The following is a 72,089-nucleotide window of genomic DNA, read 5'->3' as shown; positions in this document are numbered from 1 at the left end:
TTTTTTTTTTTTTTTTTTTTTTTTTTTTAAAAAAAAAAAAGAAAAAAGAAAATCAACAAGGAAAAAGTGACTTTGACATATTGGATCAGATGGATCTAACAGTTATGTTCAGAACATTTCATCCTAAAGCAGCAGAATACACATTATTTTCAAGTGCATATGGAACATTCTCCAGAATAGATCACATATTAAGACATAAAACAAATCTCAACAAATTCAAAAAGATCAAAGCCATACCATGCATCTTTTCTGACAACAATGCTGTGAAACTAGAAATTGACCACAAGAAAAAATCTGGAAAGAGCACAAATACATAAAGGCTAAATAACGTGTTACTAAACAATGAGTGGGTCAACCAATAAATCAAAAGAAAAATTAAAATTAAGACACAACAGTACAAAATCTCTGGGATGCAGCAAATGCAGCTCTAAGAGGGAAGTTTAGAGCAATACAGGCCTACCTAATTTTTTTAGGAAACTCCATGTTGTTTTCCATAGTAGCTGCACCATTTTTCACTCCAACAGTGCACAAGTGTTCCAATTCCTCCACAACCTCACCGACATGTTATTTTTATATGTAACCAACATGCTATATAACCAACATGTTATTTTCTATGTTTTTTTATGGTAGCCATGCTAATGGGCATGGAGTGATGTTTCGTTGTAGTTTTATTTGCATTTCTCTAATGATTAGTGATGTTGAGCATCATTTCATGCTTGTTGGCTATTTATATATTATCTTTGGAGAAATGTCTATTCAAGTTCTTTTGTTCATTTTTTAATTGGCTTATTGTTTTGTTGTTGTTGCGTTGTAGAAGTTCTTTATATAGTCTTGATATTAATCTCTTATCAGATATATGATTTGCAATTATTTGTTCCCATTCTGTATGTAGCCTTTTCTCTCTGTTGACTGTGCCCTTTAATGCAAAGAACATTTCAAGTTTTATGTAGTCCTAGTTGTTTATTTTCACTTTCGTCACCTGTGCTTTTGGTGTCATGTCCAAAAAAATTATTGCCAAAGCCAATGTCACGAAAGTTTCTCCCAATGTTTTCTTCTAGGAGTTTTATAGTTTTAGGTCTTGTATTTAGGTCTCCATCCATTTTGATTTAACTTTTGTATATGATGTAAGGGAAGGGTCCAACTTCATTTTTCTTTTCTTTCTTTTCTTTTCTTTTTTTTTTTTTTTTGCATCTAAGTATCCAGGTTTCCTGGCCACATTTGTCTAAGAGACTGTTCTATCCCCATTCAGTGGTCTTGACACCTCGTTGAAGATCATTTGTATGACCTTTAATCTTAAATGAATACGTTATAAAACAGAGATTGAAAATTGTTCTAAAGAACTATTTAAAATTAGAGAAAGAAAAGAGTAACCCTAAAGAAAGTAGAAAGAAAAAAATAACAAAGAATGTACATTAATAAAATGGGAAACAAATGTCTGTAAGTAATACCAAACTGAAAGCTGGCTTTATGAAAAAAAAGTAATAAAATACATGCTGGTAAAATTGCTTGGGCGTGGGGGGAAGCAAAGGCACAGATAAATAATAATAATAATAAAGGAGAAGAAATTATGTATATAGCAAAGATGAACATATTGTTAGTGAGCAACTACAAATAACTTTGTGCCAGTAAATAACAAAGCTTACACAAAAATGGGAAATTTCTTAGAAAAGTAAAAGTCATCAGAATTAACTCAAGAAGAAATAGGAAACCTGGATAGTATTATAACCATTAAAGAAATTGAATCAGTAGTTTTAAAAAGTCTACTCACTTAAATATGACAGGTGAATTGTATGAAACCTTCTAGAGAAACTGATTATCCTGACGTTCTTGAGGTTAGAAACAGGATTCCTTAGCCAATTCTATTTATAGTTATTTATATCCAGAAGCTTAAAGTAATTGAAAAAAATATCAGAAAACTGAAAGTAGGTGTCTTAAAACTCATAACAATAAGTTTAAATGTTTTATTTACATCCAAACCAGAATTTAGTATAATTCTACTTTCCTGATTTTAATGGAAACAAGCTCATCGATATTTTTAAAACCTACTTTTAAAAAAATTTACCATTAGAAGTTTGTAAAAATATGTATATAGAGGTGCATATTTTTCCTTTCACCTCAGGCTTCAACATTTCAACATGGCACCGTAAAAACCTAACTCTAGAGCTTAAATAATTGGGCTATACCTTTGGCCAAAATGAATACTTTTCACATATTCAGCATGCTTTCCATCCCTTTGCTTTTCTTCAAATGATTACATTATTTAGTTTTAGTATATAAAACAGGACATATATAGTTTCTTCTTACTTTGTAACTATCTTGTATGTAGAATATCATATACTCAGTAACTTTTCAGAATATATTATAGATTACTTAGTTTGCTAGCTTGTACTCACATCAACTATTAACAATTTACATTAACAATTTGTCTATGGGTGCCTGGCTGGCTCAGTCGATAGAGCATGCAACTTGGTCTTGGGGTTGTGAGTTTGATCCCCATGCTGGGTATAGAGATTACTTAAAAATTTTTTTTGTCTCAACCCAAATGTCTGTAAATGGATGAGTTTATAAACAAAAAAAATGGCATATGTACACAATGGAATATTACTCAGCAATAAAATGGAATGTAGTCCTGTTGTACACTCTAACATGGATGAACACTGTAAATGTTCATTTAAGTGGAGAAAGCTAATCACAGAAGATTACATACTGTTTGATTCCATTAACATAAAATGTCCAGAATAGGCAAATTTAGAGAGACAAAGGGGTACCTGGGTGGCTCAGTCAGCTAAGTGTGTCTGCCTTCAGCTCAGGTCATGATCCTAGGATCCTGGGATTGAGCCCTATGTGGGGCTCCCTGCTCAGCGAGGAGTCGGCTTCTCCTTCTCCCTCTTCCCCTGCTCCTACCACCCCCACTTGTGCTCTCTCACATTCTCTGTCTCAAATAAATAAATAAAATCATATATATATATAGTTATTTGCCTAGATCCAGTGATGGTAGGGGGAAAATGGGAGTGACTACTAATAGGTATGGGATTTCTTTTTAGGGTGATGAAAAAATTCTAAAATAGTTTATGGTTATGGTTGGAGAGTTGAGTTATACATTTTAAGTGGGTGATTTATATGATATATGAATTATATACCCAGAAAGCTATTGTACATAAAACAAAAACAACCCATCCCCCATCAGTCCCTATTTCACTCAAAGTACACACAAACACAGATGCACCATCCATGAATCCAATCCTAGTTGTTCAGGTCATGATTCACCACTTATTGGGAACCTTCCTTGACCTCCAGGCTGAGTTAGGGATTACTCAACAATCCCACATTCCTCCTTTCTGCTATCGCAGCATACTTCACATACTACATTTGTACTGATGCATGCATGCATCCCTGGGGATGGAGGAGGCAGACATAGTTGAGCTATAAGCATAGCAATGAAGGGCAAGATCAAAGCTAGAGGGTATTTGGGGTAAAAAGGAAAGAGAGTAGTCAATTCTAACTTGGTGGGTTGGGATGGGATTAAAGTGTAATGAGAAAGGCACCCTTGAGATGTTTAGGAATCAGTTGTATTTTGAAGGATGAATCAGATTTGGACAGGCAGACATAAAGCAAGGTTAGGAACATCACACTAGGAATCATGGAAGTGACTCAGGACCAGGAGTCAGAATCCTCATTGTGCCCTGTGTTAACACTTGGAAAGTCCCTGCTCCTTGCTGGGCCTCAGTTTCCTAGAAATTAAAGGGAGATATTTGACTAGATGGTATCTGATACTCTTGCTACTATGCTGAGCTCCTAGTGTCTTATGTTCCCCTATATTATTTCACTGATTCAGCAAATATATATTGACCACCCATTATGCGGCACTGAGAATACAATGAGGGTACATCATAAGGCATTTTAATGCAGCTGGGGTGAGTGTCATCAAGCTGCTTTGAAAGTAACAAGGAGATGTACTCAACTGAGAAGGAAGAACACTCTTTCTGAGACTGCGGCATTTGAACTGAGATCTGAAGGATGAGGAGAGTGGGTGTGTCCCATCCCAGGTAGAAGGTGATAGCACACAAAAAAGGCCAGGGTCAAAAGGGATGAGGCTCAGTTGAGGGGCTGAAAGGAGCCAAGAGACACAGCAGTAGAAGTAGGAATGGGGCTGGAATGTGAGTGGTAATCAGATCACCAAAAGCCTTGCAAGTCACAGAAAGAACTTTGATCTTTCTCTTAAGAGTAATGAGACGTGGAAGCAACCTAAGTGTCCATTGATTGATGAATGGATAAAGTAGATGTGGTATATCATACAACGTAGTATTACTCAGCCATAAAAAAGAATGAAATTTTGGGGTTGCCTGGCTGGCTCAGTCACCAGAGCATCTGACTCTTCAAGGATCATGATTCAAATCCCACATGTAGAGATTGCTTTAAAAAAAAATGAATGAAATCTTGCCATTTGCAACAACATGAATGTACCTAGCTGGTATATTGCTAAGTGAGGTAAGTCAAAGAAAGATAAATACTGTATGATTTCACTTATATGTGAACAAACTTCCAGTTATAAAATAAATAACAGAGATCAAAAGTACAGCATAGGGAATATAGTTAATAATATTGTAATAACTTTGTATGGTGACAGATGGTAACTATACTCACCATGGTGAGCATTTTATAATGTATATAATTATTGAATCACTATGTTGTACACTTGAAACTAACATACTTCAGTTAAAAATCTAAAGATGTTAAAAAAAGTGTAATGGATGGATAAACAAAAAGTGGTGTATATATATATATATATATTCATTAAACGGAATATTACCCATAAAAGGAATAAAGCACTGACCCATGCTATATTATGGATGAATCTTGAAATGTTACAAAATCTTGAAAACATTATGCTAAATGAAAGACCACATGTTGTATTAAATGTCCAGCATATGCAAATCCATAGAGAATCCATAATATACTCTAAATTTGAAGTAGGCTGCATCTTTTGCATTGGTGTTAGTAAAGGAGAGTCATGTGGCATGGTGTTTGTAGTTTAAGGGTTTATAGGGAGTTGTTGGTGAGGAGACTTTCCCTTTAGAAAGCATCTTGTTTGCAACACAATCCAGCCTCGGCCTCAGCCCTCAATAGTGGACAGGAGGTGTTTCTTAATAGCTTCCTGGATAGACACATACTACAAGGTAACTCCTTTCACCATCCAGGAAAGACTACAAATGCAAATGCTACTATTTTATTTGATTCATAGGAGAATTTTTGTTATACTATGTTTCAAAATCTCCTGTTTGCTTAATTCAGTAAGCTAAAAGTCCACTTTTATTTTTGTTGGTCTAGCTTGTGTGTGTGTGTGTGTGTAAGAATAACACCAATGAAGAGAGAGGCATGTTGGTAAAATTCTAATAAAAAAATAGTGCTGCCAAGACTATTTTGTAGTTTTGAATAGAAGAGCTAAAATATAAGAATCTACAATTTAATAATTATCTACCCTCTGACTTTAGGAACCCTGAGAATGAAACATAATTCTAAAAATTCAGGAGTTATAAAAATAATCAGCCTTAACACTCAAAAAGACATCTTTAGTAGATTCAAAGAAGGATATAAAATATTTTAATATCTGATATTACTATTTGAGGAGACATAAACAAGCTGGCAAGTTTAGATCTCCTCAAGAATACTGGTTTCCTAAAATTTACTTTGTAACTTGGTTTGTTAAAGCACATGGTATCATTTATGGCTTAAACAATCTAAACTTAGGAAAAGGGACAGGAAAACTGTGTTTATTCTTTAAAATCAAAGCTTTCTATATCTTAAATTTTAAAAATTTCAATTTTGACCTTGGGTATAGAAAATATTTTCAATACTGTTCTATTATTTTCTTTCCAAAACACCTTTCTCTATTTAAAAAATATTCGATGGCACCTACTTCCTGTAGAATCAAGCCCAAATCTTAGGTTGGCATTCAAAAAGTCTTCCACAGGGGTGCCTGGGTGGCACAGCGGTTAAGCGTCTGCCTTCAGCTCAGGGCGTGATCCCGGCGCTGTGGGATCGAGCCCCACATCAGGCTCCTCTGCTATGAGCCTGCTTCTTCCTCTCCCACTCCCCCTGCTTGTGTTCCCTCTCTCGCTGGCTGTTTCTATCTCTGTCGAATAAAAAAATAAAATCTTTAACAAAAAAAAAAGTCTTCCACAATCTGGTTGTCTATTTTTTTAGTCTTATCTCCCATCATTCTGTCCCTTGCCAGACTCCTGCTCCTGCTACATTAGACTAGGCTTTAAGCCCAAAACAAGCTCCCTGCTGCACTTGGATGTGTAATGCTGACCTCACTGCCTAAGTAGCCCTTCTACGTCTCTGCCAAGCAAAATATTGGTTATAGATCAAGATCCAGCTCAGATTGCTTCTATCATAGTACAACAAGTTCTTAAATGATTTCCCTGCAGTCCATCTTGCATATCACCTCTAAGCCAATCTTATTAAAACAATTGTTTTTATCCTTTTATTATCAGCCAATGACTGGGAGTTCCAGTTCAAGATAGCAAACTAAAAATTATGTTATAGGGAAACTCTTCAGCATGTGACTCTTAAGAATGACATTCTCCTACATTATAATAAAATCTATCACACTCATGAAATTGAACAATGATGTATTACTAATATACTTCATAGTCAAATTTCCCCAATTGTTCTGATAACATTCTTTATGGTGAGAGAAAGAAAGAGAGAGAGATCTAGTCTCCAATCAAGTATATCATGTTGCATTTAGTTGACGTTTCTTTAGCCTCATTTAATAAAGAACAATTCGCTAGCCCTTTATTGGTCTTTCATGACATGGTTGTTTTTGAAGAATACAGGATAGTTGCATTGCCAAATATTCCTTAATTTAGGTTTATTTGACTGTTTTCTCATGATTAAATTTAGGTAACTTGGGGGGCACCTGGGTGGCTCAGTTGGTTAAACATCTGCCTTTGGCTCAGGTCATGATCCCAAGGTCCTGGGATCAAGCCCCGCATTGAGCTCCCTGCTTATCGGGGAGCCTGTTTCTCCCTCTCCCTCTGCCACTTCCCCTACTTGTGCTCTCTCGCTCTCTCTCTCAAATTAATAAGTAAAATCTTAAAAAAAAAAAAAACTTAGGTAATTTGGAGGGGGAGGACAGGAACATTGCATAGGTCCCATTTTTGGTGATATAAATTTGATCACTTGGTTTTTAGAAGTCTGGTCTTGTGAGGGATGTCCAAGCCTGAAAGGCGCTCAGGTGGCTAAGTGGGGCAGAATCCTAGGTGGGACAGTGTGGTCTCAGGATCCTTGGGGTCACAGGAAGACTGGGGATGCCTGAGTGTGGCAGAGTTCCTAGGCATTAGAGCAGGGAAGCGGCTGCAAGCGGTGAGCCCAGGAGTGGGCTTTCAGTTTGGGGTTAACATAAACTGTGAAGTGGAACACAGTCAGGGGACTGGTCTCCAAGCAGGGTCCCAAAAAGCAGCAGAACTGGCAAGACCCCCCTTTCTCACATGGAAGGAGTAGCAAAGGAGCACTCTGCAGGAGTCTGCAGGGTTTGGAGACTAGAAAAGTGGTTGTGTGCCTGAGATAGAAACGCTCTGTCACAGTCTGGGTGAGCACAGAGTGCAGACAGAGACCAGGGAGACAGGAGTGATTGACTGCTTTTCCCTGAGGGTGCTCTGAGCAGTGGGACACTGAACTTTCAGCTCTAGGGCTGGAGATTGGGAAGCCACTGTGTTCCTTCTCATCCTCTAAAGCTGCGCAGATAGCCTTCAGGGAACAAAAGCCACTTAGAGCCAACCAGAGCAGCTTACTTAGCCTGCCCCCCAGGCACGGGTGGAGCAATTCCACCCCGGGGCAAAAACACTTGAGAATCACTGCAACAAGTCCCTCCCCCAGAAGATCCACAAGAACATCCAGCCAAGACCAAGTTTACCGATCAAGGAGAACTGCAAAACTCCATCACTAGAAGAACATAGCATATAGAATTCATGAGGTTTTTCCCCCATGATTTAGTCTTTCAATTTTAATTTTTTTTTCTTTCCTTTTTCAACCAATTTCTTATTTTATCAATTCTTTTCCAAATCTCTTTTAATTTTCATTTTTACAGTTAACATTCTATCCCTTCATCATATTTAATTTTATTTGTGTGTGCGCACGTGTGTGTGTGTATATATATATATATATTTTTTTTCCCTTTCATTCTTTCTTTCTTTACAATTTTGGGATGCAGTTTCTTCTAATGGACCAAAATACACCCAGAATCTAGTGTATGGCTCTGTTCTCTTCACCTGTATGATCATATTTCATATTTTTTCTCATTTTTTTGTTATAGTCTTTTTGAATTTTCATCATTACAGGTACATTCTATCCTTTCAATGTATTTAATTTTATTTCTGTATATATATAAGTTTTTCTTTCTTTATAATTTTGGGATCTGGTTTTCTAACAAATGGACCAAAATACAGGATCCAGTGTACTGCTCTATTCTGTCTGCTTGTCTGATTATATTTTTTTTCTTTCTTTTCTTTTGTTTCTTTTAATTTTTTTTTTAGGTTTTGGGTCTCTTCTGATTTGTTTAGTGTATATTTCTCTGAGGTCGTTGTTGCCATTTTAGTATTTTGTTCTCTTGTACATCTGAGTGCATCTTGGCACTGGACAGGAGTCTGCAGGATTTGGAGACTACAAAGGGGGTCATGTGCGTAAGACAGAAACTCTTGGACAGAGTGACAAGACTGAAAAACTCACCTCAAAAAAGAAAACAAGAGGCAGTACTGACTGCCAGGGACCTAATCAGTATGGACATAAGTAAGATGTCTGAACTAGAGTTCAGAATCATGATTACAAAGATACTAGCTGGGCTTGAAAAATGCATAGAAGACACTAGAGAATCCCTTTCTGGAGAAATAAAAGAACTAAAATCTAATCAAGTTGAAATAAAAAAGGCTATTAATGAGATGCAATTAAAAAAGGCTCTAGGGATGCCTGAGGGACTCAGTAGGTTAAGCATCTGCTCAGGTTACGATCCCAGAGTCCTAGAATCAAGTCCTGCATTGGGCTCCTTGCTCAGCGGGGAGTCTCCTTCTCCCTCTGCCTGTGACTCACCCTCCTTGTGCTCAATATCACTCTCTCTCTCTCTCTGACAAATAAATAAATAAATAAAATCTTTTTTAAAATAGAGGCTCTAAATGCTAGGATAAATGAGGTAGAAGAGAATTAGAAATATAGAAGACAAAATGATAGACAATAAAGCAGCTGAGAAAAAGAGAAATAAACAACTACTATAACATGAAGGGAGAATTTGAGAGATAAGTGATACCATAAAGCAAAACATTAGAATAATTGGGATCCCAGAAGAAGAGGAAAGAGAGACAGGTACAGAAAGTATATTGGAGCAAATTATAGTGGAGAACTTCCTTAATCTGGGGCAGGAAACAGGTATCCAAGTCCAGGAGGCACACAGAACCACCCTCAAAATCAATAAAAAGAGGTCAATACCCCGACATATAATAGTAAAACTTGCAAATCTCAGAGACAAAGAGAAAATCCTGAAAGCAGCTTGGGACAAGAGGTCCATGACCTACAAGGGTAGAAACATTAGATTGGCAGCAGACTTATCCATAGAGACAAGGCAGGCCAGGAAGGACTGGTATGATACATTCAGGGTGCTAAATGAGAAAAATATGCATCCAAGAATAGTTTATCCAGCTAGGATGTCATTCAAAATAGAAGGAATGATAGAAAGCTTCCAGGACAAACAAAAACTGAAAAAATTTGTGATCACCAAACCAGCCCTACAAGAAATATTAAAAGGGATCCTCTACACAAAGAGAGAGCCCAAAAGTAATGTAGACCAGAAAGAAACAGACAATAAAAAGAAACAGTGACTTTACAGGTAATATAATGGCATTAAATTCATATCTTTCAATAGTTACTCTGAATGTAAATGGGCTAAATGTCCCAATCAAAAGACACAGGTGATCAGACTGATAAAAAAGCAAGACCCATCGAGAGGCTGACTGCAAGAGACTCATTTTAGGCCCCAAAACACCTCCAGATTTAGAGTGAGGGGGTGGAAAAGCCATTTATCATGCTAATGGACATCAAAAGAAAGCTGGGGTGGCAATCCTTATATCAAACAAAGTAGTCTCTAAAGTAAAGACTGTAATAAGATATAAGGAAGGACACTATATCATAAATAAAGGGTCTATCCAACAAAAAGATCTAACAACTGTAAATATTTATGCCTCTAACATGGGAGCAACCAATTATAGAAGCCAATTAATAACAAAATCAAAGGAACACATTGATAATAATACAATAATAGTAGGGGACTTTATCACCCCACTCACTGCAATTGACAGATCATCTAAGCAGAAGATCAACAAGGAAACAAGGGCTTTGAATGACATACTGGGCCAGATGGGCTTCACAGATATATTCAGAACATTCCATCCTAAAACAACAGAATACACATTCTTCTCAAATGCACATGGAACATTCTCCAGAATAGATCACATACTGGGTCACAAATCAGGACTCAACTGATACCTAAAGATTGGGATCATTCCCTGCATATTTTTGGACCACAATGCTTTGAAAGTCAAACTCAATCACAAGAGGAAAGGTGGAAAGAACTCAAGTACATGGAGGCTAAAGAGCATCCTACTAAAGAATGAATGGGTCAACCAGGAAATTAAAGAAGAATTACTTAAAAACCATGGAAACAAATGAAAATGAAAACACAATGGTTCAAAATCTTTGGGATGCAGCAAAGGCAATCCTAAGAGGGAAGTGTATGTGAATACAAGCCTTTCTCAAGAAACAAGAAAGGTCTCAAATATACAACCTAATCTTAAACATAAAGGAGCTGGAGAAAGAACAGCAAATAAAGCCTAAATCCAGCAGGAGAAGAGAAATAATAAAGATCAGAGCAGAAATCAATGAAATAGAAACCAAAAGAACAGTAGAACAGATCAACAAAACTAGGAATTGGTTCTTTAAAAGAATTAATAAGATTGATAAACCCCTGGCCAGACTTGTCAAAAAGAAAAGAGAAAGGACCCAGATAAATAAAATCATGAATGCAAGAGGAGAAATCACAACCAACACTGAAGAAATACAAACAATTATAAGAACATATTATGAGCAACTATATGCCAACAAATTAGACGATCTGGAAGAAACAGATGCATTCCTAGAGACATATAAACTACCAAAACTGAAACAGGAAGAAATAGAAAACCTGAACAGACCCAGAACCAGCAAGGAAATTGAAGCAGTAATCAAAAATCTCCCAACAAACAAGGGTCCAGAGCCAGATGGCTTCCCAGGGGAATTCTACCAAACATTTAAGAAAGAAGTAATACCTATTCTTCTGGAGCTGTTTCAGAAAATAGAAATGGAAGGAAAACTTCCAAACTCTTTCTATGAGGCCAGCATTACCTTGATCCCAAAACCAGAAAAGGACCCCACCAAAAAGGAGAATTATAGACCAATAACCCTGATGAACATGGATGCAAAAATTCTCACCAAAATACTAGCCAATAGGATCCAGCAGTATATTAAAAGGATTATTCACCATGACCAAGTAGAATTTATTCCTGGGCTTCAAGCTTGGTTCAACATCTGCAAATCAATCAATGTGATACACTACATAAATAAAAGAAAGGACAAGAACCACATGATTCTCTCAATAGATGCAGAAAAAGCATTTGACAAAGTATGGCGTCCTTTCTCAATTAAAACTCTTCACAGTGTAGGGACAGAGGGAATATACCTCAATATCATAAAAGCCATATCAATAAGCCCACAGAAAATACCATTCTCAATGGGGAAAAACAGAGCTTTTCCCCTAAAGGAAAACAGCAGGGATGTCCACTCTCACCAGTGCTGTTCAACATAGTACTAGAAGTCCTAGCCTCAGCAATCAGACAACAAAAAGAAATAAAAGGCATCCAAATTGGCAAAAAGGAAAACTCTCACTCTTTGCAGATGATATGATACTCTATGTGGAAAACCCAAAAGACTCCAGCCAAAAATTGCTAGAACTCATACAGGAATTCAGCAACAGGGCAGGATATAAAATCAGTGCACAGGTGTCAGTTGCACTTCTGTATACCAACAATGAAACAGAAGAAAGAGAAATTAAGGAGTCGATTCCATTTACAATTGCACACCAAATCACAACATACCAAAGAACAATCCTAACCAAAAAGGCAAAGGATCTGTACTCAGAAAACCATAGAATACTCATGAAAGAAATTGAGGAAGACACAAAGAAGTAGAAAAGCGTTCATGCTTATGGATTGGAAGAACAAATATTGTGAAAATGTCTATGCTGACTAGAGCAATCTACACATTCATTGCAATCCCTGTCAAAATACCATCAACTTTTTTTCACAGAGCTGGAACAAATAATCCTAAAATTTGTATGGAACCAGAAAAGACTCTGAATAGCCAAAGGAATGTTGAAAAAGAAAACCAACACTGGTGGCATCACAATTCTGGAATTCAAGCTCTATTATAAAGCTGTGATCAAGACAGTATGGTACTGGCACAAAAACAGACACATAGATCTATGGAACAGACTAGAAGGACCTAGAAATGGATCCTAGACTCTATGGCAAACTAATCTTCAACAAAGAAGGAAGAATATCCAATGGAAAAAAGACAGTCTCTTCAACAAATGGTGTTGGGAAAACTGGACAGCCACATGCAGAAGAATGAAACTGGACCATTTCCTTACACCATACACGATAGACTGGAAATGGATGAAAGACCTAAATATGAGACAGGAATCCATCAAAATCCAGAGGAGAACACAGGCAGCAACCTCTTTAACCTTGGCTGCAGCAACTTCTTGCTAGGCACGTCTCCAAAGGCAAGGGAAACAAAGGCAAAAATGAACTACTGGGACTTCATCAAGATAAAAAGCTTTTGCACAGCAAAGGAAACAATCAACAAAACCAAAAGACAACCAACAGAACAGGAGAAGATATTTGCAAACGACATAACAGATAAAGGGCCAGTATCCAAAATTTATAAAGAATTTATGAAACTCAACACCCAAAGAACAAAAAATCCCATCAAGAAATGGGCAGAAGACATGAACAGACATTTCTCCAAAGAAGACATCCAAATGGCCAACAGACACATGAAAAAGTGCTCAACATCACTTGGCATCAGGGAAATATAAATCAAAACCACAATAAGATACCACCTCTCACCAGTCAGAATGGCTAAAATTAACAAGTCAGGAAATGACTGATGTTGGTGAGGATGTGGAGAAAGGGGAACCCTCTTACACTGTTGGTGGGAATGCAAGCTGTTGCAGCCACTCTGGAAAACAGTATGGAGTTTCCTCAAAAAGTTGAAAATGGAGCTACCCTATGACCCAGCAATTATACTAACTGGGTATTTACCTCAAAGATACAGATGTAGTGATACGAAGGGACACCTGCACCCCAAAGTTTATAGCAGCAATATCCACAATAGCCAAACTATGGAAAGAGCCCAGATGTTCATCGACAGATGAATGGATCGAGATGTGGTGTGTGTGTGGGTGTGTGTGCACACGCGTGTATACACACTCACAATGGAATACTACTTAGCATCAAAAAAAAAAGAAATCTTGCCATTTGCAATGATGTGGACAGAACTAAAGGGTATTATGCTAAGTGAAATAAGTCAATCAGAGAAAGACAATTATCTTATGATCTCACTGATATGTGGAAGTTAAGAAACAAAACAGAGGATCATGGAGAAGAGAGAAAAAATAAAACGAGACAAAATCAGAGAGGGAGACAAGCCAAAGAGACTTCAAATCATAGGAAACAAACTGAGGGCTGCTAGAGGGGAGAGAGGTGGGAGGATGGGGTGAATGGGTGATAGACATTAAAGAGGGCACATGAGGTAAAGGGCACTGGGTACTATATAAGACTAGTGAATCACTGACCTCTACCTCAGAAACCAATAATACATTATATGTTAATTAACTGAATTTAAATTAAGCAAATTTGATCACTTGGTCTGATCACTTTAAGATTTTTTCCATTGGAAAAGTAGTTTCTTCTCTTTTTGTACATAATCTGCGAGTATGTACGGATACTTTAAAACTGTGAATATCATTGTTCTCAACTTTCTTAAACTTAATGTTTTAGTACACATTGACTTCTTGCATAAATCAATTATTACTAAGGAGATTGCAAATAGTGATTTCCTAATTCTATCATTCTTTCTACATTTATTAGTTGGCTTTCTGTCCTTACCGCTTTAAATTTTTTAAAAAGTAATCAGGATATTTGCAAATGACACTACAGATAAAAGATTAGTATCCAAGATCTATAAGGAACTTCTCAAACTCAATACACGTGAAATAATCAAATCAAAAAATGGGCAGAAGATATGAACAGACACTTTTCCAATGAAAATGTACAAATGGCTAACAGACACATGAAAAAATGTTCAAAATCATTAGCCATCAGGGATATTCAAATCAAAACCACATTGAGATACCACCTTATGCCAGTTAGAATGGCAAAAATTGGTAAGACAGGAAACAACAAATGCTGGAGAGGATGTGGAGAAAGGGGATCCCTCTTACATTGTTGGTGGGAATGCAAGTTGGGACAGCCACTTTGAAAAACAGTGTGGAGGTCCCTTAAAAAGTTAAAAATTGAGCTATCCTATGATCCAGCAATTGCACTACTAGGTATTAACTTATTAATACAGATGTAGTGAAGAGAAGGGCCATATGCACCCCAATGTTCATAGCAGCATTGTCCACAATAGCCAAATTGTGGAAGGAGCAGAGATGCCCCTCAACAGATGACTGGATTAAGAAGATATGGTTCATATATACAATGAAATATTACTCAGCCATCAAAAAGAACGATTTCACAACATTTGCACCAACATGGACAGGACTGGAGAAGATAATGCTAAGTAAGCAAAATAAGTCAAGCAGAGAAAGACAATTATCATATGGTTTCACTCATTTATGGAACATAAGAAGTAGGAAGATCAGTAGGAGAAGAAAGGGAAGAAGGAAGAGGGGTAAAAAGAAGGGGGAATGAACCATGAGAGACTATGGACTCTGGGAAACAAACTGAGGGCTTTAGAGGGGAGCGGGGTAGGGTATTGGGATAGGCTGGTGATGGGTAGTAAGAAGGGCATGTAATGCATGGTGCACTGGGGTGTTATATGCAAGTAATGAATCATGGAACTTTACATCAAAAACTTGGGATGTACTGTATGGTGACTAACATAACAAAAAAAAGTTATCAGGATGGATTCATGGATCCTTTTTTATGTGGTATGTTACAATTTATTTTTACTCATTTTGTCTCAAATTTTCCCTAATTTGACAAGTGGGAGCCCCTTTAAGTTAGTTCAGGTGTCCTTTTGACATGGTCCCATCAATTTATGAGTACTTTCTTACTTTAGGTGCAAGAAAAGGTTCCACGTTTACTTCATACTTTCCTTGCCCCAATCCTAGAATTAATCATTTCTTCAAGGAATATTGTTTCCTTTGAGTGGAGAATAGTTTTTAGAAACCAAGTCTGGGCATTAACAGTGTTGATACATGGGATGAGGTATCAGTATTAGGAAATATAGTATGAACACATAGAGTATAAAGATACTAATGCTAATAATAGTATTAGAAGTATCAGTGTAAATAAATACATGCACAAACACACAATGCATATATATACATACTAATACCTCTCATTCCAGCCCAACACCACATCATAGGGATTTTTGTTTTTCTTCTGTAGTCCTACTCTGCATGAAGGTCAATTAGGGCTCTTCTAAGGAAGTGTTATTTGAGATAAAATCAGAATAATATTTAAGAGCCAGCCATGTAAACTCTAGAAGCAGATCTTTACAAGCAGAGAGAACAAGAAGTACAAAGGCCTAAGGCAGAAATAAGTGTGGTACGTTGGAGAAATGGAATGGCCAGGGTGGATGGAATGTATTGAACAAGGAGGTGTTTCAAAACTAAGTCAATGAGGCAGGAAGCAGTTGCCTCACATAAAGCTGTATAGGGTATGGTAAGGAGTTTGGAATGTATTTTAGCACAGCAGAAGAACTGTGGTCCTTGCAGTAGGGGATTGCGGTAATCTGATTTACATTTCAAAATATTACTATGGATGTTGTACAGAGAATGAATTGTTAAAAGGCAAGAGAAAAAAAGCAGGGAGATAATTATGATACCTGTGGCAAGATAAAATGATGACTAAGATTAGAGCAGCAACAGATGAGATATAAGTGAATAAATCTGAGAGATATTCTGGAGGCAGAGCTAACAGGAATAATCCTAAATTCTCAAATGGTTTTTATGCATCTACTATGTGCTATGCATTGTGGTAAATCCTGGGGATAGAAACATTAAGAGCCAAACCCTATTTGTAAGGAGTTCATAATCTAGTGGTGGGGGGATAGATACATAAAGAATTTTAATGTAGTGTGATAAACACATAACCATAGAATTAACAATAACATCAATTGAATTCAATACTAGATAAAGTGTAAGTAAGGAAGAAGGAAATGATTGTGCCTGAATGCAGAAAGTGGTTATAGAAGACTTCATAAAGGACATAGGGAACTGTCTTTTTTTCCAGTTTGTTGAGATAAAATCAACATATAACATTGTGTAAGTTTAAGGTGTACAACATGTTAATTTGGTACATATATATTACAAAATGATTACTACCATAGTGTTAGCTAATACCTCTATCACATCCCATATTACCATTTCATTTTTGTGATGACATTTAAGATCTACTCTCAGCAACTTCTAAATATGTAATATGAGTATTATTAACTACAATCACCATGCTGTACACTACATCCCAGAACTTATTCTTCTTATAACTAGAAGCTGTACCCTTTGACCACAGAGAACTGTCTTTTAAAGATAAAGGAGCGCAGAATAAAATAGACATAGGTTGATGAAACAGCCTGATAAATTCCAGAAATGCTTAGGATGACTAGAACCTAGAGTTTAAGAAAGGGATTAGAGTTAGGTGGAAGCAATTGAGGGGTTTTAAGTGAGGTGAGATAATATTAGATTTGCATTTACAAAGTATCACTCTGGTTTTATAAGAAAAAAGAAAGACTTGAGAAATAAGTTGATTACCCCAACTTTCTTCTTGGAAGAAGTTTCCACACTACAGAGGTGGGAAGGGAAATTCAGAGTTTGGGGATTTTTTTTTAATTCCAGTATAATGAATGTACAGTGATATATATTAGTTTCAGATTACAATATAGTGATTCAACAGTCCCATATATTACTCCGTGCTCATCAAGATAAGTGTATTCTTAATCCTCTTCACCTATTTCACCCATGCCCCCACCCACCTCCCCAGTGGTAACCATCTGTTCGATCTCTATAGTTAAGAGTATATTTTTTGTTTTATTTTTTTCCTCCTTTGTTTGCCATTTTATTTCTTTTTTTTTTTAAAGATTTTATTTATTTATTTGACAGAGAGAGAGACAGCCAGCGAGAGAGAGAACACAAGCAGGGAGAGTGGCAGAAGAAGAAGCAGGCTCCCAGCAAAGGAGTCCCATGTGGGACCCAACCCCAGAACGCCAGGACCACGCCCTGAGCTGAAGGCAGACGCCCAACAACTGCGCCACCCAGGCGCCCTGCCATTTTATTTCTTAAATTCTACATATGAGTGAAATCATATGGTATTTGTCTTTCTCTGATTGGCTTATTTTACTTAGCATTATGCTCTCTAGATCCAACCATATTGTTGCAAATGGCAAGATTTAATTATTTTTATGACCGAATATATTCCATTATATATACACAATATATATATATACCATCTCTTCATCATCCATTCATCACTTGATGGACACTTGGGCTGCTTCCATAGTTTGGCTACTGTAAATAATGCTGCAGTAAACAGAGGGGTGAATATATCCCTGTGAATGCATGTTTTTGGATTATTTCTGGGTAAATACTCGGAGGGTGATTACTGGATCACAGGGTATCTCTATTTATAATTTCTTGAGGAACCTCCATACTGTCTTCCAAAGTGGCTGCACCAGTTTGCATTCCCACCAATGGTGCAAGAGGGGTCCTTTTTCTCCACATTCTCGCCAACACTTGTTACTTCTTGTGTTTTTTATTTTAGCCATTCTAACAGGTGTGAGGTGATATTGCATTGTGGTTTTGATTTGCATTTTCCTGATGATCAGTGGTGTTGAGCATCGTTTCAGTTGTCTGTTGGCCATTTGGATGTCTTCTTTGGAGAAAGGTCTGTTCATGTCTTCTGCCCATTTTTAATTGGACTATTTGGTTTTTGGGTGTTGAGTTATAACAGTTCTTTATATATTCTAGGTACTAACTGTTTATCAGCTATGTCATTTGCAAATATCTTCTCCCATTCAGTAGGTCATCTTTAGTTTTACTGGTTGTTTATTTGCCGTGCAGAAGCTTTTTATTTTGATGTAGTCCAATAGTTTACTTTTGCTTTTATTTCCCTTGCCTGAGGAGGCATATCGAGAAAGATGCAGCTACAGCCAATGTCAGAGAAATTACTGTCTGCCCTCCCTTCTAGGATTTTTATGATTCCAGAGTTCACATTTAGGTCTTCAGTCCATTTTAAGTTTATTTTTGGTGTATGGTGTAAGAAAGTGGTCCAGTTTAATTCTTTTGCATATAGCTGTCCAGTTTTCCCAACACCATTTTTGAAGAGACTGTCTTCCCATTGGTTATTTTTTCCTGCTTTGTTCAAGATTAATTGACCCTATAAATCATGGGTTTATTTCTGGGCTCTCTATTCTGTTCTATTGATCCATGTGTCTATTTTTGTGCCGATACTATACTGTTTTGATTACCCCAGCTTTGTAGTATATCTTGATATCTGGGATTGTGATGCTTTCAGTTTGTTTTTCTTTTTCAAGCTTGCATTGGCTATTTGGGGTCTTCTGCGGTTTCAAACAAATTTTAGGATTATTTGTTCTAGTTCTGTGAAAAATGCTATTGGTATTTTGATAGGGATTGCATTAGATCTGTAGATTGCTTTGGGTAGTATGGACATTTTAACAGTATTTCTTTTTCTAATCCATGAGCATGGAATATCTTTTCATTTGCTTGTGTTACCTTCAGTTTCTTTCATCAGTGTTTATGGTTTTCAGAGTATAGGTCTTTCACCTCCTCGGTTAAGTTGATTCCCAGGTATTTTACTATTTTTGGTGCAGTTGTAAATGGGATTGTTTACTTAATTTCTCTTTCTGTTATTTCATTATTAGTGTATAGAAATACAACATATTTCTGTTTATATTTATTTTGTGTCCTGTGACCTTACTGAATTCATTTACTAGCTCTAGTATTTTTTTGGTGGAGTCTTTAGGTTTTTTTATATATTGTATCATGTCATCTGCAAATAGTGAGAGTTTTATTTCTTTCTTACCAATTTGGATGCCTTTTATTTCTTTTTGCTGTCTGATTGCTTTGGCTAGGATTTCCAGTACTGCGTTGAATAAATGCGGTGAGTGTCCTACAACCTTGTCTTGTTCCTAATCTTAAAGGACAAGCTTTCAGTTCTTTGTTTGCTTGTTTTTACCAGTGAGGATGATGTTAGCTGTGGATTTTCCTATATGGCCTTTATTACATTGAGGTATGTTCTTTCTACTTTCTTGAAGGTTTTTAACATGAAGGGATGTCGTCCTTTGTCAAATGCTTTTTCTGCATATATTGAAATGATCTATCGTTTTTATCCTTTCTTTCGTTGATATGATGTATTATGTCAATTGATTTGTTAATACTGAACCACCCCTGTATCCCAGGAATAAATCCCACTTGGTCATAATGAATGGTTGTTTTAATGTATTGTTGGATTTGACTTGGTAATATTTTGTTGAGGATTTTTATATCTATGTTCATCAGAGATATTGGCCTGTCTTTATCCAGTTTTGGTATCAGGATAATGTTGGCCTTATAGAATGATATTGGAAGTTTTCCTTCTTCTATTTTTTGGAATGGATTGAGAAGGATAGGCATGAACTCTTCTTGAAATGTTTGGTAGCATTCATCTGTGAAGCTGTCGGTCCTAGACTTTTGTTTGTTGGGAGGTTTTTTTTTTTATTACTGATTCAATTTCACCGCTGATAATCAGTCTGTTCAAATTTTTTTATTTCTTCCTGAATCTGCTTTGGGGTTTATATGTTTCTAGGAATTTATCCATTTCTTCTAGGTTGTCCAATTTTGGGGCATATAATTTTTCATAATATTCTCTTAGAATTCTTTGTATTTCTGTGGTGGTGTTATTTTTCCTCTTTCATTCCTGATTTTGAGTACTCTCTTTCTCTGTTGTTGTTGTTTTTTTTCCCTTGATGAGTCTGGATAAAGGCTTATCAATTTTCTTGGTCTTTTCAAAGAACCTAGAGTCTGGTGATCTTGCTGAATTGAGGAGACAGATATTGGAGTTTCAGGAGGTGACAGCAGCTACAATTAGCAAAGCAGAATGCCAGGGAGGAGGGAATGCACAAAAGGCAAGCTTTGGAGGTTTGCAGAGGGTTCTCCCTGAATCTTTGGTTGCGCATTGATCTGTGCATGCAAATGAGGAACCTACCTGAGGCTGGGGAAAGTATGTTAGAAAGCAGTAGGCCAAATAATTCCCACAGTTCATTCAGGGCTGGGAATATTTTGTGTGCAAAGCCAGGGTGGGAAGACATCATAATACACGAGGCATCAGATAGAGTTCTCAGAAGAGAACCTAGTACTATAACTATATTAGGCTTCCATACATTAAAGGCTGTTCTGGATGCAACCTAACACATCTTTTTTTTTTTTTTTAAGAAAAATTTGTTTATTCTTGGAATTAACATATGACTTTTTATATTTTTCGTGGTACTTCTGTGGATTTTAAAATACAAAAGCAAGCAAAGAACACAAGTTTTATTGCTTCTAGTTTTTTTAGTCTCTGGGCTGCTGATGAAGATAATATAATCTTCAAGAGCATCTGATCATTTCTTGAAGACACACAATTTAATGCAATAGCTTTGAGAGATGCTTTTGTTTTATTCCCAACTTAATAGAGGTAAAACTGAAAAATAAAATTGTGTATATTTAACATGGACAACATGATGATATATGCACACACTGTAAAACATTTACCACAATTAAGTTAACACTTCCGTCATCTTACATAGTTACTTTTTGAGTGTGTTTGGTGAGAAAGCTTAAGATCTACTCTCTTAGCAAATTCCAAGTATACAATACAGTACTGTTAACTATAGTCACTATGCTATACATCAGATACTCAGGACTTACTCATCTTATGCTTGAAAACTTGACTGTTGACTAATATCTCCCCCTTTTCCCCAACCCCAGCTCCTGGCAATGGTGATTCTACTCTGTTTCTACAAATGCAATTTTTTTTTTAAGATTTCACATATAAGTGAAATAAGTGACATAGCATTTGTCTTTTCTCTGTTTGGCTTATCTTACTTAGCATAATGCCTTCCAACATTCCTGCGTATTCATTCATCGATGAATATTTAGGTTGTTTCCAAATTTTGGCTATTGTAAATAATGCTGCAAGGAGCACAGGGGTACAGAAACTTCTTCAGATACTGATTTTGTTTCTTTCAGATATATATCCAGAAGTAGAACTGCTGGACAATATGGTAATTCTTTTAATCTTTAGAAGAACCTCCATAATATTTTCCATGATGGCTGTATTTACATTCCCACCAAGGATTCCCTTTTTTCTACATTTGCCAACACTTATTTTGTTTTTTTATTTTAGCCATTCTAACAGGTATGAGGTGACATCTGTGACATCTTGTGGCTTTAATTTGCATTTCCCTGATGATTAGTGACTTTGAGCACCTTTTCATGTACCTGTTGGCTATTTGTATGTCTTCTTTGGAAAAACATCTCTTCAGTTCTTCTGCCATGGCTCACTCTTGAACTATTACATGCATAGGTGAAAATCCAAGGTATCCAGGGACAAAACAACAGCTGGAGAGCTGAAAGAGCAAGCAGATACTTTAGTTATTGTCTACCATAGTGGAGACAGATTTAACCTATAAAAGCTTACTTGATTTAAATAAAAGAAAAAGCTCTAAGTCTGATAAATAGCTCTAACTTGAATCATCACTATATAGAGATGTGGTTCCTCAACCAGTTCCCAGATTTGAGCTAGTTCTCAGACTCAGAGCCTTTTAGATAAAAGATGGCCTTTGAGGAAGGGCCCAGCTGCTCTGTTAAAAATTTACATTGCAAATTTTCTTACATAGTAAATCTTCCTCCTACACTTCCCCCCAAATATTTGCAGCCATTTGCCAGTGTGAGAGTGCACTGGGCTAAGGGAAATTACCAGTTTTAAAAAACAGATTACCAGATACTGGTTGTGAACTGACACTAATTCCTGGAGATCTAAAATGTCACAGTGGCCCCCTAGTCAAAATAGGGGCCTAATGTAGTTTGAGACTGGTCCATCTCAGTGAGCACAGTGGGTTCTAAACCAAACCCACGGTTATTTCCTCCAGTTCTAGAAAACATAATTGGAATAGGCATACTTAGTAAATGGCAAAATCTCCACACTGGTTCCCTAACCCACAATGAGGGCTATTATGGTAGCAAAAACCAAGTGGAAGCCAGTAGAACTGCTTCCCCCTCCCAAAATAATAAACCAAAAGCAATACACATAGAGAGGTTAGAGATTGTCACTTGAAGGATTCCGGAATGGTGATTCTTGCCACATTTCTTTTCAAGTTGCCTATTTGGCCTGTGCAGAAGACAGATAAATCTTAGAAAATGAAAATGGATTGTTCCAAACTACTTAATCAGGTATCCCTCTAATTATAGCTACTGTTCCTGGTGTTGTTTCATTGTTGGAGCAAATCAATACTCTCTCTTGTATATGTTATCTACCTAGTCCTCTGGCAAATACTTTTTTTCTTTATTCCTGTTAGCATGGAGCACAAGACACAGTTTTATTTCACCTCTAAGGGTCAGCACTAACTCCTTCACTGTTCTACTGCAGGGCTAGATTATCTCTCTAGCTCTCTGTCATAATCTAGTCTAAATGGGCCTTTATCTTCATTCCACACAAATGGACACCACAGGACATTTGTGATATCATGCTGACTGGACGTGGTGAACAAGCATTAGTAACTACCCTAGATAACTTGGTAAGATATATGCATGCCAGAGGGTGGAAATAAATTCTACAAAATCCAAGGGCCTGTTGCCTCAGTAAAATTACTAAGTATCCAGTGGTCTGGAGCATGTCTGGATGTCCCTTCCAAGGTGAAAGACTAGTTGCTGCATCTGATACCTTCAACCACTAAGAAAGAGGCACAATGCATAGTGGGCTCCTTTGGATATTGGAGGTAACATATACTTCATTTGTATATGCTACTTGGACCCACTTACTGAGTAACCTGAAAGAGGTTCCAGTTCTGAGTATGACCTGGAAGAATAGAAAGCTCTGCAACAGATCCAGGCTGCTAAGTTAGTTGTTCTGCCACATAGCAGATCCACGCTATGTGAAGTGTTTGTAGCAAATAGATATACTCTATGGAGACTTTTAGCAGGCAACTCTTGGTTAACAAGAGTGTATAGGATTCTAAACAAAGCTATGTTATCACCTGCCCATAATTGTTCTTTTGGAAACATCCTCTGGCTTACTATTAGACTATTAGGGACTTAACATGTGACCATGGCCACCAACCTACCTTTGAGTTTAGCTGTTCAACATGAACTGGTGTTGTCTGATTTGCTAAGACATCAAGTTAGGCATGTAGATCTGCACTCAATTACAAATGGCATTAGGATATATAAAATCGAATTTGAACAGATTCTTAAAGTACAAAGAAATTGCATGAGAAAATGGTTAAGATACCCATGGCTCTTACTCCTGCTACATGGTCTTCTCTGTCTCACCATATACCTATGACATCAAGTAGAGTTACTTATCAGTTGACTGAGAAAGAAAATACTTGAGCCTGATTTTCAGACAGTTCTACATGATATGACAGCATCATCTCAAAAGTTCACAGCTGGAGTACCAGAGCCCTGCTCATGTATGGCCTTGATAGGCAGTGTGAAAATCTTAGCAGGCATAACTTTGAGCAGTGACCTAGCTGTATAGCCTGGAAGGGTTAATGTTCAGAGGTATAGTTCTTTACTGATTACTGGCAGTGGGTAATGGTTTGGCTGAATGGTTGGGGACTTGTAAGGAATATAATTGGAAAATTAGTGACAAGGAGTCTAGGAATGATATATGTAGGTAAGTTTCTCTGAATGGACACAATATGAATATAAATGAGTCTCAAGTAAATGCTCCCCAAAGAGCAATATTAGAAGAAATGTTAATTAAGAGGACAAGATGATCCATTCTGTGGATGTCAGCCTCTTTCAAAAGCTACCCTTGCTACTGCTGTGAATAATAAACTGTCCTCTTTCACTGACCTAAGAGACACAAAACTACTGAAGCCTAACTTGTCAGAGGGCATGAATGGTGATATCTCAAATCATTCACAGTTCGTGAAAATAAGATTATTTTAGACTGGTGTAATTTCATATGTATTGCTCATTTGTCTTTTCAGAGAGAACAATTATATAGCTATGTATTGAATAACATTTTAATAAGCAACTAAATATGTTAGGTTTTGAGAAATAAATTCAATCTATTCTATCATAATATAACAATTACTTTATATGCATAGATCTCTTTATTTCTCATTTGTAATGACAAGAATTTGGTTAGGATGCTTTGGTCACAGTAACAGAAACAAAACTCTTTCTACTTATGCAAAAAGGATAATTTATTTTAAAATTACAAGGGTACCTTACCAAATCCCAGAACAACAGTTAAAAACAGGATACTAATAAATATCAAATCTTGCAAACTTAAGCAAACAGGGAAATTTTTTATTAGGATACAAGGGTGCCATACCAAGCAAAGGGCAGGCTTCATGAAGGGCTGGAACAAGAGAATGGAGGACTATTAGAAAGCAGGAATCACATTCTCCTGATCTCTCATCTCTGCTTTTTACTTTGGAAGTGCTTCACTGCTCTCTCACTGCAGATTTACTATTTTTCCTTCTCAAACCACAAGGTGGGACATGGCAGCCCATAGCTCCCTAGTTTGTTTCCTCTATTCCAAAGACTAATCAGATCAAAGCTAGACTCTCTTATCTCTAGTCCCAAATTCCTAGGAAAGTTTTAACATCTAACCAAAATTAGAGATGACTTTTCTGGGATAGGTAGTAAGATATAAGTTGGTAGGACACCAAGAGACAGAGAACAATTTATATCTATGCTGTTCTTTACAGACCCTGAGTTCAAATAACTTATTTAGATGTAGGGGTGGATATTAGAGAGATGTTCTCACGACCAGTAACTAGTAGAAACGATGAGGTGGTTCAGAAGAGAGAGATGTTCTAATCCTTTTTAATATTTCCCACGGGACAGAATCAATAGCCATGGGTAATGCTGCTATCTTAATTGAGACAAGTTTCTTTTCATTTATTGTAATAGGTATGATTTATCTCTTGGGAAGATATGCACAGTGTTGGTATGAGAAACTTAAGCACAAAAGTTAATATTTAATCATTTTCCAACAAAGAAAGAAAAGAAAAGAAAAGAAAAGAAAAGAAAAGAAAGAAAAGAAAAAAGAAAGGAAAAGAAAGAAAGAAAGACACTGATTACATGGAGAGTATTTAGGAGAAAGGGGAAAAAAAAGATTAATTACATGGTGGATTTCAGAAATCCCTCAGGACCAAACACAGAAATCTGACCAAGGATCTCTCAGATTATCTTCAACGAGAGGTTTTGGAAAACTCATCAAACTAAGTAAATTTTCTTCATAACCCATTTGAAATTATTCCTAACAAAACGGTAAAAATATGTTAAAAAAAAAAAAAGGAAGAAAAAGAAGAAGCATCTCTCAGATTAGAGAGGAACTCTGTTCATCTAGCTTGAATCAGCTGCTTAGGAACATAGCTGCCCACATTTCCATCATAGCAGAGTAAGGATCGGGAAACCATTCTGAGAAGCAGACATAGGAAAGGGCAAAAAAAAATTATTTTCTGGATTCTTCAGTATTCCACGCTCCCCTAGAAGAGCAAAATTATGTTGTTTACCAAAATCATGACAAAATAAAATTTGAATGATAGGAGATTTATGTATTTAAAATTCAGAAAAGCTAATGGAAATATTCTGCCCAGCCCTACCCACATTGAAATAAGATTAAAAATGCCAAAAGTATAAGGAAATGCTGTGAATGCTTTATTCAAAAATCTATTTGTGCTGAAGATTTCTTAAAGTATTTCTCTTATATGTTGAAATACATTCGTATTATTTTTATGTCCTTTGATGAGACACAAGGAGTTAAGCTTAATGTTCATGATGTCACTCTACTGCTTCCTGTAATTTTGTTTCTAGAAATAAGAATTGGCAAGGGAAGTAGGACCACTCTATGGTAATGAAAAGTAATATTAGTATGGACATGTTAAGAGACTCAGAAACTCGCAATTCAGTTTTAACTTTCCGTGATTTCAGTATATACAATGTTTCAAAAGAAAAAAGTCATTCAATATCACATCAAAGGTTTTGTATTTCAACCTCTGTATTTCTTCGTGAAAATATTTCCTTAATGCTGTCATCTTTCTGATCATCATAAAGTGTCATATTCAGTACATTTTCAGTACAATCTTCTAATGAAATTGTTGATAGGTATGAAAATACTTTTTCCATTAGAGGTTCCCTGAGAAAAGGCATTGGAGAGCTCTTTTTCGCTAGAGTATCATCAGAAAACCAGTCATCAGCTGCTTCTATACTTTGGCTGTAATAAGAATCAGATGGTAGTGTCGATAAGCTTAAGGTAACACTGCTGGGATGTGTTGCCGAGCTAGTCTCTGAGGGGTCACAAATGACCTTTTTTGTTGCAAGGCAGAATTCATCTTTAGAGTGATCTTTAATCACTGTAAAAGAAAATTAGATTTACTATGAATATTACATATTCATTAGCCAAATCTTACTTAGAAGGACAATGCTTCTTTTTAAAATTCAGACTCTTTTTAGGGTTAAAATGGACAGAAGGATGCAATAGAGAAAATTGAGTTGCTATCATCACCTGTACAATGTTAAATATGTAATTGGGGATTAACAATTTCATAATAATCAAGAATAGGAAAGGCTATTCTAAATAAAATCAACCTGTTCTAATAGGATAAGATTCTAAATAGGCTAGAAAGCTCAGTTCTGGAACGTTCCTTAATATCAGAAAACACAGATAGTTTCTTACATATTTATAGTTAAGTATTGCCTTTTTTAAAAATAAATTTAAAAAATACATGTCCCTGTAAGCAGTAAGATTACAAAATGTTTGGTCCACAACGGGAAGGGCCTATGGGTTGGCTTTACACCAATTAAAGTAACAACTAACATTCCTAGAGTGCCTTACAATATGCAAAGCAGTTTGATATATTTCCACATCTCATTTCTTCTCTCAATAATTTTTCAAGGAAGTTATTAGAACCACTTCACAAAGGAGAAGACTGAGATTTAGAGACTGATGACTCACCAAAATCAGATACACAACAGACTTCACCTACACTTCTAGTACTCTAGGATTCATGCTTCTCCAATTATTACATTATTAATGCTGCACAGTTGATATTTAAGAAGGTTACGTTTTAGAAAATATCACACTATATAGTATCCTAAGTACCTTTTATAATATTTTACTGATTTTTTTTACATATTGACTTTTGACATTAATGTATAACATTAATTTTTAAAGCTGTTTTAAATACCTTATTACATTTTATATATCCAACATTTCTTATATTATGTAGGAGGGTAATGTTTTGAGGTACTAAGACATAATACGCAATACCTAAAGGACTATAAAATACTCATGTCTTTTGACCCTCCAGGATTACTATATGTCATTGACTATGATTTTTTTTTTTTTTTAAGAGATGGTGAGAGAGAGAATCTTGGAACAGGATACATGCCCAGCGTGGAACCCTAAACACAGGCTCGATCTCACAACCCTGAGATCATGACCTGAGCTGAAATCAAGAATTGGATGCTTAACCCACTGAACCACCTAGGTGCCCCTGACTATGATACTTTTGGGTATAAATAAGGAAAATTTAAATTTCACATTTTAATTTAAGATGCGACATTGCAAGTTTTGTTTTTTAAGAAATATATGCCCATAAGGATGTACTTTATGGTGACTAACATAACAATAAAAAATTATTAAAAAAAAAAGAAATACATGCCCACTCACATACTAATACATTAATGTTTCCCTTGAATTTCCATGGTATTAAAACAATATTTAGGTAACTTTTAGGTAGGCCTCTTGGTTCTTTAAGATGTGAATTGCTATAAATTGATTATGATTTCTTCTAACAGATTGTTGAGGAAAATTACCTTTTATATGTGCTGTTTCCTTTTTTCTTTGCTCCTCCTACATAAAAAAAGTTATTTATATTTAAAAAACTGAATGGTTTCTATGTAATTTCTTTAATATATTTAACATATACTTATATAATAATATTTTAATCTCATAATAAGTTTTTGATGGGATTTTTTTTTCCACGATGAGAGTTTATTTCACCAAAATATACTGACAGAAAAAAAAGTGTTTAGGTATGATCTGGAAAGAATGTGAATTGGTTCAAGAAGGCAGTGTCAGGATAGGGAATGAAAGGGTGAAATAAAGCTCATTAGGATTACTTCTCTCCCTCCTCACTAACTCAGAGTCACTTGGTTAGAACTAGAGAGGTCTAAAAAAGTAATTAGAATTCCTAGACTTACTCATTTCTTAAACCAACTACAACAAAAAAGTGAATTCTGGCTGAAGACTCTTATGAAAATGTGCTATTCTTTTGAGACAAATAAAACAGTTACTCAAACAATATATTCCAGATGTGTTCTGAGAAGTGTCACGTAGTAGTTTTCAAATTTCATAGCATCAGAATCACCTGGTGTGCTTATTAAAATGCTGATACTTGGGCATAATATCAGACCCTACTAAAACAGATTCTCTGGGAGGGGTTTGAGAGTGTCCACTGTAACACATTCTGCAAGTGGTTCTGATTCAGGTTTTCCTTAGACCACTAGATAAATAGTGGGCTACTGCATAGGATGTTTGGGATGGAGTGGGTGAAGATGAGGCTGGAAAGATAATAACATTGTCTTCTTAGGGGAACAGTGTTAGTACTCCATGCTGATCTGCATTGTCCTAGACCCCAAAATTGTTTGCTTGGGACATACATAAATATAGGGTATGTACATGTGTGCATGTGTGTGTGTATATATTATGTGTGTATATAATACATATATTTCATATATGTCTTATACGTATATAGGATAATACATAAGCACTTTTTTCACAATCAACTTTACTTACATGTCACTTTTACCTTTTATTAATATAAATACCAGTAGAGGCTCCTGACTTACCTTGCCTGAACTTAGGACTGATGCAATTTGTGACTCCTACATAAATTACAATAGAACGTTGCCCCTCAGACTTTTATGTGCCTATGTTTTACCTGAGAAGTTTGTTCAAATGCAGATTATGACCCAGTAGATCTGGAGTGGGGTCTGAGATTGTGCATTTCTAAAAGATGTGCCCAAGTAATGACGATATTGCTGGTCCGGGAATCACAGAATAAGGCCCTAGACTGATTAAAATTCCACCCAGATTTAAGGGGTTAGCAAAATGAACATTCTTACATATTGCTGCCTATAAATAGGTAGAATTTTTCTGGAGGGCCATATAACAAATCTACTTCTAGACATATATTATGCCAAGTTAATAATTTTGGATTTATGTAAATATTCAGAATTTATGTAAATTATAACACTATTAAGCATTTTTAAAATCTGCAATGTAAAATTCTAAAAGAAATATTAATGTATTATGATACATAGATAGTGATACAATCAATATTCTTCCAACTATTAAAAATGATGCTATAGTTTCAGAAGTAAGGGCTCAAAAATGACAGGAACATATAAAAAAGATAGGGAAACAACCTTGAAGAGGTTCCCACTGGTTAAATTTGGGAAAATTTGAGCATCAAAATAAGTGTAGTAACAGATTAGCTGAATAACACAGAAACCCATGAGTCTGCACAGATAATAAAGACAGAGAGCTTTTTTCTTATAGTAGAAAGCCAAATGGAAGATGGAAGCAATAGAATTAGAAAAACATTATTTTGCTACAGTTTTGAAAAGATTGGTTCAGACAAGAATAATTTGTATAGCTGGTAAGTAGAGTTTGATGAAGAAAGATATTTTCATGGTTACATGGTTCAAAGTGTCATCACACAGATTATTTAACTGCTAGGGTAAAAATAGGAATAATACAATGGGTGAAGAACAGACATCATCCTGATTGTGTGATCAATTAAAATCATTAGTGAAAAGCAGATGAACATTGTATGTCTTCAGATGTGATAAAATGAATCTGATCACAAGGAAAGTCAAAATAAGTCTATGATCTATAAAGTAACTGGACTGTACTCTTCAAAAATGTCAATATCATGGAGGACAACAAAAGGACATTTAAAATATTTTGAACTGAATAATGATGAAAACAAAACATAAAAATTATGGGAGGCAGCAAAAACAGTGCTTAGAGGAAAATTTAAATATTAGATGGTTATATTATGAAAGAAGAAAAGTCTAAGAATAATAAAATTGAATATTCCTAGCAAGACTGATTTAGGAAAAGAGAGATATAATCAGGAATGAAATGACTGCCATCACTAAAGATTCTACAGATATTATTAGAAGGATAATAAGTGGATACTATTAAAAACTTTATGCCAATAAACTTAACAACTTAGATTAAATGGACATATTCATTGAAAAACATAAATTTCTGAAGCATACAAAATAAAACATTTAAATAGCCCCATATCTACTAAAGGTCCTATATTTATAGTGAAAAACTTTCTCTGGAAGAAAACTCTAGACCTAAATGACCTCATTGTTGAATTCTAGGAAAACCTTTGAGAAAGCAGTATTGCCAATTATACAGAAAAATTTTTCAAAAAGTAGAGGAGCAGGAGACATTTCATAGTTGTTTTGTGACCAGAATAACTATGATTTTAGAATCTAACAGAGAGGGACATCTGGGTGGCTCAGTCTATTAAGTGTCTGCCTTTGGCTTAGGTCATGGTCCCAGGGTCCTGGGACTGAGCCCAGCATCAGGCTCCCTGCTCAGCGGGGAGTCTGCTTCTCCCTCTGTCCCTACCCCTGCTCCTGGTTCTCTCTCTCTCTCTCTCAAATAAATAAATAAAATCTTTTTAAAAATCTAATAAAGATATTACAAGATAAGAAAATTATAGAATAATGTCCCTCATGAACACAGATGCAAAAGTGATTTAAAATATATCAGTAAATCAAATCCAGTGGGATTTATTCCAGGAATACAAGTTTGGTTTAACATTTGAAATTCAATGTGATTCACATTAACAAAAGAGAAAATCCATGTGAACAATGTCAAAAGATGCAGAAAAACCATTTGGCAAAACTCAGCAAACTTCATGACTGAAAAAACAGAAACAACAAACTCTCATTAGACTAAAAATAGAAGGAAATTTCCTTGACCTGACAATAGGCATCTACAAAAATTCCATAGTTAACCTTCTACTTACTGGTGAAGAGTTGAATGTATTCTCTCTGAGATCAGGGATATAAAAAGGATAACTGTTCTCGACACTTCTATTCATCATTATACGTGAGGTCTTACCCAGTACAAAAAGATGAGAAAATAAAATAAAAGCACAGAGATTAGAAAATAAGTAAAATTGATGTTTTTCACAAATGATATGATTGTGTTGAAGAAAACCCTATGGAGTCCACAAAAAAAACCACTAAAAGTAATAAGTAAATTTATTTTTGAAGGTCAGAGAACACAGGTCAATATACATATCAATTGTAGTAAAGATGGCAATTTGCTCCAAACTAATCTATAAACTATATGTAATTCCCATCACCATCTCAAAAATATTTTTTGTAGCTGAGATTAATTTATCTTAAAATGTATATAAACAGGCAAAAAAACCCAAGAAAAGCTAAAAAAAAAAAGTTGAAAAAGAAGAATGAAATTGGAGGAACCAAACTGCTCAATTTTATGGCCTACTATATGTAGCTAGAGTGTGGTATTGGTAGAAATAGACACACAGGTTAACAGTACAGACAGAGAATCCAGAAACAGACCCATACATATTTGCCCAACAGATTTTTGACAAAAGTTGCAAAAGCAATTCAATGTAAAAAGGATAGCCTTTTCAATAAATAGTGCTGGAACAATTAGATATCAGGAGCCCCCAAAATGAATTTTTACCTAAAGCTCACACCTTATTAAAATACTAACTAAAAGTGGATCAAAGATACAAATATAAAATTAATACTAAAAACAATCTTGAAAAAAAAAAGTTGGAAAACTTCCTGAAATTAAAACTTACTTCAAGGCCATAATAATTAAGAAGATGTGGTACCAATATAAGGATAGATATACAGAACAATAGAATAGTACTGACATTCCAGAAAAAAATGTTCACATTTATAGTCAACTGATTTTTGACATGTGTTCCAAGACAATCATTGGGGAAAGAATAGTCTTGTCAACAAATGGTGCTGGGACAACCAGATATGTACATGCAAATGAATGAAGTTGGGCCCATACCTCACACCATATGAAAAACTAACTTAAAATAGATCAAACACTTAAATATAAGAGCTAAAACTATTAAAACTCTTATTAGAAAACATAGGCATAAATATTTACACCTTAGATTAGAGAAAGCTTTTAGATACGACACTGAAGCTTTTAATCTTGATGAAGTCCCAACAGTTCATTTTTGCTTTGGTTTCCCTTGCCTCCAAAAACATGTCTAGTAAGAAGTTGCTATGGCCAATGTCAAAGAGGTTGCTGCCTGTGATCTCCTCTAGGATTTTGATGGTTTCCTGTCTCCCACTCAGGTCTTTCAACCATTTTGAATTTATTTTTGTATATGGTATAAGAAAGTGGTCCAGTTTCATCCTTCTGCATGTTGCTGTCCAGTTTTCCCAACACCATTTGTTGAAGAGACTGTCTTTTTTCCATTGGATATTCTTTCCTGCTTTGTCAAAAATTAGTGGACCATATAATTGTGGATCCATTTCTGAGTTTTCTCTTCTGTTCCACTGATCTATGTGTCTGTTTTTGTGCCAGTACCATATTGTTTTGATTACTACAGCTTTGTAGAATATCTTGGTATTTGGGATTGTGATACCTCCATTTTTGTTGTTCCTTATCAAGATTGCTTCTGCTATTCGAGGTCTTTTAATTTTAGGATTATTTGCAAAACATAAAATTTGATCTGTTCATACATTGGAATACTGTAAAAAAATCTCCCTGGATGAATCTCAGGAACATACTGTTGCACAAAAAGGTAAGAGCATATTAGACATGGAGTCTAAAAACATGTCAAATTTAATAATACATTATTCAAGGATCTACAGTATCTGTGGTAAAAGCATAAAGAAAAGCAAAGAAATGGTTAACTGCAATTATAGGATAAGGGGTCCTTCAGTGAAGGGTGGGGGTACAGACTGTAAGAGGTAAATGAAGACTCAGGACACCTCAAAAGTACTGGAAATATTCTATTTCTTATTCTGGGTGATGGGTATAAATAATTACACTTATTAGTCTTTAAATTGTTTGTGGGTACTCTTTTGTTTATATGCTGTATTTCACAATAAATGCTTTTTTAGAAATGAAGCTTTAGTTCTATATATTAAGCCATTTCTTTTGTTCTAATTTTCATCCTCCTGCCTGTCTGTCTCTAGGAGGTGAGGAAAAGGCCAATAGACAGGCAGAAACTGAGATGAGAAAAAGAGGTACAATATGAAAAAAATATCTTTTGTACTGAAATTTACTGTGGTTGAAGTCGGCACTACCTTATTCTTTTCATACCATATTTTCATACTATGTTATATCTATCTTTTTTTCTGAATTAGGTTCCTATCACTATCAAGAATTATGAATAATATTTTATATTTACTTGTATATTATTTATCTCTCCATTAGACTATAAATCTCATGGGAAAAGGGACTCTTGTCTTCCTTGTTCACTACCAAATTTTCAGTTGCCTAGAACACTGCCTGGCATTTAAGCCTTTATCAGATATTCGTTGAAGGAACAATAAACAGTTAAATAGTACTACTATATATGTACTTCTTCCATCATAGTACTCATGACATTTTTGTAATTGTCTGTCTGTATCTATCATGAGGCATGAAGACATCATTATACCACAGTACCTAGCAAAATGCCTAGCATGTGATGGGTACTCAGTAAATTCAATTAATACTAAATGCATACATAGAAACATTTTTCTCTGCAATGCCATCTCAATTTCAAACAACCTTTCATTTGAAAGAACTATTTATCTTTAGAATTGATTTGATCATTAAACCCACCTGCTTAAAACCCCCCAGTAATCATAATGGTAAACCTGTATGGTGCTCACTGCGTGGCCAGGCATGATTCTGCATGTTTTTGCATACTAATTCATTTACTTCCCATAACAATTCTATGGAGATGAAATCATCCTCATTTTGCAGATGAGGAAACAGACACACAGAAGTTAAGTAATTTGCCTAAAATAACACAGCTAGTAGTGTTACAGCCAGGATTCTAACCTGCATAAACTAGCTCTACAGTCTATGCTCTTGATCATAATAGTTTCATGATGCCTCCAGTGGATCTGTAAAGCCTATGGAGTAAAATCCAAAATCCTTAGGCTGTAAATGAGGTTTCTCACAACCTCATCTCCAGGGTCTTCCCCCACCACTTCCCTCTATGAACCCTAGGCCCCAAACATTGTAACATTTTTACTGAACATGTTACTTACTTTCATAGCTGCAAGACTTTGAACATAGAATGAATGTCCTTTGTTTTCTTTCCTCCTGGCAAACTTCTATTCCTTTCTCAAAATCCAGCTAAAAATTTCTTCTCTGTGAAGCCTTCCCCAATTTATGCTCCCTTGTCTGCATTTCTTCAATTTTGTGGCTCTTACCACATTATGCTGTAATTTTTAGTTTATATGTTTTTCTTCTCTACTAAGTTTGGGCTCATCTAGGTCTGAACTCATATCTTATTTGTTTATGCAGCCTCAGTGCCAAAACTAGTGTTGTCATATTTAAGGCACTTGAAAAATATTTGTTCAACGACTGAACTCTGAGTTCAACTTGAGTTCAATATTCAATATGTACAATGAAACTTTGATATCCTATCAATTTGTTGCTATTTATTTATTAATGCTATAATAATGATACTATAAACCACTAATACTTGTTTTGTTTAGTTATATTATTGTTTTACATTTCTAGTGGCATCTCCCTTGTTTTACTTTGTCCATATAACACTGTTTTGACACCACATAACAGAAACGTAACTCTATGTCTGCCTTTCCCACTTGTACTACACTAGCATATTTTACCATCCTTAACAGGGTGTTCCCAGAGGTTAGAATATAATGAAGTCTTTTTTTTTTTTTTAAAGATTTTATTTATTTATTTATTTATTTGACAGAGATAGAGACAGCCAGCGAGAGAGGGAACACAAGCAGGGGGGAGTGGGAGAGGAAGAAGCAGGCTCATAGCGGAGGAGCCTGATGTGGGGCTCGATCCCATAACACCGGAATCACGCCCTGAGCCGAAGGCAGATGTTAACCGCTGTGCCACCCAGGCACCCCTCTATAATGAAGTCTTAATAAATGCTTGTTATGTTGTACTTAATTTCAATTAGTTGGCTTTGTTAGATTATTTGGTTATCTGAGTATCCTCTTATATCCAAATTACTTTGCTCTGATAGGCCTGGCAATTTTGCTTTGTTTTTCTTATGCCATTTATCTTCATCCCTGTAATAATCCCAATATGAGGAGTATAGGTTCTTAGGCTAGAGATATAGAGAAGCAACTACAAAAGCAGACATTTTCTATTAGTTTTTCAGTTTCCTATAATATAAAAACTAACTGGGTGATTTAAATTTAGCTCCATGTTACTATCTCTCAAATTTAAAAGTAACAATGGATACTCTTTCAAATTTAAAGACAACAATGTTAATGACATGGTATCAAATAAATTATCTGAAAATATTTCTATAAAATATTATACACTACCTGTGATTGGAATCCTCCAGTATGAAAATTTCGAGAAATAAAGACACACTGAGAATGAGGTTTAATCTTTCCCTTTGATGATCTTTGCCTGCATCTCTCATCAGTTGCTTTAAATTTGGAATTTTGAAATATTTCTCTGAAAAATATTTTATAGAGATTATCAAACATGAGTTCCACTATAAACCACTTAATTATTTCCAACAGTTATACATAAGGGTTTAAAATCAGAAATATTACTATATATTTATTTTTAAAACACCAATCAACATGTGTGTTCCCTTCTCATATGTTACTGATTTCATTACGCCTATTTTATTCATAGAATGTAAATTAAGCTACTTCTTATGCAGAATTAATAATTCCAGTTCGAAATTAACCATGATTTTTTGCTATCCATCTTTCTGGTTTTGAGATAATCAATCTACTTTAATGTTAATTAGTCTTTTCATAAATTTGCCCTCAATGACAAAGGAATGAAATGAAATGAAACTCACTTAGCAGTTTTATACTTAATATCTGGCAAAAGAAAGTAGAAGGAAACTGAATTGAAACTAATGATTTACAATGCAAGAGTACCTATGATCTTTATCCATGCAACACAAACAATTTTGAGAGACTGTTAAAAAATAATGAAGCAGCAAGTAAAACTCCAGCTGGTCAAAAATAGTTAAGTATAAGAAAATGTAGTTTCTAACAGTCATTCCAAACTTAACAATTTAAAAAATAATGCTGATGGACATTTCTTCTTACAGAAGTACTAGAAAATTTCTAAATTAATTCAAGAGACTGTATTGCATCACTTAAGTTATAGGCAACTAGGATTCACTCATTCATTGAATTCAGTTCACTTAACAATTATTTGAGTACTTACTATGCGTCAGGCATTATGCTGGGTGTTGTATATATAGTGGCAAGGGAAAAAAAGCACAGCCACTACCCTCATAGAACTGTTATTGCTGTCGTGGAGGTTAAACACTATTAAGGAAGACAGGTATTAATAAAATACTGACAAGAAAATGAAAAATTACAACTTTGGAAAGTGTTATCAAGGAAAGGTACCTGGTAACTGTGGGAGTATGCAACAAAGGGAATTAATCTGGTTAGAGAAGTTAGGGAAGGCTTTTCTGAGGAAGGAAAGATTGAATTGAGCATTTGAAGAAATAGTAAGTTATTGGGTAGAGTGTTGTGGAGGAAGGGGGATGTAGAAGAAAGAATATTCCAGTCAGAAAGAATATCAAGTATAAAGACCTGGGGGCCAGATTAGGACAGTGTAGCAGCAGCAGTGAAAGCAAGAGGGAGGTGGGAGATGAAATGGGTAGACCATGTAGGGCCTTAAAAGTCATGCCATTTGTCTTTATCCTAAAACCAATGGAAAGTCCTTTATAATATAGTGGGGATGGGATGGAATGGTCTGGTAACTTGATAAGTATTTGGAAAATGTCTGGCTGAAGTGTGGAGAAGAGATTTAATAGGACAATAGTGAAGGTAGAGGGTCAGTTATAACTTGTACTGCGATAATCTATGTGAGGGATAATGATGACTTAAATAAGATGGTGGCAGTGGTAACTGAAAGAAAAAAGAATAGATTTGAGTGATTTATGAGATAAAATAGAACTTGGTGATGGTTCAAATTTAGGGGCAGTGTGAAAGAGAGAGGAAGATATCAAGCAGGTCTTCAATTTTCAGAGAGAGAAAAAAAAAAAACTTCCTTGACTTCACATTCTCCTCCAGCTACTTCCCCATTTGTCAACTCCCCTTCACCGAAAACAAAAGAAAACAATACAAAATAAAAACCCCACCTTCCTTAAAGAGAGGTCTATACTTGATTCAATTCTCTTACCTCCTGTGTTTTTTTTTTTTTAAAGATTTTATTTATTTATTTGACAGAGATAAAGATAGCCAGCGAGAGAGGGAACACAAGCAGGGGGAGCGGAAGAGGAAGAAGCAGGCTCATAGCAGGAGCCTGATGTGGGGCTCGATCCCACAACGCCGGGATCACGCCCTGAGCCGAAGGCAGACGCTTAACCGCTGTGCCACCCAGGCGCCCCTACCTCCTGTGTTTTATTCAAACATGAGCTTCTAACCCATCACTCCACCAAAACTGGTAGAGGTCATCAAAAACTTCCATGTTGCCAAATCCAAAAATTATTTCTCCATCCTCATCTTTCTCAAATTCTTAAGCACTTTCAATACCATCATCTCCTCCTTCTTGAAACATTTTCTAATTTTTTCCCTACTATTTCTTTTTTTAAAATTTTAAATTCCAGGGGCGCCTGGGTGGCACAGTGGTTAAGCGTCTGCCTTCAGCTCAGGGCATGATCCTGGCATTAAGGGATGGAGCCCCACATCAGGCTCCTCCGCTATGAGCCTGCTTCTTCCTCTCACACTCCCCCTGCTTGTGTTCCCTCTCTCACTGGCTGTCTCTGTCTCTGTCGAATAAATAAATAAAATCTTTAAAAAAATTTTTTAAATTCCAGTATAGTTAACATACGATGTTATCTTATAAGTTTCAGGTGTAAATACAGTGATTCAACACTTCCGTACATCACCCAGTGCTCATCATGACAAATGCAATCCTTAATCCCCATAACCTATTTCTCCTATCCTTCCCTTCCGATAACCCTTCCAATAACCATCAGTTTGTTCTCCATAGTTAAGAGTCTGCTTCTTGGTTTCCCATTCTCTCTCTTTTGCTTCGCTGTTTTGTTCCTTACATTCCACATATAAGTGAAATCATATGGTATTTGTCTTTCTCTGACTGACTTATTTTGCTTAACATTATACTCTCTAGTTCCATCTACGTCACTGCAAATGGCCAGATTTTATTCTTTTTTACGGCTGAATAATATTCTATTGTCTATTATACCACATCTTCTTTATCCATTCATCAATTGATGGACACTAGGGCTGCTTCCATGGTTTGGCTATTGTAAATAATGCTGCAATAAACAGAGGGGTGCATGTATCTCTCTGAATGCATGTTTTTGGATTATTTTGGGGTAAATACCCAGTAGGGTGATTACTGGATCACAGGGTAGCTCTATTTATAATTTCTTGAGGAACCTCCATACTGTCTTCCAAAGTGGCTGCACCCATTTGCATTCCCACCAATGGTGCAAGAGGGTTCTTTTTCTCCAAATTCTCTCCAACACTTGGTTCCTGTGCTTTTGATTTTAACCATCCTGACAGGTGAGAGGTGATATCTCATTGTGGTTTTGATTCTCATTTCCCTAATAATCGGTGGTATTGAGCATCTTTTCATGTGTCTGTTGGCCATCTGGATGTCTTCTTTGAAGAAATGTCTGTTCATGTCTTCTGCCCATTTTTATTATTTTTTATTATTTTTTAAAAATTTTTAAAATTTTTTATTATGTTAGTCACCATACAGTACATCATTAGTTTTTGATGTAGTGTTCCATGATTCATTATTTGTGTATAATACCCAGTGCTCCATGCAATACGTGCCCTCCTTAATACCCATCACCAGCCTAGCCCAATCCCTCACCCTCCTCCCCTCTGAAACCCTCAGTTTGTTTCCCCAGAGTCCATAGTCTCTGACGGTTCATTCCCCCTTCTGTTTACCCCCCCTTCATTCTTCCCTTCCTTCTCCTACCGATCTCCCTGCTATTCCCTATGTTCCACAAATGAGTGAAACCATATGATAATTGTCTTTCTCTGCTTGACTTATTTCACTTAGCATAATCTCCTCCAGTCCCGTTCATGTTGCTGCAAATGTTGGGTAATTGTTCTTTCTGATGGTGAGTAATATTCCATTGTATACATGGACCACATCTTCTTTATCCATTCATCTGTTGAAGGGCATCTCGGCTCATTCCAGAGTTTAGCTACTGTGGACAATGCTGCTATGAACATTNCCCATCACCAGGCTAGCCCATCCCCCCACCCGCCTCCCCTCTGAAACCCTCAGGTTGCTTCCCAGAGTCCATAGGCTCTTGTGGTTCCTTCCCCCTTCTGTTTACCGCCCCTTCATTCTTCCCTTCCTTCTCCTACCGATCTCCCTGCTATTCCCTATGTTCCACAAATGAGTGAAACCATATGATAATTGTCTTTCTCTGCTTGACTTATTTCACTTAGCATAATCTCCTCCAGTCCCGTTCATGTTGCTGCAAATGTTGGGTAATTGTTCTTTCTGATGGTGAGTAATATTCCATTGTATACATGGACCACATCTTCTTTATCCATTCATCTGTTGAAGGGCATCTCGGCTCATTCCAGAGTTTAGCTACTGTGGACAATGCTGCTATGAACATTGGGGTGCATATGGCCCTTCTCTTCACTACATCTGTATCTTTGGGGTAAATACCCAGTAGTGCAATTGCTGGGTCATAGGGTAGCTCTATTTTTAACTTTTTGACGGACCTCCACACTGTTTTCCAAAGTGGCTGTACCAACTTGCATTCCCACCAACAGCGTAAGAGGGTTCCCCTTTCTCCACATCCTCTCCAACATTTGTTGTTTCTTGCCTTGTCCATTTTTGCCATTCTAACTGGCGTAGGGTTGTATCTCAATGCGGTTTTGATTTGAATTTCCCCAATGACTAATGATGTTGAACATTTTTCATGTGTCTGTTAGCCATTTGTATGTCTTCATTGGAAAAGTGTCTGTTCATATCTTCCACCCATTTTTTGATTTGATTATTTGTTTCTCATGTATTGAGTTTGAGAAGTTCTTTATAGATCTTTGATACCAGCCTTTTATCTGTAGTTTCATTTGCAAATATCTTCTCCCATTCTGTGGGTTGCCTCTTTGTTTTGATGACTGTTTCCTTTGCTGTGCAGAAACTTTTATCTTGATGAAGTCCCAAAAGTTCAGTTTTTGTTTCTCTTGCCTTTGGAGATGTGTCATGAAAGAAGTTGTTGTGGCCGATATCAAAGAGGTTATAGCCTATGTTCTCCTCTAGGATTTTGATGGATTCCTGTACTCACATTGAGGCCTTTCATCCATTTGGAGTTTATCTTTGTGTATGGTGTGAGAGAGTGGTCAAGTTTCATTCTTCTGTATATAGCTGTCCAATTTTCCCAGCACCATTTATTGAAGGGACTGTTTTTTCCCACTGGATGTTTTTTCCTGCTTTGTCAAAGATTAGCTGACCATAAAGTCGAGGGGCCATTTCTGGAGTCTCTAATCTGTTCCATTGGTCTATGTGTCTGTTTTTGTGCCAGTACCATGCTCTCTTGGTGATCGCAGATCTGTAGTATAGCTTGAAATCAGGCAACGTGATGCCCCCAGCTTTGTTTTTCTTTTTCAACATTTCCTTGGTGATTTGGGGTCTTTTCGGGTTCCACACACATTTTAGGATTGTTTGTTCCAGCTCTTTGAAAAATGTTGGTATTTTGAACGGGATGGCCTTGAAAGTGTAGATTGCTCTGGGGAGCATAGACATTTTAACTATGTTTATTCTTCCGATCCATGAGCATGGAATGTTTTTCCATCTTTTTGCGTCTTCTTCAATGTCTTTCATCAGTGTTCTATAGTTTCTAGAGTATAGATCCTTTATCTCTCTGGTTAAGTTCATTCTGAGATATCTTATGGTTTTTGGTGCTATAGTAAATGGAATCGATTCCCTAATTTCTCTTTCTTCAGTCTCATTGTTCGTGTATAGAAATGCAACTGATTTCTGAGCATTGATTTTGTATCCTGCCACATTACTGAATTGTTGTATGAGTTCTAGTAATTTGGGGGTGGAGCCTTTTGGGTTTTCCATATAAAGTATCATGTCATCTGCGAAGAGAAAGAGTTAGACTTCTTCTTTGCCAATTTGAATACCTTTTACTCTTTCTTGATGTCTGATTGCTGTTGCTAGGACTTCTAGTACTATGTTGAACAATAATGGTGAGATGACTTCTGCCCATTTTTAAATTGGACTATTTGTTTTTTGGGTGTTGAGTTGTATAAGTTCTTTATATATTTTGGATACTAACCCCTTATTAGATGTCATTTGCAAATATCTTCTCTCATTCCGTAGGTTGCCATTTAATTTTGTTGATTATTTCCTTTGCTGCTCAGAAGCTTTTTATTTTGACATAGTCCCAATAGCTTTTCTTTCTTTTACTTCCCTTGCCTCAGGAGACATATCTAGAAAAATGTTGCTAAAGCCAATGTCAGAGGAATTACTGCCTATGCTCTCTTCAAGTGGTTCAGTTTCATTCCTTTGCATGTGGCTGTCCAGTTTTCCCAACATCATTTGTTGAAGAGACTGTTTTTTCCCCACTGGATATTCTTTCCTGCTTTGTCGAAGATTAAATGACCACAGAATTGTGGGTTTATTTCTGTATTTTCTATTCTGTTCCATTAATCTATGCATCTATTTTTGTGCCAGTACCATTCTGTTTTGATTAGTATAGATTTGTAATATAATTTGAAGTCTGGAATTGTGATACCTCTAGCTTTTTCTTTTTCAAAATTGCTTTGGCTATTCAGGTCTTTTTCAAAATTGCTTTGGCTATTCAGGTATTTTGTGACTTTTTTGTCCTACCTCTGTGAAAAAATGTTGGTGTTTTGATAGGAATCGCATTAAATCTGTAAATTGCTTTGGGTAGTACGGACATTTTAACAATAATTGTTCTAAGCAATGAGCTTGGAATGTCTTTCCATTTGTCTCTTTAATTTCTTCCATCAGTGTTTTAAAGTTTTCAGAGTATGGGTCTTTCATCTCTTTGTTTATTCCTAGGTATCCTATTGTTTTTGGTGCGATTATAAATGGAATTATTTTCTTAATTTCTCTTTCTGCTGATTCATTATTAGTATATAAAAATCCAACATATTTCTGCATATTGATTTTTGTATCCTGTGACTTTACTACATTCATTTATCAGTTCTAGCAGTTTCTTGGTGGAGTCTTTAGGGTTTTCTATATATAGTCAACGACATTTGCAAATAATGAGAGTTTTACTTCTTCCTTACCAATTTAGATGTCTTTTGTTTCTTTTTGTTGTCTGATTGCTTTGGCTAGGACTTCTGGTACAATGTTGAATAAAAGTAGTAAGAGTGGACATCTTTGTCTTATTCCTGACCTTAGGGGGAAAGCTCTGTTTTTCCCCATTGAGAATGATAAGAGCTGTGGGTTTTTCATGTACTGCCTTTATTATGTTGAGGTATGTTCCCTCTAAACCCACTTTTTTAAGGGTTTTTATCATGAATGGATATTATACTTTGTCGAAAGCTTTTTCTGTATCTATTGAGATGATCACAGTTTTTATCCTTTCTTTTATTGATGGGATGTATCACATTATTTTGTGACTATTGAACCACCCTTGCATCCTAGGAATAAATCCCACTTGGTCATGGTGAATGACTTTTTAAATGTATTGTTGGATTCTATTTGCTAGTATTTTGTTGAGATTTTTGCATCTATGTTCATCAGAGATATTGGCCTGTAGTTCTCCTTTTTTGTGGTGTATTTATCTAGTTTTGGTATCAGGATAATGCTGGCCTCATAGAATGAATTTGGAAGTTTTTCTTCTTCCATTTCTTTAGAATAGTTTGAGCAGAATAGGTATTAACTCTTCTTTAAATGTTTGGTGGCTTTCACCTGTGAAGCCATCTGGCCCTGGACTATTGTTTGTTGGGTGTTTTTTTGATTACAGATTCAATCACCTTGCTGGTAATAGGTCTGTTCAAATTTTCTGCTTCTTTCTGTTCAGTTTTAGTAGGTTATATTTCTCTGAATTTCTCCATTTCTTCTAGGTTGTCTAATTTGTCGGCATATAGTTTTTTACAATATTCTCTTACAATTATTTGTATTTCTGGGATGTTAGTTGTTATTTCTCCTCTTTCACTGGTGATTTTGTTCATTTGAATCCTCCCCCCTCCCCTTTTTGGAAGAGTCTGCCTAGAGGTTTATCAATTTTGTTGATCTTTTCAAAAAACCAGCCCCTGGTTTCATTGATCTGGCTTTTTGGTTTTGTTTTTTGTTTGTTTGTTTTTTTTTTAGTTTCTGTATCATTTATTTCTGCTCTAATCTTTATTATTATTTCCTTTCTTCTGCTGGCTTTAGGTTTTGTTTGTTGTTCTTTTTCTAGTTCCTTTAGATTGAGGTTTTTCTTGCCTCATGAGGTAGGCCTATATTGCTATAAACTTCCCTCTTAGAATTACTTTTGCTGAGGAGTGCCTGGGTGGCTCAGTCTGTTAAGTATCCAACTCTTGGTTTTGGCTCAGGTCATAATCTCAGGATCATGAGATTGAGCCCTGTGTCAGGCTCTGTGCTGGGAGTGGAACCTGCTTAAGATTCTCTCTCCCCCTCTCCCTCTGCCCCTCCTTTCTCTCTCTATTCCTCTCTCTCGCTCTAAAAAATAAAAGTAAAAAATAAATTTAAAAAATATTTGCTTTTGCTGTATCCCAAAGATTTTGGACCATTATGGTTTTGTTTTTTTTTAAGATTTTATTTATTTATTTATTTGAGAGAGAGAGAAAGAGAGAGCACAGCAGGGAAGAGGGGCAGAAAGAGAGGGAGAAGCACGGGGCACCTGGGTGGCACAGTCGTTAAGCGTCTGCCTTCGGCTCAGGGCGCGATCCTGGCGTTCTGGGATTGAGCCCCACATCAGGCTCCTCTGCTAGGAGCCTGCTTCTTCCTCTCCCACTCCCCCTGCTTGTGTTCCTTCTCTCTCTGGCTGTCTCTCTCTGTTAAATAAATAAATAAAATCTTGAAAAAAAAAAAAAGAGAGAGAGAGAGGGAGAAGAAGACTCCCTGATGAGCAAGGAGCCTGACCCCAGGGCTCGATCCCAGGACCCAGAGATCATGACCTGAGCTGAAGGCAGACACTTAACCTACTGAGCCACCCAGATGCCCCTGGACTACTGTGTTTTCATTTTCATTTGTTTCCATGTACTTTTTTATTTCTTCTTTTATTTCATGGTTGACCCATTCGTTATTTAGTAGCATGTTATTTAATCTCCATGTATTTGTGGTCTTTCCAGATTTCTTCTTGTGGTTAATTTCTAATTTCATAGTATTGTGGTCAGAAAAGATGCATGGTATGACTTTGTTCTTTTTTAATTGTTGAGACTTGTTTTGTGTCTTAACATGTGATCTATTCTGGAGAATGTTCCATTTGCACTTGAAAAGAATGTGTATTCTGCTGCTTTAGGATGGAATGTTTTGAATATATCCATTAAATCCATCTGGTCCAGTGTATCATTCAAAATCACTGTTTCATTATTTATTTTCTGTTTAGATGATCTGTCCCTTGATGTAAATGGAAGTTAAAGTCCCCTGCTATTATTGTATTACTATTTAATATTTCCTTTATGTTTGTTATTAACTGTTTTATATATTTGGGTACTCCCATGTTAGGTGCATAAATAATATTTCCAATTGTTATATCTTCTTGTTGGGTTGTTCTGTTTGTTATTATATAGTGTCCTTCTTTGTCTCTTGTTATAGTCTTTGTTTTAGAGTCTATTTTGTCCAATATAAGTATTGATACTCTGGCTTTCTTTTGACATCCATTTGCATGATGAATGTTTCTCCACCTCCACCCTTTCAATCTGCAGGTGTCTAGGTCTGTGATTACCCTCTAGGAAGCCTTCGGTTGGTTTTTTTTTTTTTATATATATACTCTTTCACCCTATGTCTTTTGATTGGAGCCATTAGTTCATTTACATTCAAAGTAGTTATTGATAGATATGTATTTATTGCCATTTTGTTACTTGTTTTGTGGTTGTTTTTGTAATTTTTCTCTGATCCTTTCTTTTCTTTTCTTTTCTTTTTTTTTTAAAGATTTTTATTTATTTATTCGACAGAGATAGAGACAGCCAGCGAGAGAGGGAACACAAGCAGGGGGAGTGGGAGAGGAAGAAGCAGGCTCACAGCAGAGGAGCCTGATGTGGGGCTCGATCCCGTAACGCCAGGATCACGCCCTGAGCCGAAGGCAGACGCCTAACCGCTGTGCCACCCAGGCACCCCTGATCCTTTCTTTTCTTTCTCTCCGTCATGGTTTGCTGGCGGGGGGTTTAGTGATATATTTGGGTTCCTTACTCTTTATTTTTTGCGTATCTATTACTGTTTTTTTATTTATAGTTACCATTCGGTTTATATATAACATCTTTTCTACACAGCAGTCTATATTAAGCTGATGGTCGCTTATTTTTAAACTCATTTTTTACTCTTCTCCCCCTACCTTTCAGATACTTGGTATGATTTTTTACATCCTTTTATTTTGTGATTCTTATTTTTCTTATTCTTACTTATGGTTTTGTTTTCCACTCAGAGTCCCCCTTAACATTTCTTATAGGGCTGGTTTAGTGGCCATGAGTTCTTTTTCTGGGAAACTCTTTATTTTTCCTTCTTTTTTTTAAAGATTTTATTTATTTATTTGACAGAGATAGAGACAGCCAGTGAGAGAGGGAATACAAGCAGGGGGAGTGGGAGAGGAAGAAGCAGGCTCATAGCAGAGGAGCCTGATGTGGGGCTCGATCCCATAATGCTGGGATCACACCCTGAGCTGAAGGCAGACGCTTAACCGCTGTGCCACCCAGGCGCCCCTCCTTCTTTTTTTTTAATAATATTTATTTTGTTATATTAGTCACCATACAGTACATCCCCAGTTCTTGATGCAATGTTCCATGATTCATTACTTGCATATAACACCCAGTGCACCATGACATATGTGTCCTCCCTAATACCCATCATTTATTTTTTCTTCTGTTCTGAATGATAGCCTTGCTGGATAAAGTATTCCTGGCTGCAGAACTTTCCCTTTTAGCACTTTGAATATATTATGCCACCCTTTTTTGGCTTACAAAATTTCTGCTGAAAAATCAGCTGATAGCTTTTTGGGGTTTCCTTTGTATGTATCTGTCTTCTGTTCTCTTGCTGCCTTTAAAATTCTTTATCACTATTTTTTGCCATTTTAATTACCTAGTGTCTTGGTGTGGACCTTCTGTGTTGAATTTGTTGGGGATCTCTGCGTCTCCTGTATCTGGAACTTTGTTTCCCTCTCCAGATTTGGGAAGTTTTTAGTTATTATTTCTGCAAATACATTTTCTGCCTCCCTTTCTCTCTCTTTTCCTTCTGGGATCCCTCTAATATGAATGTTAATATGCTTGAAGGAACCACTGAATTCTGTAAGTCTATTCTCATTATGTAGTTATTTATTTGTCTCTCACCTGTTCAGCTTGATTGCTTTCCATTATTCTACCCTCCAGGTCACTGATATGTTCCTCTGCTTCCTGTAGCCTACTACTTATTCCATGTATTGTATTTTTAATTTCGTTTATTGAGTTCTTCATCTTTGATATGATATTTTTTATCTTTTTGTCAAGGTCCTTACTGACATCGTCCACCCTTTTCTGAAGTCCAGTGAGTATCTTTATGATCATTACTTTAAATTCTGTATCAGGCATATTACTTCTCTTTCTCTTAGATATCCTGCTGTGATTTTGTCTTGTTCTTTCATTTGCGACTCTGTCTACTCATTTGTCTACCTCTCTGTGTCTGTTTCTATGTGTTACAAAAGTCAGCTGTGTATTCTTGGAAGTAGTGGCTTTATGAAGAAGAGGTCCTGTGGTGCTCTGCAGTGCAGTGTCCCCTATCCAGAGGAGTCTCCTGTATGTGTTGCTTGTGTCCTGCTATGGTGTCTGAGTCACTTTTCATTTCCATCCAGATATCTGCACTGACTCTTTGCCTGTTGTGGGCTGAGCTTGCTCTTTATGATATTAGTGAGATCCAGGTAGGCCAGCTCTGAGGGGGTGTGGCAGCAGAAGGGCTTGGTGGCAGGGCAGTGATGTTAGCAAGATTTGCACTGAACCCCTAATCTTAGGCCAGACCTCCCATAGCCAAGTGGCTGCTGGGGGTACGGCACATGAGGGTGGTGGTGGTGGTGGCTGCCAGGGGCACTCGGTGGTTGGGCAGGGTACATGCAGTGTTAGTAAAAATTTGCATTGACCCACTAGTCCTACGCTGGATCCCCCAAAGTGTGGTGGCCATAGGGACACAGCAAGTGGAGGCAGTGGGTGGGTGCAGCACGCACAGTGTTAACAAAAATTGCACTGAACCTGGGGCTGAGACCAGCAGGCCTGGAATTGGTGAGTCCTCAGGAGAACTTGTGGGCAAGGCGCAGTACCAAAAAGTTAGGTAGCAAGTGCTTGTGAAGTGCCACCTTCTGCAGGTGACTCTGTGTTTATGCTAGGGGACAGGAGAGGAAAATGGCACCTGCCAGCTCCTTTGTTTCCAGAGAAATCCCCTAACACTCTCTGAAATCAGTATAAACAGATCTCCCTTCATTCTGCAAGCTGTCACTTCTCTGTTGCCTTTCCTTGGGCTCTTGTCTCTTTAAGGGTCGGGATTCTTTATGGGCTATCACTAGCCCTCTGACTTTTAAAACTCCAGGCTCCAGGGGTGCCGGGTAGCTCAGTCGTTAAGTGTCTGCCTTCTGCCCAGGGTGTGATCCCAGGGTCCTGGGATCAAGCCCTGCATCGGGCTCCCTGCTCCACTGAAAGCCTGCTGCTTCCTCTCCCACTCCCCCTGCTTGTGTTCCCTCTCTCGCTGGCTGTGTCTCTCTCTGTCAAATAAATAAATAAAATCTTTAAAAAAAACAACAACAAAATTCCAGTCTCCAAGTCCTGCTGGTTATACAAACTCACAGAATTTAGCCCCTTTGATTTTCAAGGCCAGAGGTTATGGGGATTCATTTTCTCTGTGTGGGCTTCCTGGTGTTTTCACCTCGCCACGACTGCAGCTCTTTCCCTCCTGTGGGAAGCTCCTGACCACAGTTTCTGCTCTTCCTAACCTCTCCCATGCAGCTTCTTCTCTACATTTAGTTGTGGAGTTTGTTCTGCCAGTCTTTGGATTGCTCTCCGGTTTACTGACCTGAACATGAGTGATGTCCAGTTGTAAACATGGGACAGGGTGAGCTTAGGGTCCTCCTACTCTGCCATCTTCCCAGCACCCCCTGAAACATTTTCTAATTTTGACTTCCTTGACAGGGTACCTTTCTGTTTTTCCTTCTCAGATGTTGATTCTTCCTGTTCTTTTGCTAGATTTCTAAATGTTGGTGGGCTAAAGGGCATAGTCCTAGGTTTTCTTCTTCCAACAGTCACTGCCTGGTTAGTGTCACCCAGTTCTATGACCTTAGATAACCTCTATACATTGATATCCTAAATCTTCAGGCTTGAATTCTCTTCTGAAGTTCCTACATGTATAGCTGAGTATTTGACATTTCTAATGGATGTCCAAAAGACTTTCCAAAACGCAACTCCTAGTTTATCACTATTCCCTCAACTCACTCCCCTCTCTAATCATCTCATCTCAGTAAATGGCAAGATCAACTACTCAATTGTTCATTGTAAAAATGTAGGTGTTAGCATTAATTCTGCCATTTCATTTATCTTTCCTTACCTCATCCAATCCATCAAATAAGCCCTGCTAACTTTACCCACAAAACACACCCCAAATCCAACCTCTTCTTTTCATCTCCTTTACTTCCATATTAGTCCAAGACACTATCATCTCTGACCTGTACTATGCAATAACCTCCTAACATTCTCTGCTTTTGCTCAATTAAAATTCAGGCTTCACAGAGAAGTAAGAAAAATATTTTAAAAATATGAATTAGAACTCTCATATATTGCTGGTAGGAGTATGTACCCACTCTGGAAAACTGTTCATCAATTTGCTACAAAGTCAACCATATGATCCAGCAATTCTACTCTTAGGCATTTACCCAAAGAAGTGAAAGCAGATGTACAAAAAGATTTATACAAGAACATTCATAGCAGCCTTACTCCTAAGAACTGAAAACTGAAATTACCCAATTGTCCATTAACAGAATAAATAAAATGGGGTATATTTATACAATTTTAAAAAATCAATAAAATGAATGAAATACAGATAAATACAATGACATGAATGAATCTCAAAAATATTACGTTAAGTCAAAAAAGCAAATATAAAAAAGTCCATATGATTTCATTTACATGTCATTCAAGACTAGACAAAACTGACCTCTGGTAGTAAAAATCAGAATAACGATTGCCTCTGAGTGGGAGGTGAGGAGTGGTACCTAGAAATGAGCCTGAGGGAACTTTCCAGGGTGATGGAAAGTTGTATATCTTGACTGGGGTTATGATTATATGGGAATATATTTGCTGAAATTCATCATCATACATTTAAAATCTATGTACTATTTTGTATGTGAATTATATCTCAATTTTTAAAAAGTGTTATAAAAATGTAAATCCTCTATAGATGACAAGATAGTATCCTTAAAAGGGAGATAATATTACTGCTACCTCATGGAGTGATTATGAAGTTTAAATAAGATCACATAAAAAACACTTAGAACAGTGCCTACTATGTAGTAAGCCCTCAATGTTAGCCATTATTATGCTGAAAATGTCATTCTCCTGCTTAAAACCTTATGAGGGCATAAATAATAAAATTCAAACTCCATATTCTAGCCTACAACATCCTATGTGATCTGGTCCCCCTCTACATCTTCAATCTCATCCTTATTTCCCTCACTCACTACAGTCTATACACTAGCCTTCTTTCCCTTTACTGAACAATACCAAGAACATTCCCATGTGGGGTCTTTGTACTTGCTATCTCTTCAGCTTAGACAGCTCTTTGACAAAGTCTTCACACGGTTGGCTTCTTCTTTGAACTCTGATCTCAGATTAAATACTGCCCACTTGAAGAGACCTGACCACTTTATTTCTCATTATCTGTCTCCTCCCAGTGGCACTGCTAGTCTATGAAACAGAAACACCGTCTAACTTGTTCACAGTTTTATACTCGGTACCTAGAACAATGGCAGGCATCAACAAATATTTGTTGAAAGAATGAATAAGTGAATAATTTCCAGTTTTCTGACTTGTGCAAATGAATAGATAGTATGCATTCATTTGCTGAGATAAGGAATACTGGAAGAGTGTGTGGAAGAACGTGTTACAATTTACATTTTTAAACATCAAACAAAGCAAATACTGAACAAAAAATTCAAAACCACCAAATTTTAGTGTTTTCAATCTCTGGCGAAAAACTACATTCAGACTATACCAGAGAATTCTGTTAGCTCTTCCCTTAAATATCTCCTAAAGAAAGAGAGTCTTTTTGTCTCAGTAATGTTTTTAACCTCTAAATTAGAAATCAAAAATTTAAAAAATTCCTAGCCTTATAATTTGAACACACGTCTTCCAGAGAATAAAATATATCTCATTATTCCTTAAAATCCTAATGCATGAAGATTGCTATTACAGTACTCAGACTATTATACTAGTAGGACTTGTCTTTCTGCACTATTTTAAACATGTAAAGCCTTCCCTCCCCAATCAAAGTGTCTATAACCAAACTTCTAATTATAGAATCAGTGCTATTATGGTTATTTAATACCATGTGAAAAAGTCTTTCATTGAATTTTGAAGAGGAAAAAAAGTTAAACATTCTAATAAACCTTACCTTCGTTTGCAAATCAGGAACCACAAAGCTGATGCCAAAGCAAAGAAACCAATTCCCAAAGTAACAGCGCCAGCAGCCAGGAAATAAGTTAAGTGGTTAAAAAAACCTATACAAATAAATTATAAAAGATTATTTCATGCACATATCTTCATTCTCCAGGTAATATTAAATGACATAATAATTTAAATGATATTACATACTGTAGTGTTAAGACATTAACCAGGAAGTTGGGAAACCTGAATTCTAGGGTCCTGTGCAATTCTAACAAATTTCAAGACTCTGAAATTGAGAATGACACAAGGCCTCATGGTGATTAGAGTCCAGGGTGCATTTCTCTGACTCTGCCTCAATTCGATACCTAGGTGTGGTTTGTTTTTATACAGCTGTCACCTCTTTTTCTTATCTAGCTTTCTCCTTTCCCAGTTTAGCTGTAAATTTTTATGTTATTTTTCCAGTATCATTCTTTGCAGTCCTCCAACATAAGACACTTTTCACTTTAAAATTTGTATTATCAATCACTACAAGAAGGTGGATGGAGGGTAATAAAGAACAAATATGAGGAACTTAAAAATATTTTATAAATCTTTATTTCTATTTTATCCCAGGAACAATAAAAGATCATGGCCAAAAGCTAAATAAAAGCAATATAAAATAATAGCATATCACATGTTATAACTGGAAAAGCCTACAGGAATTATATGGTGTAACTCCTTCATTTTACAGATGATAAAATTGACATCCAGGTAAGAGAGGGACCTGAGATTAGGCAACAGATTAAAGCCAGTCCTCTGGTTTTTTTCTAGTATCTTATCCCTACTACCAATCATCTTAATACTGGTATGTACTAAAAAGAATTAAGAATAAATAATGCATGAGATATTTAAAGTCAGGTTGGTCAAGTATTCCTTAAGAATCTGAAATCTGATACCTAACCATAAAGCAAGCTATAGGAAGCTTTCACAGAAAGCTGTAGAACATGAAGGGCCTTAAAACAGTTTAGGAGTACAGCTGACCCTTAAACAATGTGAGAATTAGGGGCACCAACCTGTGCACACTCACTAATCCACATATAATTTTTGATTCTCCCCAAACTTAACCACTTACGTATATACATATATAAACAACAGCCTACTGTTGACTGGAAGCCTTACCAATAACATAAAGAGTTGATTAACACATATTTTATATGCTATATGTATTACATACTATAGTCTTACAATAAATAAGCTAGAGAAAAGAAAATGTTACTAAGAAAATCATAGGGAGGAGAAAATACATTAATAGTCCTGTGCTACATAGAAAATCATCCACACATGAGTGGGCCCACACAGTCCAAACCCATGTTTTTCAAGGGTCAACTGCATATTACCTGAAAAAAAAAGGGTTTGAAAGTATAAAACTACAGAGAACAAAATGATGATTACCAGAGGGGAGGATGAGTTAAATAGGTGATGGGGATTAAGGGTGCACCTGTGATGAGTGCTGGGTGTTGCACAGAAATGATGAATCACTAAATTGTACACCTGAAACTAATATTACATTCTATGTTAACTGGAATTTAAATAAAATCTTATAAAACTAACAGAAGATTTTTATGTGTGAACATATTATAAGTTCCACTAAAAATATGACACGATAAAGTCATATTTGTTGTTCCCATCTTTTTGTTGTTCCCTAAGTAATTTCCAGCTTCCAATATGGTGCCTCTCAAATCTTAGTTTCTTGAGGTTCAGAAAATGTCTACATTTGGGAATTATTTAATGGTACCAAAAAGTTATAGAAGGCTATTTATCAAAGTGATACTTATAATATTTAAAAAACCTTCTAAGTACAATTAGGAAGGTGATTAAATAAGTTATGATGATGTTACATATGAAAAATATCATATTCTTTCATTATTTAGTGCAGGGTTTCTCAACTTTGATACTACTGATCTTTTGGATCAGATAATTTGTTGTAGGGATTGTCCTTTGCATTGTACCAAAGATGTCTCCAGGCAAATGTATTCTGGGGGGCAAAACTGCCCCTGTTGAGAATCACTGACATAGTGGTATAATGAAAAATCAAATAGTATTCATTGATAAGAGCAAGATAGGTAAAATGCGTGTTTTTTAAAAATTCAAAAGACATACTCATACTCATATATAAAATAAAGATTTCTAGGGGCACCTGGCCCGCTCAGTCAGAACAGCATATGGGGTCATGAGTTTGATCCCCACGTAGGGTGTAGAGATTACTTAAATAAATAAAACTTTGGGGGGAAAAAAGATAAAGATTTCTATGGACAAAAAAATAAAAGCAACACAGAGAAATAAGTAGAGGCTAAAACCACAGGCATATGAAGTACTGAGATCTGGAAACAAGAATTAGAAAAAGCAGAGAAAATCACAAGACCTACACCAAATCATCCTTTGGCACTGTGAATGACTCTACGTTAATAAAATCTCTGAGGGAAGGGGGTCTTGAACCACTAACAGAAGACCAAGAAGGAATTTTGGAAAATGAAAAACTCAAAAATTTTAAGATAAAGTAAATTATTCTTTGAACACAGTTAATGAGATGAAAGATAACACTGAGAAACACACCTAATTACATAAATAAATGAAAAATATAAGGAAATAAGACTTTGAAAAGATCAAGAGTATATAGTACCTAAGTGATAGGGGTCCCAAAAGAAAAAAATAGAGTAGCAGAGAAGCAATATTCAGAGAAATGACCTAAGAAGGATTTTACCTTAAAATTTTTAAAATTTATATAGTAAAATTCATTTGCATGTGTGTGTACAGTTCTGTAAGTTTTGACAAATAGAAAAAATATCTGTCACAGCACCATAACTAAGTTACATGACACTTCCATTACCTCCAAAAATTTCCTCATACTGCCTCTTAGTGGTCAAGCACTAATTGCTGGTAACCATTGTTTATTTTCCATCCCTATTCTCCATCCTTATACTTTTGCCTCTTCCAGAATTTCATATAAATGGAATGACACAGCATGTGGCCTTTTGAGTCTGGCTTTTTTCACTTAGCATAATGCATCCAACATTCACCTACATTGTTGCATGTATCAATAGTTTGTTTCTTTTTATTGCTGAGTAACATTCCATTTTACAGATGTACCACAGTTTGTTTATTCCCCCGCTGAGAAACATTTGGTTGTTTCCAGTTAGGAGTTGTTAAATTAAAGCTACGATACACTTGCATAAAGGTGTTTGTTTGAACATAAATTTTTATTTCGGTAGGGTCATGTAGCAAATATATATTCAAATGTGGAAGAAACTGCCAAGCTGCTTTCCAAAGTGTCTGTACCATCTTGCTTTCCCACCAGCATTATATGACAGTTCCACTTGCTCTGTATCATTGCCACCACTTGGTATTGTTAGTTTTATTTCGGTCATTCTAATAGATATATAGTGGTATCTCACTGTGGTTTTAACTGCATTTCCTTAATGAATAATGATGTTGAGCATTTTTGCATGTGCTTATTTGCCGTCCATATGTCTTCTTCAGAGAAGTATTTGTTTAAATCTTTGCTGATTTTTTAGAATTCCTCAAGTCCTTGGTCAGATATGTGATTTGGAAATATTTTCTCCAAGTCTAGGCTTGTCTTTTCAATTCTCTTAAGAGTGTCTTTCACAAAGCAAAACTTTTAAATTGTGGGGAAGTCTGATTTATTAACTTTTTCCTTGTATAGATTGTGCTATGGTCCTATCTAAGAACTCTTTGCCTAACCCAGGCCACAGAGATTTTCTCCTATGTTTTCCTATAAAGGATTTATAATTTTATGTTTTGCATTTAATTTATAACTCATTTTGAATTAATTCTTACATAAGGTATAAGGCATGGGTCAAGCTCCTTTTTTTCCCCTTTGGATATGTATATCCAGTGGTTCCAACACCATTTGTTGAAAAGACTATCCTTTCTTCATGGAGTTGCTTTTGTACCCTTGTCAAAAATCAAGTTGCTATATTTGTGTCAGTCTCTTTCTGGAATCGCTATTCTGTTCCCTTGATATATATTGTCTATACTTTTGCCAATAACAACAATAACTAACATTCATATAGTAAATACTACATGCCAGGCACTGTTCAATGTATTATATATTTAAACTCATTTAATTCTCACAACTCTGAGTTAAGTATTATTATTTTCTCATTTTACAGATGCAGCAACAATTGAGGCAAATAAGGTTAAGAAACTTGCTTGAAGGCACACAACCACTAAGTGAAGGAACAATAGTAATCTAAAAATTGCTAAGGTCCTTCCTTATCTAGACTGCGTGGAGAAGAGAGATCCTTAATAGCTTTAGATTTGTTAGAAAAAACCCAGTTAAGTAAGGATGCTAAATATTTAAGGATATCATTAAAAAGGATATCTAAATGGCCAATAAACACATGAAAACTTCATTAACAATCAGGGAAGTACTAATTAAACCACAATGAGACAATAACAAGTACTCTTTATGATGTCTAAAATGGAAAAGACAGGAAATGTCAATCGTTGCCAAGGAGGCAGAGTAACCTGAATTCTCATTCACTATTGGGGCGAATGTAGTTTTGTACAACACTTTGGAAAATTGTTTGGCTCTATTATTAAGCTGAACATAGGCATACCCATGACCCAACAGTTTTTAGTCATAAACCAAAATGAAACGCATACATATACGCTCAGAAAAATATGTACTAGAACCTTTATAGGATCCAATTTAGACTGTGTGTGTGTGTGTGTGTGTGTGTATTTTCTACCATGAGTATCTTAGAAAAATCAGGAAAAAACTTTTGAAGCTTCTTATGTAATTCCTAACCCCTTTACTTAGATGCTGCAAGTCTCCTTGTAGACCTTTCTCTATTGTTATCACTGTGACTATAGCCCACTTAACTGTTTCCCCTGAAGATCTCTGCCCTCCTCTTTTTTTTTTTTTTCCCCAAATCTCCATTAGGGAAGAAAATAGAAGCGATTAGTACATGATCGTAATCCCTGGTTTAAACAGGTCATTTACATCTCAAGGAAATCCCAATCAGGTATAAAGAATCTGAAAGTTTCCAAACCACTTCACCAAGAGAAAGACAAATTACATATTTGTTAATACCTTCAACAAGTCACACGTTCTCTCTAAATCAGTCTGTAAAATGAAAAGGCTGGACTCTGTAATCATTAAGATCCCCTTCTCACTTTCAAGTTTCAGTCAACATATATATATACAAATGTAGTATTTTTACTTTCTTGATTCTGCTCTTAAGTAGCCTGTCTAAAGTAATGACTTTATTGGGGTGCCTGCTGGCTGGGTTGAGCAGCAGGCTCTTGATTTAGCCTCTGGTCATGACCTCAGGGTCCTGGGATTGAGCCCTGCATTGGGCTCTAAGCTCAGCAGGGAGTCTGCTTGAGGATTCTTTCCTCGTGCTCCCTCTGCCCCTCCCCCCTCACGCGTGCATGCTCTGTCTCTCTCAAAATAAATAAATATATCATAAATACGTAAATTAAATAATGACTCCTCACTTTCAGCAGTTACTCTATTATACCACTTGTTTCTTTGTCTTGAATAATTACTAATGTAAATAATTTTCTTTACTGGTTTACTTGTCTATTCTGTTTTCCTCTACCAGACGATGTCTCTTTCATTACGGTATTCTTAGAGTTTAGAATAATGACAGTTTACTCAAGAAATGATTGAATTTCAATAAATGAATGACAGGCACTGTGCTAAATGCTAGCATGACAAAAATGAATAATATAACTATGTTGTTTTTAAGTATGTAATAATATAAGTATATATGTAGGAAGATCATACATGTGAAAAGGAATAAATGCAATTAAAAAGTATATAGGTGTTATAATGGAAGAAATAAGTACAAATGTGGACACAGGTAGATTTATAAAAAGGTAAATTTTAAAAAGCTCCATAGTTTAGTTAAACATTGCCTGAGAACTTTCTATCACCAAACATTTGTCAAGAATTGGTGACTGAAAGATAACACATGATCATGGAGTTTATAATCGGCAGGGGACAAGACATTTAAATGGATATATTCATTAAAATATTCTAAGTGCTATGATAATGACCTTTTGACAGTGCTAAGACAATGGAGGCAGTTTGACCAAGTGCAGGTGCAGTCCTAGAGATAACACCTGAGCTGAATCTTACAGACTGGGTAAGAGATAGCTAGGCAAGAACATTAAGTCTTTTTTTTTTTTTAAGATTTTATTTATTTATTTGATAGAGACAGTGAGTGAGAGAGACAGCACAAGTAGTGGGCAGAGGCAGAGGGAGAAGCAGGCTCCCCACTGAGCAGGGAGCCCAATGCAGGGCTCGATCCCAAGACCCTGAGATCATAACCTGAGCCAAAGGTAACAGTTTAGCCATCTGAGCCACCCAGGTGCCCCAAGAACATTAAGTTTTAAATCAGGTTATGGTTCTTCCATCTTAAAATAAATAAAACTCCCTCCCGGCAGCACCCTCCAGCTTAGAATTGATTTTTTTTTAACCATTTGCAGCCTAAACTCTTAAAATGAGAATTCCTACTTCTTCACATCTATTTTCAAGGCCATTAATAACTTCATCAACACAAAAATCAAAAGGTCACTATTGGCCACTCTCTCTCTCTTTTGCCTTGGCATCAGTAAATTAAATTCACTTAGTTTTTTTTCCATTTATGTATCCATACCTTTATTGTCTTTGTAGGTCCTTCTTTGTTAGCCCATCTATCCTTTAACGTATGTATCTATATCTAAATATATTCTTTATATTGATATAAAGGATATAACTTTATATGGTTATAAATGTATGTATGTATATATCTGTCCTTTAACAATCTATCTAAATCTAGACAGATATGTTAAAGGACATACAGATAGATATACAGAAATATTTAAAGGATATAGATAGGGGTGCCTGGGTGGCTCAGTCGTTAAGCGTCTGCCTTCGGCTCAGGGCGTGATCCCAGAGTCCTGGGATCGAGCCCCACATCAGGCTCTTCCACTGGGAGCCTGCTTCTTCCTCTCCCACTCCCCCTGCCTGTGTTCCCTCTCTTGCTGGCTGTCTCTCTGTCAAATAAATAAATAAAATCTTTAAAAAAAAATAAAGGATATAGATAGATATAGATGTTACCTATATACACCTATATCTATATCTTTTCCCAGAATTACTAGGTACCTGTACCAGGAGAATTTTAAGATTATTTTTTGCAATAATTCCAGAACTACAAGTCCTGTTTTATTTTTTTGAGTATTCACAAATTACTATTTATTATACTCTTTTAGTGTTTTGCCAGATTTCAGTCTCAGATTTACTCCAATTTAACAAAAATCTTTTCTTTTTTCGTAAAGATTTTATGTATTTATTTGAGAGAGAGAGAGAGAGAGCGAGCAGGGGAGGAGCAGAGGGAGAGGGAATGGGAGGGGAAAGAATCTCAAGCAGACTCTGTGCTGAGTGTGGAACCCCATGTGGGGCTTGATCTTGCAGCTCTGAGATCATGGAGATCATGACCCAAGCCAAAACCAAGAGTTTTTCACTTAACTAACTGAGCCACCCAGGCACCCCATCAACAAAAATCTTTTGAATACCAAATATGAGTAGAATACTGTTTCAGATATCAAGTGAGGGATACAAAGCCATTTAAATAAGAATGAATCCTTGCCCTAAAGGTTTAAAAATATAATGAGATTTAAGCAAGGCTCATATGAAACCAGTATAAAAAGCTGACTGTACTTTTTTAGTTGGTGTTTGTTTCAAGTGGTTATAAGACTAACTAGATTTATCTGTGAATATAGAAAAGTTACTTATTGTGCTGGCTGGACTTTAATGTTCTTATTTGAAAAATGGGAGTCATACTTTCTATCTTACACAATTAGGATTAGAAATAAATGAGATAATGCTGCAAGGAATTAATAACATAAAAAAAGCAGGAAGACATCTCAAACAACATGCATATACAAGGCCATAAAGCAAGAAAGACTCAACAAGTTTTATAGAATCATTATTATACATACTAAATTCTCTGAAAAAATGCAATTAATTTTGAAATTAATAACCTAATATATACCTTAAGAAAAACTCCCATACTTGTGGAAATTTAAAATCACACTGTAAATAACTCACACATTAAATAAGAAATGAGTGGAAATTTGAAAATACACAGAAGTAATCAATAATGATATGTACAAATACTTGTAGCAACAAAACTGGAGCCAAATTCAAGGGAATAGTATGGCCCTAAATGCATATATTAGAAAAGAAAGATGAAAAATAATGAGCTTATTATTCAAATTACAAGTAGAAAAAGACCAGCAAAATAAGCCCAAATAACATTGAGAAAAGAAATAAATAATGAACAGAAATTAATGGGATAAAAATTAAGATTTTTGGTAATGACTAATAAGATTGACAAATCTCTAGTTAGATTAACAACGAAGTAAAAAAAGGTATAATGAAACTCTTTAAAGTGAAGAAAGAACATAATTACAATTACAGCAGAGATTAAAATAAGAAAATACTTTGAACAGATCTATGCTAATACATTTAAAAACTTATACCAAATTATATGTACCTAAAAAATGACTTACAAAAAGTGACTCAAGAAGTAATAGAAAACCTAAATGAACATGTATCCATTAAACTGAATCAGTAGTTACAAAATTTCCCCCAAAGAAAACAGCAGGCCCCAATAACTTTACAATTTCTACTGTATACCCATGATTCAAGTATTTCTTATCTTATACAAGCTCTTCCAGAAAATAGAAAGAGATTGCCGGTTGTTTGTCCAAATACATTTTCCTCTTCTTCCCAGGCAAAAAGCTAGACTACCATGTCCCAGCTTCCCATACCATTAGGTGAAGCCATAAGACTGAGTTCTAACCAATGGAATTTGAATGAAAGTGATGTCACAAAAACCTCTCAAGAACCTTTCTCTGTGTTCTTTCTCCTTTTAGGCTTGACTGGAATGGAAATTACCCCCAGGGAAACTTGGAGCCACGTGTCACCGTGGATCTAATTAACATTCATAGAACACTCACCCCAAATAAAATGAAAACACAGCATTATCAGGATTTGTGGGATGCCACTAAAACAGAACTTAGGGGAAAACTTACACCAAAAAACTGCAATATTAGGAAAAAATATGTGAAAAAACCTTTAAAACTAAATAAAGTAGAGCAGATTAAGCCCGAAGTAAACAGAAGAAAAAGAATATTAAAAACTAAAGTGAAAACCAATGAAATAGAAAACAAAACAATCCAGATGGTAAAAACTAGTAACAGATATGCAAAAAATAAAGAAAAAGGAATCCAGGTATATCACTAAAGAAAGCCAACAAACCATGGAAGAGAGCCAGAGAAGAAAGGATCTAGGAAATCTACAGAAACCACCATAAAACAATAACAAAATGGCAATAAATACATATCTATCAATAATTACTTTGAATGTAAATGGGACTAACTGCTCCAATCAAAAGACATAGGGTAAAAAAGTAGATAAAAAAACCCAAGACCCATCTATATGCTGCCTACAAGAGACTCATTTCAGACCTAAAGATACCTGAAGATTCAAATTGTGGAGATGGAGAAAGAGTCATCATGCAAATGGATGTCAAAAGAAAGCCAGAGTAGCAAAACTTATATTGGACAAAACAGACTTTAAAACAAAAATTATAACAAGAGACAACGAAGGACACTATATAATAATAAACAAGACAATCCATCAAGAAGATATAACAATTGTAAATATTTATGCATCTAATATGGGAGCACCCAAATACATAAAATAGTTAATAGCAAACATAAGGAAAATAATTGATAGTAATACAATCAATTAACTTGATTGTGTTAAAGTGGGACTTTAACACCCCACTTACACTGATGGACAGATTATCCAAACAGAAAATAAATAAGGAAACAGTGGTTTTCAATGACACATTGGACCAGATGGAATTAACGGATATTCAGAACATTCCATCCTAAAGCAGCAGAATACACATTCTTTTCAAGTGCACATGGAACATTCTCCAGAAGAGATCACATATTAGGCCACAAGATAAGTCTCAAAATTGAAAAAAACTGAAGTCATACCATGCATCTTTTCTGACCACAACACCATGAAACTTGAAATTAACCACGAAAAAATCCGGAAAGATCACAAATACATGGCAGTTAAATAACATGCTACTAAACAACGAATGGGTCAACCACAAACTAAAAGAAGATATAAAAAAGTACATGGAAACAAATGAAAATAAAAACACAACAATCTCAAATCTTTGGGATGCAGCAAAAGCAATTCTAAGAGGGAAGTTAATAGCAATACAGGCCTACCTCAAGAGGAAAGAAAAATCTCAAATAAACCACCTAACCTTATGTCTAAAGGAGCTAGAAAAAAACAAACAAAACCCAAACCCAGCAAAAGGAAAGACATAATAATATTAAATATTAGAGCAAAAATAAGCAATTTAGAAACTAAAAACAACAACAACAACAACAGATCAATGAAACCAGGAACTGGTTCTTTGAAAAGATCAACAAAATTGATAAACCTTTAGCCAGACTTATCAAAAGGAGGGGGGCAAGGGACAAAGAGAGAAAGAACCCAAATAAAATCACTAATGAAAGAGGAGAAATAACAACCAACACCACAGAAATACAAACAATTGTAACAGAATATTATGAAAACCTATATGCCAACAAAATGAACAACTCAGACAAAATGGATAAATTCCTAGAAACATATAACCTACCAAAACTAAAGTAGGAAGAAATAAAAAATTTGAACATATACCTATCATGTGATTCGCCGTTCTAGATCCATGCCTTAAACTTATGAGTAAGATAGGGAGATGATCTGAGTGGGCCTGGGCTAATCACATGAGCCCTTTAAATCTGGGCCCAGAGGCCCTCAAAAAGTTAAAAATAGAACTACCTTATGACCCAGCAATTGCACTACTAGGTATTTACCCAAAGGATACAAAAATACTGATCCAGAGGGGCATGTGCATCCTGATGTTTATAGCAGTATTATCAATAAGAGCCAAATTATGGGAAGAGCCGAAATGTCCACTGACTGATGAACGGATAAAGCAGATGTGGGGTATATATAATACTCATATATTACATATTTTACCCAATATATACTCAGCCATTAAAAATAACGGAATGTTGCCATTTACAATGATGTGGATAGAGCCAGAGTGTACTATGCTAAGTGAAATAAGTCAGTCAGAGAAAGATAAATACCTTATGATTTCAAAAATATGTGGAATTTAAGAAACAAAACAGATCAACATGGGGAAAAGGGAGAAAAAGAAAGGGAGGCAAAAGAGGAAACAGACTCGTAATTATAGAGAACAAACTGACGATTGCTGGATGGGAGGTTGGGGGGGTGGGTGGGATAAATGGGTGATGGGTATTAAGGACAGCACTTGTTGTGATGAGCACTAGGTGTTATATTTAAGTGATGAATCATTAAATTTTACTCCTTAAACCAATATTAACACTATATGTTAACTAACTAGAATTTAAATAAAAACATGAAAAAAAATCTGGGCCTAGAATTCAGAGACTGGGAAATTCAGAGATTTGGAGCTTAAGGGGGATTTGTATGTGATAAATTCTCTAGAGGGAGCCATGTGGCAAGAAATGAAGGTAGCCTCCAACAGCTGAGAGCAGTCCAACAGCCAGCAAGAAAATGCAGACCTCAGTCCTACAACTAGAAGGAACTGAATTCAATTAACAACCTGAATGAACTTCGAAGCAGATCTTTTTCACCAGAACCACCAAAAAGAAATGCAGCCCAGCTGACATCTTGATTTCAGCCTTATAATACCATAAGCAGAGAAATCTGGCCACACTATACCTAGACTTCTGTTCTACATGACTAAAAACTAACACATGGGTGTTGTTCTAAGCAGCTAAGATTGTAGTAATTTGTTAATCAGCAAGAGAAAACCACTACAAACTGGAAACTCAAGTGTCCATAAACAGATAAACAAACAAATTGTAGTATATTCACACAATGGAATACTCTGAGCAATAAAGAGAAATAAACCATTGGTACACACAACAATGGGGATAAATTTTAAAATAATTCTGCTGAGTGAAAGAAGCAGAAAAAAAAAAAGAGCAAGAGACTACATATTATATGATCCCATTTATATAAAACTCTAGAAAATGCAAACTAATCTACAGTGACAGAAAGCAGATGAATGGTTGCTAAGAGATGGGGGACAGTGAAGGAAGGGAATGAGGGATTACAAAAGGGTACACAAAAACATTTGGGGGTAATGAATACGCTCATTATCTGGATTGTGGTGATCTACATGTACACATATGTCAAAAGTTTGTCCAAAGTGTCATAAATATGTGTTTCAATTATTCCTTAATAAAGCAGTTTTTAAAAGTAAAAATTTAAATTATATTTTAAAAGAGGAGATGAAAAGAAAAATTCGAGCAGAATGAAAATGAAATTAAAGACTACATATTAAAAAACAAGAGTCTCTGGGAGTTTTTTTTTTGTTTTCAGAACCATTTAAATTCTGCAATGCGAGATCAATCTGAAACCTTGCTAAAGTAATTATGGTCGATCCTCATTACTTGTGGATTCCATATTTGCAAATTCGTTTACTCGATGAAATTTATTTGTAACCCCAAACTCAATACTCACGGTGCTTTTATAGTTTTTTAAGACTTTATTTATTTATTTGAGAGAGAGAGAGAGCACGGAGACAGAGCAAGCGTGAGCAGGGGGAGGGGGAGGGGCATGGGGGAGGAAGAAGCAGACTCCCTGCTGAGCAGGGAGCCCAACGTGGGGCTAGATCCCAGGATCCTGAGATCATGACCTGAGCTGAAGGCAGATGCTTAACCAACTGAGCGACCCAGGCACCCTGAGAATGCTAATTCTTAAGCCCTTTTTCTTTAAGGAAATTCAGGAACTCCTGTTGCTGGGAAATTTTCTCTTCCACTAGACTGTAAACTCTTTTAGAGCTAGGTGCAGAATGCCTTTATTGCACTCCCTATTTGCTGCACTCAAGGGAAAACAACAACAACAACGACAACAAAAACCTTCAAGAATCAGGAAGAAGCAACTGGGCATGGCACCTGCAAAGGCAAAGTTAACAGAAGGCTTTGAAATACAGTTCAAGGTCAGTAGAGACAGATGCTCTTTCAGCATTAAAATATCTAAAAATTATGCTACTAAGAATATGAATATGATTCCTTCCCTTGGTATACATGCCCTGTGTAATCCTCTCTCCTTGGATGCAGAAAAAAAAAGGTTTTCATGGGGAATTTTTCAAAGGTAGAAGGCGTGTCCTTGAGAAGCAATGCTGCTCAAGGCATATACTTCGTGCAAGGGAAGCTGGATTTAGGGGTACCATGCTCAACTTTTCATCCCTCAAATGTATATATTCTGTGTGATTTGGATTTTATCATTGTAAAACTGGAATACAGAACTAATTGAACCTTGCTTGGGCTTCCTTATATGTGCATTCAGAAGAGAGGGGAGCATTTTCATTCCCTTTTCCAATCAGTGTAAGGTAACTTAAGAGTAGGTGACAGGGAAAAAAAAGAAAATCTCTCCTGTAACTCATCTGGCCTATTAAACAGACCTACTTTAATCTTCCATGTTATCAAATGTACACTAAAGGGGTAAAGGGGGCATTGTCAGCTTATCTGTGGGGGAAACTGTATTATGTTTAGTGTAATGAAAGAGAAATGGTCATAAGCATTTCAAAATCATTTCAAATATTTTTTCAAAAGAGAAATAATTTGTTACTAGAAAGACTTGTTATAACCTCACTATGAGATTCCGTTACATTCTGTTTAACCTCTTATTTAAAGAGGTCCCTGTTATGTACAGTACTATCATACATAAAACTGACAGAAGTTTTGGGTAGCGGGCAAAACTACTTTGACCCTTCATTTCTCACTCAAGATAAGTAAGGCAGCCTCAGGCGTTAATATTTTTATGACAGTTCTTTTCTATTATACACAGAGAAATAATGTCTTCAGAAACTTTTCTCTACAACCTGGGATATATTTCAATGCAATGACATAAGCCTAAATAATGAAAATTATAGAACCGCTTAACTGTCAAAAGTATAGCCTGTGAAATTGTTGGAAAATATATAGCCTATAGACTACTTGTTCAAACCTTAGAGTATTAATAAGTAACTTAATAAAAAGACTAACAATGTATACTCAAATAAAGGAAAAACATTGTGATCTAAAGCTTACCAAAATTATTATGACTGTTTTGTCATCTGTGGAGCACTTCTTTCTTTCACTTAAGGTACTTGAAGGAGAAGGCTTATAGAAGTTCAATTTTGATGATGAATATTCCGTCTCATTAAGAAGCATGTAAAATTAACTGTTAGTTTTCTCATCTTCTTTATCTGGCATACAACTCTTTGGCTTTCGATTTTAAATTCATCAGAAGAAAATACTACATTTGTGAAAAATGTTCCTGTGTTTCCCTCTGATGCTTCATTTCTGTAGTTAAAAAAAACAAAGAAGATATTTATGAAAAAACTATAGTTTTTCTAGCTTTTAATAATATATTCGACTTGTTAGGAGACTGTCATGAATTTTCCATAAATGTAGTGATTACTCTTTTTGATATATTTGCATCATTGAATAGGATTTAATAACTCAAACGTGATGATGACGATAGATCGCATTTCTAGATTTACATTTTGTTTCTTTTTCAGAATATTTTTTACCTAGATACCTGTCTCCTTTTGTGATTCATTTTCGCCACTTATCAATTTAAATTCATCATATATGACTTGTGATTCTTTCGTGACATCTTCCATTTGGCCTTAGAAACTTACTATTTTGGGGCACCTGGGTGGCTCAGTCGGTTAAATATCTGCCTTCGGCTCAGGTCATGATCCCAGGGTTTTGGGATTGAGTCCTGCATCGGGCTACCTGCTCAGTAGGGAGCCAGCTTCTCCCTCTCCCTCTGCCTGCGGCACTGCCTACTTGTTCTCTCTCTCTGTCCCTCTCAAAAATAAATAAATAAACTCTTGAAAAAAAAAAAAGAAACATTACTTTGTAGATCTGAGTGAAGTTCTTTCAAGATGCTCTGAAAGATGAGTTATTGCCAATTTAAATGAAAATAGGAATTTTAGCGTTTCTTGAATAAATTCTAAAGCTCCTCTACTTCTGTTTGCTTTTTTAATAAACTGAATAACTATTCCAAATTTGTTATTCACTATATTCCAACACTTTCTTGAGTTACCTTTCGTATGCTTCTTCTATTACAATCAAACCTACATTTTCTGTAACTTGGTGACTCTTGAACTTTGGCTGATTTTTGTTTCACAGAGGTTAAGAAGAATGAAGGACTTCCACTTTCCAGTTTGGGAAAATTTTGGTAAATGATATTTCTGAGAACACTTGCCAAGCATTTCTACCATTTATTAAACTACTTAAAATTCATAATCCTTCATGACATGCTTTAAATAAAACACTGTGGGTGTTTTTCCTTTATTTTTCTGTTTAACACATAAAACATTTTAAAAATGCAATGACTGAAACAAATTATATGGCTTCTATGTTCTGAAACTCAGATAAATTAACATCGAGTTAAGAGATGTTAGCAAAGTACTAAAAACATAATATCTGTTTCATTTTTAGTTTGAAAGGATTTTTTTATCATCCTGAAGAGCATTGGTTAAATTTAATACTGAGATGCTAAGTCTTTTTTATTCCCACGTGCTTTCCTCAATGCATATACCAATCATGTGTCAGATCACATTGTTAAAATTTATTAAAGTATTTTGAATTAGTATTCTTTTCAATTGCCTTCTTTCTTAAAGTTTTTTAAAAATTCCTTTGTATATGTAATCTATAGCTCTGTGTTTCTTCAAACTTAGAATTCCCAACATCATTTTTACTGTTTAAGTAGAACTGAGTTTTTTTCTTGTTTACCTTTTTAAAATAGATATTTTTACATTTTCACTGATATTTTTTAATTTATAAAATGATTCTTAAAATATTTCCAGATAAGTTTTTGTTGCCAATTCTTGCCTTTATTTCATATTTTTTGTTGAAACTCTGCTTTTCTAACATCCATAAAATCATTTTCTCCCCAATACTTTAATAAATTAAATTCTTTGAAGTATGGCCTGCTCTGAATTTGAAGATGGTAGCTGCCTAATAGTTTTGTTCAGCACTGATATTGTTTCCCTTTTATTTGATTTGAAAAGCACAATAAAATACAAATATAACATAATAAAGCAGATGTTTTAAATCACTTTGTTACACAATATTAAATCATTAATTATTACAGTTAAAATTATTTCATAAAATTCTAAGAATTAGTCAGCAATGCCATTGAAGGGAAAACTGTTTAAGACTGTATAAGAGAAAAAACTGGAGGTGTCACAATTTCAGATTTCAAGTTATATCACAAAGCAGTAGTACTTACTATACTGGCATAAAAATAGACACATAGAGACTGAAAGCATGCTGTAGCTGAGGAGTATGTGAACAGAAGCCCAGCTCACCCTTACCTTGCTGCTCTATGGATTTCTGTATGTCTTGAGCCCTGCCTGCAGTGGACCATAGAAGCAAGAAGAGCAGAAGAGCATCCCTGGCATATATACTCACAGACTTGCAAAATGGTGGCCACACATCCGTCTGCTATATTTGACCCTGATGGTGTCCATGAGAGGAAAACAGAGGTGGAAAACATCACTCTGCATTACAGAACTCAATAACCTTTGAGGATGTGGCCATGGACTTCACCCAGGAAGAATGGGCATTGTTGAATTCACCTCAGAGAAAACTGTATGGAGATGTGATACTGGAGAACTATAGAAACTTGGCATCTCTGGAAAAGCGGCTCAGCAAACCCACACTGATCACCCAGATGGAACACGAAGATGAAATGAAAACAGAGACAAGAAATCACCAGGATAACTGTTCAAATGGGATGGTTCCCCTTAACAATCACAACATAAACAAGATATTCTGGAGAAAGAAGCGCTCAGTGGCTAGAAGAAGGAGCAAACTCATGGAGGCAGATCCACTGAACAGAATAAAATTGCATTGAGCATGAAATCTAGCATTACTCAGAATGAGAGAATTCATCCTGGAGAGAAACCCCATCAATGCCTTCATCTTGGGAAAGCTTCAGTGATGGTTCACACCCTTAAACCACATGAGAGCATTCTTTCCGGGGAAAAATTCAGTGACTGTAAAAATGATAAAAATACCTTCATCAGGAGTTCTTTCTTAGCTGTGCATAAGAGATAACACACAAAAGAGAAATCCTATGAATGCACTGACTCTAGGAAAGTCTTAAATTCAAACTTATAACTTAAGCGTGAGAAAAACTTGCTTTAGAGAGAAATCTTTTCAATGTAGCCAGTGTGGTAAGGTATTACAGAACCACTCATCCGTTGCATTGTACAAGAGAACCCACAGTGGAGAAAATCCTTTTAAATATAACCAATGTGGGGAAGTCTAAGGTTCAACCTCTTATCTTACATGGCACAAGAGAATTCACGCTGGAGAGAAGCCCTATGAATGCTGTGATGGTGGAAAAACTTTCAGAGATAGTTCATTTCTCAGACTACATGAAGGAATTCATTCAAGGCACAAACCCTACAAATGTGATCAGCGCAGCAAAACCTTTAGTAGAAGCTCTAGGCTTACCATGCACAAGATAATATACACCAGAGAGAAGCCCTATGCCTGCAATGATCGTGGGAAAACCTTCTGTATTCTTTCATACCTTACAAGGCATAAGAGAATCCACACTGGAGAGATAACTCTGTTGAGTATAGCCACTGTGGAAAAGCATTAAGTAGTCTGCCGTCCCTGAAGACACACCTGCGGATACATACTGGAGAGAAACCTTACAAGTAGAACTTTTAGAATGAGCTGTAATCTTGATGTGCACAAGAAAATGCATGCTGGAGAGAAACCATCTACATGCAATGACTATTGGAAAGCCTTCAGGGATCACTCATGCCTTAAAGAACATGTGAAAATTCACACTGAAAATAAACCTTTTGCATGTAATCAGTGTGGGAAAGCCTTCAGAGTGAAATCTTTCCTCACTTTGTACAAGAAAATTCACATGAGAATGAAACAATATGAATGTAAGGAATGTGGGAAAGCCTTTGGTGGTGTCTTATCTCATCAGAGACATGAAAAAGCACACGAGGGAAAAGAAACCCTTCAAGTGTAAGTGTGAAAAAGCTTTTAGGAGGCATGTATCCCTTACAAGACACATAAGAACTCACACTGGAGAGAAACCCTATAAGTACGATCATTGTCGGAAAACCTTCAGTGTAAGTTGTAATCTTACCATGCACAAGAGAGTCCATATCAGCGAAAAGCCCTATCAATGCAATGTCTGTGGACATGCTCTCACTAAGCTCTCATCCCTTCGGCAGCATCATGAGAGCACTCATGATGGATAAAACTCCTAGTAATGTCCACATGCAATGGTTTTTAGTGAACTCTCATTCTTTAAGGCATACAAGCAAATGCTAATTGCAGAGAAAAACTGAATGTGAAGAATGGGAGAAAGCATCTGAATAATAGACCTCTGGGAGAAATATGTTATGCAATGACTGTGATAAGCCCTGTATTCATCCCTTAGATATGTGACCACTTGACGCTGAAAGTAAAAACTTATAATGTCTTCAAGACTTGTTACTTGAGAAAAATAAATGTCTAATGTTTTAAGCCAAAAAAAAAAAAAAAGACATATAGATCAATGGAATAGAACAGAAAACCCAGAAGTAAATCCACAATTATTTGGCCAATTAATCTCTAATAAAGGATGAACGAATATACAATGAGAAAAAGACTATCTCTTCAACAAATGATGTTGGGAAAACTGGACATCCACATGCAAAAGAATGAAGCCGGACCACTTTCCTTCATCATACACAAAAATAAACTCGAAATGGATTAAAGACCTAAATGTGACACCTGAAACCATAAAAATTCTAGAAGAGAGCACAAGCAGTAATTTCTCTGACATTGGCTCTAGCAACATTTTTCTGTATATGTCTCCTGAGGAAGGGAAATAAAAGAAAAAACAAGCTATTGGGACTATATCAAAATAAAAAGCTTCTGCACAGAAAGAGAAAAATACCATATGACTTCCCTCATATGTGGAATTGAAGAAACAAAACGGATGGACATTCAGGAGGGGGAAAGAAAAGAGGGAGGGAAACAAATCATGGGAGACTCTTACCTATAGGGAGCAAACTGAGGGTTGATGGAGGGAGGGCAGATACTTGTTATGATCAGTGCTGGGTGTTATATTCAAACGATGAACCACTGAACTCGACTTCTGAAACCAATATTGAACTAGAATTTAACTCAACTAACTAGAATTTAAATTTAAAAAAAATAATTAAAAGCTTCTGCACAGCAAAGGAAACAACAAAACTAAAAGGCAACTACAGAATGGGAGAAGACATTTGCAAATGACATCTGATAAAGTGTTAGTATCCAAAATATATAAAGAACCTACACAACTCAACACCCAAAAAACAAATAGTCCAATTAAAAAATGCAGAGGGGCGACTGGATGGCTCAGTCCCTTAAGCATCTAACTTCAGCTCAGGTCATGATCTTGGGGTCCTGGGATCGAGCCCTGCACTGGATTCCCTGCTCAGCAAGTAGTCCGCTTCTCCCTCTCCCTTTGCCTCTCCCCCCTACTCATGCATTCTCTCTCTCTCTCTCATAAATAAACAAACAAACAAACAATTTTTTTTTAGATTTTTTTTTTTTTAATTTGACAGAGATAGAGACAGCCAGCGAGAGAGGGAACACAAGCCCCGGGAGTGGGAGAGGAAGAAGCAGGCTCATAGCAGAGGAGCCTGGTATGGGGCTCGTTCCCATAACACCAGGATCACGCCCTGAGCCGAAAGCAGACGCCTAACCACTGTGCCACCCAGGCGCCCCACAAACAAATAAATAAATAGTGGGCAGTGAATGTGGCAGAGCTCCCAGGTATCAGAGTGGGGAAGCTGTCTGCGCAAGAATGAGCCCAGGAGTGGGCTCTCAGCTAGGGGTTGCCATAAAGCGTGATCCGTGGCACAGTTGGGCCACTCTCTTCGAGCAGGGGCCCAACAAGCGGCAGATCCAGGAAGACTCCCATTCCTTCCCCTGTAGGAGCTCCGCAGGAATCTGCTGGGTTTAGAAACTCCAAATACCGCTGTGTGCCAGAGATAGAAACTCTCGGTCACAGGCTGGGTAAGCATAGAGTGCAGACAGAGACCAAGGAGACAGGAGTCTCACTGCTTTTCTCTGAGGGCTCACTGAGGAGTGGGGCCCCAAGCCAGAGGTCAGGAGGTGGTTATTTTCATTCTCATCCTCTAGAGCTGTGTGGAAAGCCTTCAGGGGACAAAAGCTACAAAGAGCAAACCCCAGCAGATTACTTAGTCTGGCCTCTGGCAAGGGTGGTGCAACTCCCCTGGAGCAAAGACATTTGAGAATCAATGCGACAGGCCCCTTCCCCAGAAGATCAGCAGGAACATCCAGCCAAGATCAA

At 36.2% G+C, this 72,089-nt stretch overlaps 1 protein-coding gene across 1 annotated transcript; it reads right to left on the bottom strand.

Moving 5' to 3' along the window:
- Positions 1-26,563: 26,563 nt before the first annotated feature.
- Positions 26,564-60,422, bottom strand: C2H1orf185 (chromosome 2 C1orf185 homolog). The gene is made up of 5 exons (XM_002921538.3): positions 60,404-60,422; positions 51,585-51,690; positions 36,167-36,302; positions 28,409-28,445; positions 26,564-26,943 (listed from the first exon to the last, which is right to left on the bottom strand). Exons 1-5 carry the CDS (start codon positions 60,417-60,419, stop codon positions 26,564-26,566), a joined length of 675 nt encoding a protein of 224 aa, XP_002921584.1. The 5' UTR covers positions 60,420-60,422.
- Between the last annotated feature and the right edge of the window lie 11,667 nt (positions 60,423-72,089).

This window comes from Ailuropoda melanoleuca, chromosome 2, assembly GCF_002007445.2.
Source record: "Ailuropoda melanoleuca isolate Jingjing chromosome 2, ASM200744v2, whole genome shotgun sequence".
NCBI classification, from domain to species: Eukaryota; Metazoa; Chordata; class Mammalia; order Carnivora; family Ursidae; genus Ailuropoda; species Ailuropoda melanoleuca.
Note: the sequence above shows the minus strand (reverse complement) of the source record. Positions and strands in the feature narration are given on the sequence as shown.

Coding starts and splice junctions, on each gene's coding strand:
- C2H1orf185 (XM_002921538.3), bottom strand. Junction 36,303..51,584: donor TTCCTGATTTGCAAACGAAG/GTAAGGTTTATT, acceptor AATATTTTTCAG/AGAAATATTTCAAAATTCCA. Junction 28,446..36,166: donor CTGGAGGATTCCAATCACAG/GTAGTGTATAAT, acceptor TTTTTTATGTAG/GAGGAGCAAAGAAAAAAGGA.